The following is a 72,089-nucleotide window of genomic DNA, read 5'->3' as shown; positions in this document are numbered from 1 at the left end:
AAGGAGTGGAAAAAAGAAAAGTACTCGGGATCCTAATCGTCATAAATATAATAAAATCGGATTCAAAAGGAAGGATGAGTCCCAAGACAAAGATGTCCAGTTGGGCAATCTTCCTCGAAAAATGTGACCAAGTTTCTCTTGATATGGGTTTGATTCTTAAGAGAATCAAACAAGTACGAGGAAGATCGGTCGGGTGCTATAAGCCCATATTATCTGTTTAATAAAACAATAAACCTGGATGGGCATAATGGACCGGGCGAAATTTAGTTGAGTATGAGGCATTTATCGACATGTTCCCACATAAGGATATATCGACCAAGTATAGTAAACCAATAGATATCGAAATTAGCACAGTAAACGGGACTTGGCTAGAAACTGCCAGACGGGATTCATAAGTATAAGAATGAATCGGCAGATCACAATAGACCGGCCGAGATAAATACTATTCTAATATGTCGAGCAGAGGTTTATGATGGTAAGTCAGGTGACATCCACCATGATAAACCATATGAAATTTGGTTAAGTATGATACATAAGATGATATTCATAAATACAAGTATAAATTAATCGAGTATAACAAATCGACCGATATTGAGAATATTGCAATAGGACTGTACTAAATCAAACGGGACACAATTAGCTATAAAATATCGGAAGATATTTGTCAACGCTGATATATATCGGCCGGTCATGATAGAACGGTCGAAATAAAGGACATTATAATGTGTTGAGCGAAGTATTCTGGTGGTCGGCTAGGTGACATTCAACATATTTTCATGAGGAAGAACAGGTTTAACAATGAAGAGGGAGGTTCAACTTTACATAAATTTACTAGGTTGTCATCACAAAATCCTAACCCACTTTACAAGGATTTGGATTCAAGGAAGAAAATCATTCTAGGGTCAGCTGGGGAAACAGATCAGGAGGCCTGTTCTTGAGAAGTTTGCAACGGTTCAGGAAGTTGGGAGGGGGATCATGAGATAAAAAGTCTTCCTCTCTCAATTGTCGTACTGCCCCTTCAGCTCCAGCATTGAAGGCTGCTAGGATCGACTTCACAAAAGGCCTGTTGAACTCAGTAGATTTAATCATGATAGTGGCCCTTTCCTTGTAGCGAGTGTCTTCATTAGCCTTGTAGATGACCAAAGCCGTTTGGGAAGTCTTTAGTTCGGCTTCTTTGGTAGAGACCTTGGTTTTAGCTGAATTTAGGGAAGTATTCAAGGAAGTTATTTCGTCATCCTTCAGCTGCAAGGCCTTAAGTTTTTCAGCCAATGCCGACCCATAATCAGTCTTTAACTTGCCGAGCTCAGCCGTCCGTTTCTCCAAATTGAAAGTTAATTCTTTGTTAAGATCCATAGCTGATTTGAACTGTGTTTGGAGACTTTCAATTTGGACTTCAAGTTGTTTCTTGGAGGCAGCGGAAAATGGAGCAGAAGATAACTCAACAACTTGCTGTTTCAGCTTGTCATTCTCGGATCTCAACTTCTTGTTCTCGTTGTATAAATTGTGCATTAGCCGAGATAAGCCCATATTTTCTATCCATCGCTAGAAATATAATAAAGGGTTATGACATAATCACTGATGAATAAAAAGTAGTCATTAATAAACATACCTGATTCTCACTATGGGAAAAATGATCAATCATTTCGAGAGTGGTAAGTTCTTCAAAAATAGGACAAACTTTCTCCCAAGCATTAACAAAAGAACCTCCTAGCAATATGGGGAGGATGGGAATGGTGGAAGAACTAGTGGAGAAAGAGGAAGTAGGAATAGAAGGAGGAGCAAAAACTAAATAAGAAGAAGGTGAGGAAGGTAAGGATCCGAGTTCAGGAATAGACAATGGAAAGGTGAAAGAAACATCACCAGGGGCACTAGTGCTGGAAGAGGGTGAAGCAGAGAAGGTGAGAGAAGGATAGAGCTCAGCCAGAGTAGGTTCGTCGGAAGGAAGGTCGGCAGGAACAAAACCTTCTGAGACAAGTTCATCGGCGGGAAGGATAAGTCTCCTTTTGGGAGGGGGAGCCCTAGTAGGTTTGCGCCCCGGGCATTTGTTGACAGCAACTTCAGCTATCAATTTACCGGAGCTCCCAGGAGACGTGAGTTCTATGATAGGATGGGGGGCAGCTGATGAGGTGGCAACAGCCACTGGTAAAACAATAGCGGGCAAACAAACAACAGGGATTTCTACGGGGAGACCTCGGGAGCCTCAGGAACCACCTGAGAGCTGGAAACTTCAACCAGAGGAGTCAGATCTTCAACTGGAGGCGGCGGAGTAACGGCAGCAAGAAGCTCTTGCTCTTTTGCACGAATTGCATCCTCTTCCAGACGCAGTTCTTCATCGATTAAAGCGGAATAAAAATTGTCCACTACAAAGATAGAAAAAAATGGTTTAGTTAATAAAAATCAATAAGGAAGAAGCAGAATTTTACCTAAAGAGCCTTGTGTAGCAGACTTGACGGGGCTTAGACCAAATAAGTATAGGAGATTGACCTTCAGCCACTTAGGGATAGAAAGCCGACGACATAATAATTTTTCAAAGTAAATAGGAAAAGAAGGATGAAGATGAAACTCCCTGACATCTGGCAAGGGAGGTAAGGAGGATTTCCAGGCATGAGACAAAGGAATGGGCCCTAGAAACTTTATGAAGAAGAAACGAGATTTCCAAGCTTTAAGGGACGAGGGCATATCCTCAAAAAGGACCATTTTAGTCCGAGATTGGAACAGGAAAACACCAGGTTCTGAACACTTGGGGTAAGAAAACATGAAGAAATTTTGAGGAGTAGGAGGGATATCTAACAGACGAAATAGCATATAAGCACCACGTAGATAACAAAAGGCGTTAGGTGCAAACTAATGCAAAGGAATATCAAAATACTGGCTTACTTTTATTAGAAAAGGAGGAATGAGAAACCTTAAACCTCCTATCAATTGATCCTTTTAAAAAGTCATGCAATTAGCGGGGGGACGATGAGGATGATCATCTGGTTTCGGGATTAAGATGCTATATTCCCTGGGGATTTCATATTGACGGCGGATGGTAAGCCTAGCATTTTTATCAAAGGAAGAAGACATTTGGACATATCAAGGAGCAATCATTTCCTCAGCTATGGACAGAAGTAAAGGCTAGCAGAACAACAAGTTACTTACTGGAAGCAAGAAAAGAGGTCGCGGGGAAACGGTGAGCATGAGGTTTGATCAAAGACTGTAGCAAGAAAAGAATGCTAAGGCAAGAAAGAAAGGAACAAAGTTGAAAAGAAGTCAAAGGGTTTAGGGTTTGAAAAACACATAGCCGTCGTTAGATCAAAACATTTTTATCTCAATAGACGTTGAGGATTACAGGAAAAAGGAAAAATACTTACATGACATAGCAGAGAGAGAAAGTATGTGTCACATAATCATAAAGAAACATTTATGTTGGACGCGACAGATCGGATCACGCCGGGGTTGGTAACACCTCGTTATACGCTTCCGACATTCTCTTACCAGACAAAAAGCCAATCACCAGCAAGGAAATTTTCAAAGAAGATGTAGTTTACTAGGCATATAAAGGAAGAGGGATGGAGTTTGACTAAATCCAGGTTGAGGACAAGAAAAACTAAGGAGAGCTATTTAGGCATATAATATGTCCTAAGTTAATGTCATTATAAAGTGTAAACTAGCATTGATCGAGATAATTTTTACTTATATCGGCTGACATAACTTTAGCTATGATAGATAAGTATAATATCGGTCGAGATAACCTTGTTTGTGATAAACAAGTGAATATCAGTCGATATAGCGATTAGCCACACTAAGTAAGTATAACATTGACCGGGACAACCTTGTCTGTGATAAAATAAGGGAATATTTGTCGAAATAACAGTGTTTATGGTATACGAGTGGATATTGGGCATAGCATCACGTCTGTTCTTATGAATTAGAAAGATTCAATATAGTTACCCGATTCAATACAAAAGATTGTTTGAATTTACATTTAGAATCTAATCAAATAGATAACCTTACATTTCCTCTCCAAAATATTAAACCTTGAAAAGTCAACAAAAATTACAGACATAAGTTCTCGAGATGCTTAGCAAATTTCAATCCCACTGAAGTTAAACTTACTATGGAGCAGAAGTGGAAACATTTTACATGAAACGAAGAAAGCTTGCCCGGGCAACAAAAGTGGTAATATTTTACCCTGGATGAAGGAAACTATGAAGCAGGAAGACTCAAGGACAAGGGGAAGGGGACAGATCTATTCAGGTCATGGTGCAAAGGTGACTGAAAGAGCCTCTCCCCTGTTCGAACACTAGAGCTCTGCAACCAGAGCAACCAATCCTAGCCCAAGGGTAACATGGCCTATGCATTCATAGCGACATCCATGGTCTATTTTGTTGGTCCTCCGTAAGTAGGGAGAATTCTTCTGAAGCTCGTTGAGTCTCCAGAGCAGTTGCGCCTTCGGTTGGAGATTCTAAATCTCGAGAAACGTCATTTTTTGGGAGGGTTTCTCGAACTCTAGAGTTAGCCGAAGTAAAAACTTGAATAAACTCATACATAGATCTCACCTTGTCCAACAAGAATCGCCCCCAAAGAGGGGGATCCCAGACCATACACTTAGCAGGAAAAGTTAGCAAGGAAGGAAAATAACTGAGGTGGGTGATGAACGAAGAGAGGGTTGTAGCCCTATTTAAAGGATCAAAGGACCCAAGGAATCACTGTACTAAGGTTCACGGGATCACTGTACTTAGGTTCACAAGATAGCTGTACACAAAATTTGTAAGGTCACTTCAATACCTGTGGTAGAGTCACGGGAAGGAAAAAAACAAAATCAGACTTGTGTCTAGTCAGTCGTCTACACCTCCTTCGACTAGACTTGAAGGGAAGGCTAGTGATATAGGTTAGGTTTCATGGATCCCCGATGAGGAAGGGAAAGGAGATAACCAAGCGGAGAAGATAGATCAATATAGGCCGGGATATACCTCAAAGGAGGTAGGCCAATATCGATCGGGATATACCACAAAGGAGGTAGGCCAATATTGGCCGGGATATACCTCAAAGGAGGTAGACCAATATCGATCGGCATATACCTCAAAGGAGGTAGGCCAATATTGATCGGGATATACCTCAAAGGAGGTAGGCCAATATCGGCCGGGATATACCTCAAAGGAGGTAGGCCAATATCGATCGGCGTATACCTCAAAGGAGGTAGGCCAATATCGGTCGGGATATACCTCAAAGGAGATAGGCCAATATCGGCCGGGATATGCCTCAAAGGAGGTAGGCCGGTTTCGACCGGCGTATACCTCAAAGGAGGTAGACCAATATTGATCGAGATATACCAAAAAGGAGGTAGGCCAATATCATCCGAGATATACCTCAAAGGAGGTAGGCCAAGATCGATCGGCGTATACCTCATAGGAGGTAGGCCATTATTGATCGGGATATACCTCAAAGGAGGTAGGCCAATATCGGTCAGGATATACCTCAAAGGAGGTAGGCCAATATCGATCGGCGTAGCCCTCAAAGGAAGTAGGCCAATATCGGCCGGGATATATCTCAAAGGAGGTAGGCTAATATCGATCGGGATATACCTCAAAGGATGTAGGCCAATATCGACCGGGATATGCGTCAAAGGAGGTAGGCCAATATCGATCGGCATATACCTCAAAGGAGGTAGGCCAATATTGGCTGGGATATACTTCCAAGTGGGCAGGCGAATAACAATTGAGACATACCTTTAAGTTGGAAGGCCAACATTGGCCGGGCTGAATAATACCTTAAAAAGATTGATCAAGATTACATACTTGACAAAATATAGCCCAGTGTTAGCTAAGATAACAAACTCAGAAGGGCACGGATAGGCATTACCCAAGGAACCTCATGAGAGGTAATAATAATTTACCAAACCTAGTTATGCTCAGCTTTGACAGATACAAGGAACATTGTTATATTAAGCTATCTATAATATAGCAAAAACAGGAGGGGCGAGTAGGAATGATAGAAACACTTTAAAAGAACTTGTGAAACATGATAGAAGTAAATATTTCAAATAAAGTAGTTAATGAAGATATTTGCAGTATGTGATTGTATAACAGGTGTTATATATTTGGCGGGAAATGTGTTTTTAGACTATTTTGCATGTATTAGACGACAAAGAAGGTACATCTGGGGTACAAAAAAGATTCCTTAAAAGTCATTTACCACAAGTATGCAGTTTACGTCATCTCATAACAAACTCTAACAAACCGGGGTCCACTTCATGACTACGGAGGTTATATGAAGTGGTATAAAAAGGGGAATCCTCTCCGTGGGCAAGGTGAGTTCACATCATTGTGCACATTCATAACCCTAATTTTTCAACTATTGTTCATCTTCTTCTTCATTCTTCCTTATTCCAGAACGAGAGAGATCACTGACTTGAGCGTCGGAGGGCCTAGCCAGGGATTCCCACCCCGGTCTTAGGTCACTGACGATAGCGCTGGTTGGTCTCTTGTGCGCAGGAAGCCTTGGAAACTTCGGATCTGGGTTTTCTTCTGTTAGATTTCTTTTTCTCCATTGGGGTTTTGCACCAGGAAGGTATTATGTGATTCTACTCTCCCCAATCTGCTTTGGGTTTCTCGGATTGGCATTCAGTTAGGTATTATTCTTCATCAAGGCAGTAGGTTTTTTCCTTCTAGCTCTCCGTTTTGTCAAACTTCTCAGACAGGATCACTATTATTTGGTGGGATCAAGTTATTCTAAGCAGGAGAAGAAATAACGAGAGACCTGTTGGCACTTGGGAAGAGATGAAATCAATTATGAGAAAGAGGTTCATTCTATCACATTACTATCGAGATTTATACCAATGGCTACAAAGTCTAATCCAAGGATCCAAGACTGTGGAGGAATACCATAAAGAGATGGAAATTGCCATGATTCAAGCCAATGTCGAGGAGGACCGAGAAGTAATGATGGCAAGATTTTTATAAGGTTTGAATTCAGAAATTGCAAATATAGTAGAGCTGCAACATTATGTGGAGCTGGAAGATATGGTGCATATGACCATGAAAGTTGAAAGGAAACTCAAAAGGAAGGGTTCAATCAAGCATGGTCAAAGTTCTAATTCATCCACTTGGAAATCTAGTTGGAACAAAAGAGATGATAAAGTTGCATGAAAAAATAAGATTGAGATTTTGAAAAATAAAGATGCTAATTCTCCATTGGTTAAAGGTAAAGAACCTATCCAATCTTCAAGAAATAGAGATATTAAATGCTTCAGTGTTTGGGAAGAGGACATATTGCTTCACAATGTCCAAACAAAAGAAGTATGCTTTTGAAAGAAAATGGTGATATTGAAATTGAGAGTGAGTCCGAAGATGATAATGCCTTGCCACCATTGATGGAAAGTGATGTAGAAGAGTATGCTGTTGAAGGGGAAGCCCTTGTCACTAGGCATGCTCTAAATGTGCAAGTGAAGGAAGAAGATGAAGAACAACGAGACAACATATTTCATACCCGTTGCCACACTAAAGACAAGGTATGTAGTATGATTATAGATGGAGGAAGTTGCACTAATGTTTCTAGTACTATCTTGGTTGAGAAATTATGCTTACCTACCACTAAACATCCTAGACCTTATAAACTACAATGGTTGAATGATTGCGGGGAGGTTAAGGTCACTAAGCAAGTGTTGGTTTCATTATCCATTGGTAGGTATCATGATGATGTTCTTTGTGATGTAGTACCAATGCATGCAAGTCATTTGCTTATAGGTAGACCATGGCAATTTGATAGGAGGGTCATGCATGATGGGTTCACAAATAAATATTCTTTTAAGATGCATGGTAAACTTGCAACTCTTGTACCATTGACTCCTAAGCAAGTATATGAAGATCAATTGAGGATAAAAAATGAGAGTGAAAAAAGAAAAGATTGTGAGAGGAAAAAAAATGGAAAAGAAAAGGAGTGTGAGAAAAGAAAAAGTGAGGATGAGAGGAGTGCAAAAATGAATGAAAAAGAAACAAAAAATCTAGAGAGTAAAAAAGGGAGCTTTTATGCAAAAGAAAGAGAGGTTAAGAGAGCTTTTTATTCTCAACAGCCGATGATTGTACTTTTGTACAAGGAGGCTTATTTCAACACTAACAACCTTAACTCTTCTTTGCCTAGTGTTGTTAAATCTCTTTTGTAGGAATTTGATGATGTCTTTCCGGAGAAGTTCCTAATGGATTACCGCCACTTGGGGGAATAGAGCACCATATTGACTTCATCCCAGGAGCAGTCATTCCTAATCGACCAGCCTATAGGTGCAACCCTATGGAGATGAAGGAGCTTCGAAAGCAAGTTGAAGAGTTGATGCGAAAAGGGTATGTTCGAGAAAGTTTGAGTCCTTGTGCAGTTCCTGTTTTGCTTGTGCCTAAGAAGGATGGAACTTGGAGAATGTGCATTGATTGCAGGGCTATCAACAAAATTACGGTAAAGTATCGTCATCCTATTCCTAGATTAGATGATATGCTAGATGAACTATATGGTTCTTATATTTTCTCTAAAATTGATTTGAAGTTTGGCTATCATCAAATTCGTATGCGTGAGGGAGATGAATGGAAAACTACTTTTAAGACTAGGTATGGTTTGTACAAATGGTTAGTCATGCCATTTGGGCTAACTAATGCACCTAGTACTTTCATGAGATTAATGAACCATATTTTGCGTGCTTATATTGAGAACTTTGTTGTAGTATATTTTGATGACATCTTGATTTATAGTAAGAATTTAGATGAGCATGTCAACCATTTACAAAAAGTTCTACTTGTTTTGCGAAATGAAAAATTGTATGCTAACCTTCAAAAATGTTCTTTTTGCACTAGTCAGATAGAGTTTCTTGGTTATATTGTTAGTGCTAAGGGAATAGCAGTTGATGAAGAAAAGGTTAAGGCAATTTGTGAGTGGCTAACACCAAAAACGATAACTGAGGTACGTAGCTTTCACAGGTTGGCAAGTTTCTATAGAAGGTTTGTTAAAAATTTTAGTTCTATCACTACAACAAAAATATCTTTTCACAGCTCGCAATTTTGCTTTCCGCAGCGCGCATTGCATGCTGCACAATTAAAAACTGTTAAAAATCCTAAATTATTGATAGCGTACTTTGCGCGCTGCGGATAATATTATCTGCGGCGTGCTTTGCGCACCGCGGATAATACTTTCCGCGGCATGCTTTGCACGCCGCGGATAATACTTTCCGCGACATGCGTTGTGTGCCGCGAATAATACTTTCCGCGGCGTGCTTTGCGCGCTACGGAAAGTATTATCCGCAGCGCGCAAAGCACGCTACAAATAGTAGTTTCCGCGGCGTGCTTTGCTCACTGCGGATAATATTATCCGTAGCGCACAAAGCACGCCGCGGAAAGCATTTTTATGCACTAAGGATAATAATCTACAGCTTATAAATGTACGCTATTGATAGTCTTAACTATATTAAAAAAAAATATTAATTTGATGAAAATAATAAACCAAAATTTTACAATAAATTTAGTGCAAATAAATCCACAAAATTAACAAAAGTCATAGTTTTTCATTTTACCAAAAAAATTAAAGATCTTAAGCAAGATACAAAATCTCTATCAAACTAGTTATTACATAACAACATTTAAACTTACAATCCACACAAATTAGTATATTATGTATCAATCACACAATACTATAAATTTCGATAACCATGCAACCGTGCTTCCTATTGCATCATCAAGAAACTGCATTTCATCATTTGGTCGAATTAGGTCCACCTTTTCCACCAAAACTTTATCAACCCAAACTTTCCAACATGATCCACCAAGAATAACATGATGCACTTTTGTATTTGGATCTGTGGATGCAATTCGACCTTCTGCAACAACTAATTCATCATCAGACCAATGAAGCAGCTTATATTTAGTATTAGCACATATATCTCCACGACTCGCATTTCTCGAATTTGACTGTAAATAAACAATACAAAGTTATTAATTCAATCATATATATTTTTGTAACAATTTTGTGATTCAGAAATACATAATTTTATGATAATCACCTGAAAAACATGACCAAAATCACCACTTTTTTTGGCACCAATATTAATATCGCTATTGCTACCAAATTCATTCCCAATACCGGTACAAATACCACCACTAGTAATCTAATTTTATAACCAAATCATGTCAAACAATGTCATCATGATAATTCAAAATCATTTAAGTGTACATATCAAACTTATTTTATATAATTGTTTACTTACTAACCTGTTCTGGATGATTTTGTTGTGTCATACTTTGTAAAAACATAGACCTCATTTCTTGCATTTCTAGTTGATTTTGTTGCCTCATTTCCTGCATTTGTTGTTGAACATTTTGTACTATAGTTTGAAGTTGTTGAACCATTCCATTTTGTTGCACTGAAGCTCCAACTTTCGATGGTGTTACTCCAAAGTCCATTCCACGCACTCTACCCCGAGCTTCATTGCCAAACACAATGCTAATTGCATCATCAGCAATATTAGTTGTGTTTTGAGATTCGGGTGGACATTCTAATATTTTTTTTCTGCAACAAAAAATAACTTTCAATATATTATCATTAATATAATAGATGACTATACTGAACATCAACATATAATGCATGTAAATGAAATCAACATATAATGCACGTAGTTTAATAAAATCACATGTACGTACTTCAACAAAAGATCTAATTGGTTGTTTTAGATAATTATTCTAAGAAATTGGTATAGGCTCAGTAGCACATCTATGTTTATGCAAATAGATGACTATACTGAGTTTGGCTTTTTGCAAGATGGTGTTCAGATTCTATATATGGAAAATAGAGCCTTACTGAGACTACTTTAACACTGATGCTTCTGCTGTTCGATATTGAATAGTTACTGAAACCAAGAATGGCAATCCAATTCGAACCACATAATAACTAAAGGTCAAATACAAAATGTAGGACCAAACATTAACTCTAGCATATCCACATTGACATTAGTTCTAACAAGAATCACATTATCATGGTTTGAGGAGATACTTCTCATGTTCATCCAAGATTTCTGACAATTTGCTCACAAAAGCTGCCATAATCTACCGACTAAGCATGATGTATATTCTCACAAGTCCCTAAAAGCTTTGGTGACTGTGTGCATATGTATTATAGTCAAAACTTCCTACTTTGGTATGTTCTCTTCATTTGCAAGTTGAAACTACTTGATTAGCCTTACCGTCGAATTGTTTGCAGGATATAAAAAGACCCTAAGCAATGCCTGTCATCCTTGGAGCTCCTGGTCAGTGGTTCAGTAATTCTTTTTTGTTCACTGTAATGTTCGAGAAATTGATAGATTCTAACTGAATTTTCAGAGTCATCCTTTCATCAAAAAATTTGAGGACAAGGACATCGATCTGGCAATCCTTGTTGGCATCTTAGATCCTCCTGTAAACTTAGCTGAGTGATGTTAATGCTATCATTTCTTAGTGTTGGTATGTGTACAATCCAAATTGTGACTGGATTGCTGGGGAAAACTCGTTGACATCAAACAACCCCTTTATATGAACCAAAGCGCTGCTTAGAAAACCATAATGATCCAAATTGTGACTGGATTGCTGGGGAAAACTCGTTGCTTCATTTGATAAGGTCATGATGCAAAGAAGAACAATTAGAGCTATGTATTGTATGGTTTCGTTAACATTCTTGGCCATATCTTAGATCCAAGTAATAGGTAAGGAGTTATAGAAAAAATAAGATTAGTGGAATACTTGCTTAACATGATAAAAGTCTTTCTACAGAGACATTGGTAAGAGTATAAATGGAGTTCTTAAGTATAAATGCTTATGAAAAACCATATCAATGGAATAAAATTTCAAAGAAATCTAAAATGAATGAACATGCTTACCATTTTCTCTCCAACAGCTTGAGTACTGGGCTCCCCATTTTTTCTCTTGTGACCTTCAATCCAAACTTGCGATCTCGTAATTTTTGTATCCATCGGACTTGTCTTTTCCTTAAATATAAAAATATATACAAAATCATTACAGCATAACTTAAAAGATGCATATATCATTAATTATTACTTAAATTATAATAAATTAAAAATAATTACCATAATGTGAGTCAAACGGGCATAGCCCCTCCGACTCATTGTGTGAATGTGGTCTTGTTTTTCCCTCATTGCTCTAAATCTTGCACTCTTTTCCTAAGATTAGTCAAAATCGCATAATCAAACTCTCCAACATATTAAAACTCAGTAGTCTCTTACCCAACCATAGCATTAGAATAAATTCAATGCATTCCCATCCAACTCATGGTCTAAGTGAATAAATACTTACTTGAAAGGTAGATGATAATGTCCTCTATACAAACAAGTCCCACTGATTTTGGTCCATAAATGCAGGCTTCAACAAACTAAGATCTTGTGAAGCCACTCGACTTGTATTAGCTTCTCGTACAAGTATTTGCAATTTGGATTTTCTATCACACCACAATTTAGCTAACTTTTGAAAAATTGTTTTCTTTTCCCAATCCTCAACTTTATAAGTCATCTGCACATTTAATAACACAAAAATATGTCTACATTTTGTTATAAAAATGGAAATGAAAAATTAAGTAACTAAATATATTACCTGAAGATAACTCCACATCCTATCTTTCACTTCTTCATCAATATCACTCCATCCATCTAATGTATATGGCACAAATTCCTTTATCATGCAACCTATGAAAGAAGCGTACTTCACTGAATTATCTCCAATCGGCTGACCAAACTCATTACGCTCCAGCTCTTTGCACTTGTCTTGGCCACTAACCATTCTCAACTTTGACGCACCCCATCCTTTTTTCTTATCAATTTTCTCATCAGCAATTGGTTCTTTACCATGCAAATCTTCTGATGAATTGGTTGAATTGTTAGAGTCCATTCTCGATAACTTATTAGTTATATTTTCCTGTTAAATAGCAAAAATAGATATTGAAATGTCTTTAGTAAAATAAACCAAGATTTAAAATAGAATACAATATCACATGAATTTCAGCTACAGATCCTTTGCCACGTTTTTTAACCATTTTACTCATCCTTTGAAAGCTATGTAATGACCTGGTCAAACATGTAATATGACATGATGCATTGCTGAAAATAAATAAGCAGACAAATATATTGAAACACTAAATAAAGAGTTATGCAATTATATAAGAACATGTATCAATCAAAATAAATAACTATAAAATATATAGTTGAAAATGTCCATCATCTCTCAATCACATCAATTCCCTCACACTCATTCTTTGAGTACGGTTCTTTCTCAGTAATGTTAATCTCAAGTTGGGATACATCAAGAGGCGTTGATGATGTATAAGCATCTTCTTCAAGCACGTTCATGTTATTAATACCTCGAGGCGGCGCTGTAACGCCCGCCCTCCCTGCTGTCAACAAGGGACGGGGCTACGATACTCTACGTACGTATTACAGCAGAAGACTTAAAATTATTTTTCTTAACTTAATTAAAACCGAACTACACAAACATGGTTTCATAACATGGTAGCAAAATAAATAAAAACTTAACATCAAGTCACCCATATTGTATTACATTTCACAAAACCAGAGCATAGTTCTTAAAGGTTTTAAAGCAGGTTCTTAATTAGTTGCCTAGCCACCGCCACACACATCTTCGTTGCCCCTCCTGCTGCTCCTTTAACTCATCCAACTTTTTTCCTTTATCTATGGTACAAGGAAAGTAAGCTATGAGCACTCATGGCTCAGTAAGTTCCTTTCCTACTCACTAAAACCAACAATCAACACATAATCAAATAATGTCTCAAGTTAACATGATCTCAACTAGTCATGGCATAACATATCATACTCTTTAAGCTTATCATGCAACATAACTAACATTGTAACTAGTCATGGCATATCATCTCTTAAAGCATAGCATGAAACATAACATAATCATATCATGGCATATTATCTCTTAAAACATAGCATGAAACATAACATAATCATATCATGGCATATCATCTCTTAAAACATAGCATGAAACATAACATAATTATATCATGGCATATCATCTCTTAAAACATAGCATGAAGAATAACATAATCATATCATGGCATATCATCTCTTAAAACATAGCATGAAACATAACATAATCATATCATGGCATATCTTAAATCATAGCCTCAACACAACATAATCATAGATCATATGCATCATGATTTTAAAAACATTTATCCGAAAAACATGTGTATGTCTCATGATCTTTTAAAACCATTTTTTTTTCTTACATATATACTTGAACATAATCTCAACTTAAAGGGGATCCCGGCTATGTACCACTTACATATTGCGCGCAACCTATGTAGGCCCAAGGTAGCAAGTCTTGAACCCTACAAGGCAAACATACTAGGCCCGAGTCTTACTCCATCGACCTAGGGGAACTTAGGAGCCCTTCCCTAACGAGGCCCGAGTCTTATTCCATCGACCCCGGGGCGCTTATGGAGCCCACCCTTGGTACAAGCCACATAAAGTAAAGTACATGTCATACTTATACATATCATACATCATAAAAGCATGCATCACTTAGGCACACATCATATCATAAAAGTATGCATCACTTAGGCATACATCATATCATAAAAGTATGCATCACTTAGGCATACATCATATAATAAAAGTATGCATCACTTATGCATACATCATGTCATAAAAGTATGCATCACTTAGGCATACATCATATCATAAAGGTATGCATCACTTAGGCATACATCATGTCATAAAGAAAAACATTCATATTTTCACCACATAGCATATCATAAAAAAAACATGCATATTCTAAGCATATAGCATATCATCAAGCATGCATATTCTAAGCACATATCATATCATCAAAGCATGCATATTTCTAAACACATATCATATCATAAAAACATGCATATTCTAAGCATATAGCATATCATCAAAGCATGCGTATTTCTAAACACATATCATATCATAAAAACATGCATATCTTAAGCACATAACATATCATTAAAGCATGCATATTTCTAAGCACATAACATATCACTAAAACATGCATATCTCTATCCACATATCATATCATAAAAAGGTATAAATCCCAAGCATACATGGTTAAGCATTAGGGTGTATCATGTGATTATACTATCATAAGAAACATGGTAACATAGTTAACTTGGGTTCTAAGCTTCCTAAACCCTTGGGTTCCTATCATGGACAAACCCCCTTAGGTCTCAATTTAGGTAAAAACAACCTCCAAGCATGTGAAACCTAAATTATCATTACATGAATTTCATAGGAAGCATTATAAGTATGATTTACTTGGTTTCTAAGTTCTCCAAGTCCTTAAACTCATGTGACCGAACCCTATCAGTATATAAACAAGGTCCCAAATGTCATGAAAGCATGGAAACCTAAAACCATATTTATAGCATTTTTTTCAAGTAACATAGTAAGCATATTGAGCTAGTTCCTAAGTCCTTCAAGCCCTTAACATATGTCATAGTCAAACTTTTAACAAGTGTTCATTAGGGCTAAAAACAAACATACAAGCATGTGAACTTGAACTAACCTCATGTATAAATTCAAAACAAGACATTATACAACATGTATGGCCGAAACTTACCCTACCCTCAATTAGGTCATTAAACAACATATAGCATGGGAACTTTGTCTTTCTACTTATCATATTCCATGTAAAGTGACATAAGAATATTTAATTCTTGTTCTAGGGTTTCTAGGGCATCTATTCCTTCATGGCTGAAACATACAATGGTCCATTTAGGTCATAGAAAAATTATACAACCATGTGACACAATCAACACATTATCCTATTTTCATAAGAAGCACTTTTAACACATTTGGTTTCATTTCTAAGGCCTCTAGGTCTTTTAAACCCTACTTGGCCGAAACTCAACAGTAAATAAAATTGCTTCAAATAGCCTAAAAACATAAGAAATCATACAAGTTTCATAGCATGTATAAAGACAAGCATAATAAACATACATGTGAATTGTGTCTTAGGCTTCCTAGGTTTCTTTCCCTTTTTCTTTTATTTTTCCTCATGGCCGAAACCTACCATTCTTTAAACTAGGTTTTAAGTGGCCTAAAGCATGGAAAACCTAAGTAAGTTTCATGGCAAAAATTACTAAGAACATCATATACAAAGTTGGTTCATAAACAAGCTAGGACTCTTGTGATCTTACATGTCATATATCATGTAACTAATTTTCTATACTCAATTTAAACATAAGAGCATTAAAAAACTTTCATATCATAATATCACAGAGGTCTTGAGCATATTAGAATTTTGTTTAAGTTTTTCTAAACTATCCATCTTATCATGGCCGAAAATCTAAAATAAGAGTTCATGAATTTCTAGCAATGTACAACATGCAATTCTTTAAGAGAACTCTATATTCTATCATACAAACATGGTTATTTACATTTAAAGGTCTTCCTAACCCTAAACCCTTTTCTTGGCTGAAACATATAAATGGATTTCTTTGGTTTCAAGTAACTTTCAAGCAAGAAAACCAATAAAAACCCTTATTATTTCATGGGAGAAATTTTGTACTAGTTTAGTTAAACAATATTTTTCCCTAACCTCCTTAACATATTTTTGGCCGAAATTCTAGGGTTAGGTACTCCTCTGATCAAGCATCATTTAAGTACAAAAACATGAAGAAAATCCTTCCTACATAGCATAGAAAGAATATCATGAAATAAGGACTTGTTTAAATCATCCTAGATTTGAAAACCCTTTCTTTAGACGAATTTTCTTAAATACTTTCTTAGGTTTTCTAATCCTTATAGAATCTGAAAATCACATAAAAGCCTTGTACCACAGGTGAGGGGAAGCTTACATCCTTTTCGCTTGTGGATCTAAGGTATGGTGGAGAAGAAGTAGCCTCTTCTTCTAGTTCCTTTCCCTTGATTCCTTTGCTAAGTCCTCCTTGTATCTTAGGCTTTCTTAGGGAAAAAACTTGGCTTTGGGGCCGAAGATGGAGGAGAGGGGACTGTGTTGTTCTCGGTGAGGAAGAGGATGAATGAGATAAAATGAGAGAAAATATATTTTTCCCTTTTACATATTCTCTTTTATGTTAAGGGGGAAGAGGTAGCAAACTTGGTTTTTGCTTTCCTTCTCCCTTAGCCTTTTTTTCTATTTATTTTTATTTTTATTTATTTATTTATCCTCATCATTCATGGTGAAATAAGGGGGAATGAATCCCCTTAATTAGCCTCTTTTATTTTCGGCAAGAGAAGAGAGAAAGAGGGAGAGAAAGGGAGGAAGGCAAGTTGCCTTTCTCTTGCTCCTTACTTGTTTTCTTTTGGCTAGCTTTTACTCTTACCTTTATCATGAGTTTCCCTCCTTTTCTATTAACATCTTCTCTCTATCCCAATTGGTTTCTACTAATTAATTCTATGAATATAATATAAGAGGTTCAAGGTTCAATCCTTGACCTTCACTTCTTTTTATTTCATTTTATTTCTTTTTGCTTCAACTCACTTCCTATTATTTTTCTAAGGAAAAATCCCACATTCATATATTTATCTTACAAGCTTAGTGGGTATTACAGTACCCGTACCTCATAAAAAGTTCATCCTCGAACTTTAAAATAGTTGCATTAGGTGGCACTGAACTTTCGGCTGAGTGCATCGGCCACTTTGTTCGCCTTTCCTGGGTGATAAAGAATCTCGCAGTCATAATCTTTAACTAATTCGAGCCATCGACGTTGCCTCATATTCAGATCCTTTTGCGTGAAGAAATATTTCAGACTCTGATGGTCGGTAAAAATCTTACACTGAGCTCCATATAAATAATGTCTCCATATTTTGAGAGCGAAGACCACGGCTGCTAGTTCTTAGTCGTGAATGGGATAATTCTTCTCATGTTCTTTAAGTTGTCTAGAAGCGTAGGCAATGACTTTGCCATCTTGCATGAGTACAGCTCCAAGTCCTGTGATGGAAGTATCGCTGTACATATCGAAGCCTTTGTTGGTTTCCGGAAGAGTAAGAATCGGAGCACTGGTCAGTCTCCTTCTCAATTCTGCGAAACTCTTCTCGCAAGCTTCTGTCCATTCATACTTTGTATTTTTCTTGGTGAGAGCTGTCATAGGGGCTGCGATTTTGGAGAAATTCTCTACAAATTTCCTGTAATAACCTGCTAGTCCGAGAAAACTCCTGACTTCGCTGGCATTCTTTGGTCGGTTCCAGTTATTTACAGCTTCGATTTTACTTGGATCCACCATAACTCCATCTTTGGAGATGACATGACCTAGAAATATTACCCGGTAAAGCCAAAACTCGCATTTGGAGAATTTTGCATATAGTTGTTTCTCTTGAAGGATCTGTAGTACAGTATTCAGGTGTTCAGCATGTTCTTCTGGGGTTCTCGAGTAGATAAGTATATCGTCAATAAAGACGATTACAAACTTATCAAGATATGCCGTAAATACTCGATTCATCAGGTCCATAAATACTGCAGGAGCGTTGGTTACTCCGAAAGGCATAACTATAAACTCATAGTGTCCATATCGGGTTCGGAATGCTGTTTTTGGTATATCATCTGGTTTCACCTTCACTTGATGATAACCGGATCGTAGATCTATCTTTGAGAAAATGGTCGCACCCTTCAGTTGATCGAACAGGTCATCGATTCGTGGGAGTGGGTACCGGTTCTTGATCGTCACATTATTCAGCGCTCGGTAGTCTATACACATTCGCATAGACCCATCCTTCTTCTTTACGAACATCACTGGAGCTCCCCATGGAGAGTGACTAGGACGAATAAGTCCCTTGTCGGGTAATTCGGATAACTGTTCCTGAAGTTCCTTTAATTCAGCCGGAGCCATACGATAAGGTGCTTTTGAAATCGGCTGAGCACCAGGAATCAATTCGATTCCGAATTCTATATCTCTGGCAGGGGCCAACACTGGTAATTCATCTGGAAATACTTTTGGATAGTTGAATACTACTCTGACGTCTTCTAACTTCGGGTCTTTGACTTGATTGGTATCAACCACGTGCGCTAGAAACCCCATACATCCTTTATCTAACATCCTTTGTGCTTTAATAGATGACAATAACTTCTCCGTTCCTTTTGATTCCCCGTAAAATTCAAACTCTGGCTCGTTCTCGGGTCGGAAAATCACTTTTCTTCTACGGCACTCGATTGAAGCGTCGTACTTGCTAAGGAAATCCATGCCCAAAATTATGTCATAATCCTGCATATCAAGTACTATCAGATTGCAGTAGAGTTCTCTGTTTGCGATCTGAATAAGTACTGCTTGCAGCATATGGTCCGATGGCATAATCTCCCCCGATGGTAAGGTTGTTAAGAAGGTGTCCTCTAGAGTTCGAGTGGTATGTCTAGCTTCTTCATAAAAGGTGTTGAGACGAACGAGTGTGTTGCCCCGGTATCAAATAATACTACAGCATATTGATTGTAAATAAGTAGTTGACCTGTGACAACAGTAGAGGCATTCGCCACGTCCTCCTTGGTAAGAGAGTAGACTCTGGCATTCGTCATAGTGGGAGGGACCTCCAATCTTCCTTGGCTGATTGAAGTCCCTTCTGTGGCAGCTTGCATCTGGTGAAGCTGTGCAGGGGTACTCATATTCTGGCTGTTCTGCAGAGGTAGTGCCTGAGACTGAGTAGGGCAATTTCTTGCCAAATGACCTTCCTTTCTGCAGTTGTAGCACTTCCTGGTGTTCAGAAAACATACTCCAGAATGCATCTTCCCACATGTGGCACACAGAGGGTACTTGGTTTGCTTATTGGCCAGACCACCTTTTGTGTTATTCCACTGTTTCCTCTCGGTTCGGGCATTGCGTGTCTTAACCATGTTTATCTAAATAAGGACAACTAGACTAGTGTAAGTGGTTATCATTTTTTTTTTTTTTAGCCAATCTAACGTACTTTTTTGTTTCTATCTATTTGTTATAGTATTATTCCTAAACTACCTATATGTAATCCAAATCTAAATTATATCTAAAAGAATATAATAAACATCAAACATAAGCAAGCAAATATATGAAACTAAAGCATAAACAACATAAGGAAGAATAAGGAATAGAATGACAGACAATATGACATAAGGAAATGAAGCATAAGCAATGTAGTAAAGAAAATAAAGCATGGGCAATATAACAAGAAAGAAAATAAAGCATAAGTTATATAATCATGAAAATTAAGCATAAGCATATGACAAGAAAATCAAACATAAACATATAACAAGAAAATTAAACATAAGCATTCTTACTTGGAGCGGCAGGTCGGAGGCTTGATGTGTGTGTAGTGAGCTGGTAATAAACTTTGGCAATGATACCAACTTGTAACGCCCGCCCTCCCTGCTGTCAACAAGGGACGGGGCTACGATACTCTACGTACGTATTACAGCGGAAGACTTAAAATTATTTTTCTTAACTTAATTAAAACCGAACTACATTAACATGGTTTCATAACATGGTAGCAAAATAAATAAAAACTTAACATCAATTCACCCATATTGTATTACATTTCACAAAACCAAAGCAAAGTTCTTAAAGGTTTTAAAGCAGGTTCTTAATTAGTTGCCTAGCCACCGCCACACACATCTTCGTTGCCCCTCCTGCTGCTCCTTTAACTCATCCAGCTTTTTCCTTTATCTGTGGTACAAGGAAAGTAAGCTATGAGCACTCATGGCTCAGTAAGTTCCTTTCCGACTCACTAAAACCAACAATCAACACATAATCAAATAATGTCTCAACTTAACATGATCTCAACTAGTCATGGCATAACATATCATACTCTTTAAGCTTATCATGCGACATAACTAACATTGTAACTAGTCATGGCATATCATCTCTTAAAGCATAGCATGAAACATAACATAATCATATCATGGCATATTATCTCTTAAAACATAGCATGAAACATAACATAATCATATCATGGCATATCATCTCTAAAAACATAGCATGAAACATAACATAATTATATCATGGCATATCATCTCTTAAAACATAGCATGAAGCATAACATAATCATATCATGGCATATCATCTCTTAAAACATAGCATGAAACATAACATAATCATATCATGGCATATCTTAAATCATAGCCTCAACACAACATAATCATAGATGATATGCATCATGATTTTAAAAACATGTATCCGAAAAACATGTGTATGTCTCATGATCTTTTAATACCATTTTTTTTTTCTTACATATATACTTGAACATAATCTCAACTTAAAGGGGATCCCGGCTATGTACCACTTACATATTGCGCGCAACCTATGTAGGCCAAAGGTAGCAAGTCTTGAACCCTACAAGGCAAACATACTAGGCCCGAGTCTTACTCCATCGACCTAGGGGCACTTAGGAGCTCATCCCTAACGAGGCCCGAGTCTTATTCCATCGACCCCGGGGCGCTTATGGAGCCCACCCTTGGTACAAGCCACATAAAGTAAAGCGCATGTCATACTTATACATATCATACATCATAAAAGCATGCATCACTTAGGCACACATCATATCATAAAAGTATGCATCACTTAGGCATACATCATGTCATAAAAGTATGCATCACTTAGGCATACATCATATCATAAAAGTATGCATCACTTAGGCATACATCATGTCATAAAAGTATGCATCACTTAGGCATACATCATATCATAAAGGTATGCATCACTTAGGCATACATCATGTCATAAAGAAAAACATGCATATTTTCACCACATAGCATATCATAAAAAAAACATGCATATTCTAAGCATATAGCATATCATCAAGCATGCATATTCTAAGCACATATCATATCATCAAAGCATGCATATTTCTAAACACATATCATATCATAAAAACATGCATATTCTAAGCATATAGCATATCATCAAAGCATGCATATTTCTAAACACATATCTGTTAGAGTGTATACTAAAAGCCTAGCTTTTGGTATAAACATTTACCAAGAAATAAGAATCACATTGGTCAAATATCTACATTTATGATAAATGAAGTTGTTCAATTAATTTATATTGTAAATAGCATGGTGTGTGGTGTCACACACAGAGGATCATGTTATCAGTACCTTATAAATTATAAACAGTAGCTCACGACCATAATGGAAAGGAACAAACCATTGGAAGGTCGTAGTGTAATTAGGTATTAGTTTATCTTAACTATATAATTACACTATTACACTTAGAGTGTATTGAGTAGGACCATTAGAGGTCGTTTCTTTTATACTGACTTTATAAAGAAACAAAGAACTCAGTTATTATGGAAGTGTGTGCTCTTAATCCTAATATAATAACAAGCACATATATTTGATATTTATTTCTTTAATTTATCAATGGGTGAGATTTAGTTCGATGAATCAATAAGCCCGATAAGTTGGGAAATGGTATCACTTATAGTTTGTGTTGTTGATTATAGAAGGAAACTGTGTCCTAGTGATCTAGGTTGAGAATGTCCCCAAGAGGAGCTCATAAGGATTGTCATGTTAAACCCTGCAGGTAGACTTAGTCCGACATGACGATGAAGTTGAGTGGTACTACTCTTGGAGCTAGATATTAATTAAGTGAGTTGTCAGTAACTTACTTAATTAGTGGACATTTGTTATCTTAAACACAGGGAGACTAACACACTCATGATAAGAAGGAGCCCAAAATATAATTTGGGATTGGTGCGGTAGTTCAATAATAGTTCTCTAGTGGAATGAATTATTATTGATAAAATTAAGTTGTGTGTTCGGGGCGAGCACGGGATGTTTAATTTTATCGGGAGACCAAAACCAATTCCTCCTCTCGGTCCCTATCGTAGCCTCTTAATTATAGACTACTATACCCCACCTATACCCACCTTCTTACCCATCCTATAGGGGTCGGCCAAGCTAGCTTGGAGACCAAGCTAGGGTCGGCCATGGGTATGTTCATGGGTGAATTCATGTGGCCGACCCTTTTAAATAAAAAGGAATTTTAATTTTAAAATTTTTCTTATGTGGATAATATAATTTAAAAGAGAGTTTAAAATTTTAAATCCTTCCTTTTATAAGATTCTACAAAAGATTAAGAGAAGAGTTAAAATCTCTTTCCTTATTTGTAGATTAAAAGGTTAATTTTAATTTTGGTAAAAACATTCCTTTAAATTATATTCATGATTTAAAAGAAAGTTTAAAAATTAAAAATTCTCTTTTATTAGTTTCTACAAAAGATTAAGAAAAGATTTAATATCTTTCTTATTTGTAGATTGAAAGGAGATTTTAATTTTTAGAGATAACTTTCCGTTTTGGAAATTATCCACATGTTTAAAAGAAAGATTTTAATTTATAAAATTTCTTTTTATTAACCAATCATAAAGGGATTAAAATTATTGGAGAAATTTTTATAAATTTCTAGAAACAAATTAGGAAGTTTTAATTTTTGTTTTAATTAAAACTCTCCTTGTTTTGGGGAGAAGAGTGGCCGGCCATTATAATTTGAAAAGAGAAAATTATTCTTTTTCAATGGCAAAAGAATTAAGGAAATTTTATTAAATTTTCCTTATTTGCCAGGATCAAGGATTATAAAAGAGGGGGTAGAGGAGGCTTCAAGGCTAACGACTCTATTCTATTTTCCTCTATTTTCTCCTTGGGTGTGGCCGACCCTTTCTTTCCTCTCCTCTCCTTTGTGTGGCCGAAACCTTCTCATGGTGGAGATAGCTTTGGTGGCCGGATCTAAGAAGGAGAAGGAGAGAAAAAAAGCCTCTTTTCTAGCATCCCTTGGAGCATGGTGGTGGTGGCTGAACCTCTTCATCCTAGGAGAAGTTTTGATGGCCGAAACTTGTAAGGAAGAAGAAGGTGCTTGGTGGTTCTCATCTCTGAAGATCGTTGTCCACACAACGTCCGAGGTTAGAAGAGGAATACGGTAGAAGATCAAGAGGTCTTTCTAAAAGGTATAACTAGTAATTTTCCTTTCCACATCATACTAGTTATTTTTGGAAATAATACTAAATACAAGAGGCATACGATTCTAGTGTTTCGAATTTGTTTTCGATATAGTGTTTCTTTGTTTTTTTTTCCTTGTGATTTGATTGTTCTTTTCGGTTGACCTAAAGTTATTTTAGGATATTAAATATTAGCTTTCTATAAAAGGTTTTGTCTAGTCGGTGGTGGTCGCTCCCATATCCAAGAAGGCCATGTGCCTCGCCACGTCAGTACTGGGAACCAATTATGGAAATTAATATTTGATGGAATTAATAACTTAAGGTGATTTGGGTCGAACGTGTTAAGTTCCATAGGAGATCCAAGTCAAAACCTAAAAGAACAAATAGATTAAGTTTTGGATCAAACGTGTTAAGTTCCGCAGGCGATCCAAAATTTAATTTAAAAGAACACATGGTAGCTAGGAAAAGGTTCAGACCTTTGTACAAAATTTTTGTACAGTGGAACCTCTAGGTTTTCCGAGTAGCAACCAACAATTGGTATCAGAGCTAGGGTATTGCCTCTGTGTATTTGGTATTAGTTTAATTATGCACATGTCATACATAATTTAGGCAGGTTAATAGTAGGATGTGCTAACTTTGTGGATGCAGGATCCAACTATTATGGCTTATAGTTATTATGTGTGTGATTGGACCCTTGGACATGTCATGGGCATTTTATTGTGTGTGTATGATTGTATTATAAAATACAGCAGGAGCTGTATTTAGTTTTATTAGGATTTTATTTTTTGATCTAGATACATGTACATTCCTTCGAGGAATATAGGATCGAAAAATGTAAAATTTGATTTATGTCACGGATCGAGTCTTGCAAGGCGTGGAACCTTTTGAGGACCAGATGTGCAGCGGAACAAGGAGCAAGATGGATGCGATAACTAGACCTGGTGGCGGTGGCCAAAGTTGGCAGCAGGTAGGGTTGGCAACACACGGAGGACAACTAGAGATAAAAGCCATAATAGTTGAAAATTAGATTTTCTATTTATTGCTTTTATATTGTGCTGTGTGTGCATGTTGGTTTACATATTTAGTAGGCTAGCATAGTTAAAATTCCTCATTTATAAATAACTAAGTGGGAGAGGGATTTTTAAGTAAATCCCATGGTCTCCATTACTGGTTTGTAAGTGATGCAAACAAGCTTGCGCGTTGGCTCTGAGTGCCTTCCTCCATAACGGATGAGCTTGTTTGTGGATCACTAGAACAGACTTCCATTTTTGGATGACTATAGGAAGTTAATTAAGAGCGTGTGATCTTCCCCAACGGAAGGGGCATAATCTTATTAATGGACTTAGTGTCAAGTAATGGTATACACTTAGACACATTTAATAGTATCCTCCCCAACGGAGTCACTACTATCACTTGTGTGACAAAAGGGAAACCAACTATTGATTTGTCATAAAACTAGATTGGCAACATAATAAAATTAATAAACCCCTCTTATAAATGTTTGAATTTGTATACATCCACACTAACGTGGCATACAAGATTCATGATGTTTGAGGTAATTTTATTTGTCAAAAAGTTATATTGACAAGATAGTCAATGGGTAAAACCCTCCTCTTACAAATGATGAATTTGTATACGTCCACACTAACGTGGCATGCAAAATTCACGGTGTTTGAGGTGTTGGTGAATTTAAATAATATTGTTTGAGGAATCAATGTTATTTTAAATTAAAGTTTTGACCAAATATTTGATCAAAGACAGATCAACTATTAATTTTATTCGTCATAAAGTAAAGTTGACGAGATAATAAAATTAATGAATAAAATCTCCTCTTCGATTTTGTATACACAAAATTCATGGAGATTTTAAGGAGTTGATCTTGACCAAATATTTTTATGATTCTTAGGATGTTTGTCAATCCCTAGTAGTCATACTATAGAAAAAGACTTAGTAGTCCCAATTGTAATGATTGGAAATAGGACTTGGACATTAAGGTAGACTGTCTTCTTAGAACTAAGAACAATTTAGGTGTATTTAATTCATTAGTTGAAACATGTCTAGTGGTGTTATCTACCAGAACCTGGAGTTTAGATACAAGATGCCATTAATCATGTCTGCAATTCATTGCAGGGTTCCAGGAAACCCGACAACTAAATGAAAGGTAAATCACCGTCCACATGGGCACTACTGTAAAAGTGGTAGCTGTTGCAGTGGGAGATGTTTATCCTTTGATAAGAATAAAATATGGATTTTAAGTAATTGTCTTTACGTACCAAGTTTAGAAAGCACCTGATTTCAGTTTCTAAACTATTATAGATATTGTGTCTATTTTGATAACAAAGTTGTTATCAAGAAAAATAGGGAATTTATCTATTCTGGTATGATGGTTGACAATTTATAATCCAATAACTCCCACGATGCAACAAATGGAAATTAGTAACACATCTTATAATTTTAAGAGAAAGCAACCTTCGGAAATGAACCAATTATATCTTTGGCATCTAAAGCTAGGTTATACTTGAGTAGGATTCATTGGTAGCTGATGAACTTTTTGGTTCATTGGTAGTGGAAATCTTTCCAACCTGCGAGTCTTACTTGGAAGGAAAATAACCAAGAAACTTTTAAGTCCAAGGGGTATGTAGTCAAAGATATGTTGAAATCGGTTCATTCTAATTTGTGTGATCCTATGACTATCTAGACAAGAGGTAGTATTGAATATTTTGTCTATTTTATAGACAACTATTCAAGATACATATAAATTTACTTAATGTACCGCAAGACTAAGTACTTTGATTAGTTCAAAGAGTACAAGGCTGATGCAGAGAAATGTTAAAGTAAAAGTCACTATGGTAAGATCGTAGTGGCAAGAACCTCTTGGGAGAATTTAGGAGTCACTTATCAAAAGTAGGGATTCAATCCCAACTAACTGCACCTGGTACACCCCAACAGAATGGTGTAGAAAAAGGAAGGTATAGGACTCTTATGGAAATAAGTAGATTGATGAGTTATTTAGAATATTACCAAAATCATTTTAAGGATATACTCTGGAAACGGAAGTGAATATAGTACCTTCCAAAGATAGAACTCTCTACTCATATAGAATTGCTGAATAGGCGTAAGCCTATTTCGAAGCATATTCGGATTCGGGTAGTCGAGCACATATGCAGAAGAGAGACAATGATAAGTTGGACAGGAATTCACTTGTTTGTGGGTTATCCTAGAGAAATGAAAGTAGGTTTATAGTCTTAAAAATCAGAAGGTCATTGTTAGCATCAATGACCATTTTTTAGAAAAGGACTATGTAATAAACTATGTGCCCATAAGAAAATTTGTTGTTAAGGAAATAATAAAAGATATGTCTAATCTAGTACCAATTGTACAAGATGAGATACCACAAGGAAACCTCAACATGTATCACAAATGATACACAATTACAGAAAGTGCCTTGTTGTAGTGGGAGGGTTGTTAGGTAACCTAAATAGGTTCATGTTTTGGGAGAGTTTTTGAACTCGATCCCTGGAGGACATGAACCTGATCTCCGGTCATATAATGAAGCACTCCAAGATAAAGATGCAGCATCTTGGCAAAGAGTAATGAATAACTGAATTAGAATATATGTATTCTAATAAAATCTGGAAGCTTGTAGAATCACCAAATGGTGTAAAAGTCGTTGGGTGTAAAAAGGTCTATAATAGGGAAAGAGGGATAGACAGGAAGGTAGTAACTTTCAAAGCAAGGCTTGATGAAAAAGGAAACTTTTTCACTGGTAGCCATGCTTAAGTCTATCCGAATTCTTTTATCTATTTGGCAAGTGGATGTCAAGACAGTATTTCTTAATGGAAGTCTTGAAGAAAGCATTCATATAAAGCAACCAGAAGGGTTCATTGCAAAGGGCTAAGAGCATCTTGTGTGCAAGCTCAATCAGTCTATGGACTGAGGCAAAGCTTCAAGGTCTTAGAACATCCGATTTATCAAAGTCTATGGATTTAGTAACCGAATAAGTCTTGTGTATACAAAAGGTGTGATGGAAGCGTGGTGGTATTTCTTGTACTATACGTAGATAACATTTTTGGTAGTTGGAAACAATATCAAAATGTTGTCAGAAGTAAGGGTATGGTTGTCCAAATAATTCGATATAAAGGACTTGGGAGAATGTATATATTCTTGAGATCAAAGTAATAAGTGATCGCAAGAAAAGAATATTTTACTTATCCCAAGCTTCATATATCAGAAAAATCCTTGCTCGTTTTAAGCATGCAAAACTCCAAGAAAGGTTTCTTAACTTTTCAGGATGGAGTAACTTTATCTAAAGATATGTCTCTGTAGACATCAAAGGAGATAAAGGAAATAAAGGCAGTTCTTTATGCTTCGATTGTCGGAAGCCTAATGTATGCTATGCACGAGATCAGAAATCTGTTTTGCCAAGGGCATAATTAGCAGATATCAAAGTAACCCTGGACAAGGAGAGTAGATTGCAGTAAAGCATATATTGAAGTACCTTAGAGGCACTAGAGAATATATGCTAGCTTACAAGGCAGTTAATTTGGTCCTTGTGGGTTGCATGGATTTTGACTTCCAATCGGATAGGGACAATAATAAGTCAACCTCAGGGTTTTGTGTTTACTTTAGGAGATAAAGTCATAACTATGGAAGAGTGATAAGCATAGGTGTTTTTCTGGACTCCACCATAGAAGTTTAGTATATGGCAAGCCTCTGAGGTAGCCATAAAAGCTGAATGACTCAATAACCTCAAGATAGACTTAGATATGATTTCTGGTTTGTCCAAAGATTATTACAATTTATTGTAATAATATTGGTGCAGTAGCAAACTCGAAGAAACCATAAGTCTATAAAGGCAAGTAAACACAATAGAGCGCAAGTACCACCCAATACGAGAAATCGTATAAATGAGGAGAAGTTGTTGCTGCCTAGATTGCATCAGATGATGACCTATAGATCTTTTCACTAAGGTCCTTAAGGCGAGAGCTTTTGATGGACATGTTGAAGGGTTGGGAATCAGATGTATGGCAGCAGATATGGCAGCTTAGTCTTTTAGTATAAGTGGGAGATTGTTAGAGTGTATACTAAAAGCCTAGCTTTTGGTATAAATATTTACCAAGAAATAAAAATCACATTGGTCAAATATCTACATTTATGATAAATGAAGTTGTTCAATTAATTTATATTGTAAATAACATGGTGTGTGGTGTCACACACAGAGGATCATGTTATCAGTACCTTATAAATTATAAACAGTAGCTCACGACCATAATGGAAAGGAACAAACCATTGGAAGGTCGTAGTGTAATTAGGTATTAGTTTATCTTAACTATATAATTACACTAGTACACTTAGATTGTATTGAGTAGGACCATTAGAGGTCGTTTCTTTTATACTGACTTTGTAAAGAAACAAAGACCTCAGTTATTATGGAAGTGTGTGCTCTTAATCCTAATATAATAACAAGCACATATATTTGATATTTATTTCTTTAATTTATCAATGGGTGAGATTTAGTTCGATGAATCAATAAGCCCGATAAGTTGGGAAATGATATCACTTATAGTGTGTTGTTGATTATAGAAGGAAACCGTGTCATAGTGATCTAGGTTGAGAATGTCCCCAAGAGCAGTTCATAAGGATTGTCATGTTATACCCGCCAGGTGGACTTAGTCCGACATGACGATGAAGTTGAGTGGTACTACTCTTGGAGCTAGATATTAATTAAGTGAGTTGTCAGTAACTTACTTAATTAGTGGACATTTGTTATCTTAAACACAGGGAGACTAACACACTCATGATAAGAAGGAGCCCAAAATATAATTTGGGATTGGTGCGGTAGTTCAATAATAGTTCTCTAGTGGAATGAATTATTATTGATAAAATTAAGTTGTGTGTTTGGGGCGAGCACGGGATGTTTAATTTTATCGGGAGACCAAAACCAATTCCTGCTCTCGGTCCCTATCGTAGCCTCTTAATTATAGTATACTATACCCCCCTATACCCACCTTCTTACCCATCCTATAGGGGCCGGCCAAGCTAGCTTGGAGACCAAGCTAGGGCCGGCCATGGGTATGTTCATGGGTGAATTCATGTGGCCGACCCTATTAAATAAAAAGGAATTTTAATTTTAAAATTTTTCTTATGTGGATAATATAATTTAAAAGAGAGTTTAAAATTTTAAATCCTTCCTTTTATAAGATTCTACAAAAGATTAAGAGAAGAGTTAAAATCTCTTTCCTTATTTGTAGATTAAAAGGTTGATTTTAATTTTGGTAAAAACTTTCCTTTTAATTATATTCATGATTTAAAAGAAAGTTTAAAAATTAAAAATTCTCTTTTATTAGTTTCTACAAAAGATTAAGAAAAGATTTAATATCTTTCCTTATTTGTAGATTGAAAGGAGATCTTAATTTTTAGAGATAACTTTCCTTTTTGGAAATTATCCACATGTTTAAAAGAAATATTTTAATTTATAAAATTTCTTTTTATTAACCAATCATAAAGGGATTAAAATTATTGGAGAAATTTTTATAAATTTCTAGAAATAAATTAAGAAGTTTTAATTTTTGTTTTAATTAAAACTCTCCTTGTTTTGGGGAGAAGAGTGGTCGGCCATTATAATTTGAAAAGATAAAATAATTCTTTTTCAATGGCAAAAGAATTAAGGAAGTTTTTATTAAATTTTCCTTATTTGCCAGGATCAAGGATTATAAAAGAGGGGGTAGAGGAGGCTTCAAGGCTAACGACTCTATTCTATTTTCCTCTCTTTTCTCCTTGGGTGTGGCCGGCCCTTTCTTTCCTCTCCTCTCATTTGTGTGGCCGAAACCTTCTCATGGTGGAGATAGCTTTGGTGGCCGGATCTAAGAAGGAGAAGAAGGAGAGAAAAGAAGCCTCTTTTCTAGCATCCCTTGGAGCATGGTGGTGGTGGCCAACCTCGTCATCCTAGGAGAAGTTTTGATGGCCGAAACTTGTAAGGAAGAAGAAGGTGCTTGGTGGTTCTCATCTCGGAAGATCGTTGCCCACACAACGTCCGAGGTTAGAAGAGGAATACGGTAGAAGATCAAGAGGTCTTTCTAAAAGGTATAACTAGTAATTTTCCTTTCCGCATCATACTAGTTATTTTTGGAAATAATAGTAAATACAAGAGGCATACGATTCTAGTGTTTCGAATTTGTTTTCGATATAGTGTTTCTTTATTTTTTTTTCCTTGTGATTTGATTGTTCTTTTCGGTTGACCTAAAGTTATTTTAGGAAATTAAATATTTGCTTTCTATAAAAGGTTTTGTCTAGTCGGTGGTGGTCGCTCCCATATCCAAGAAGGTCATGTGCCTCGCCACGTCAGTACTGGGAACCAATTATGGAAATTAATATTTGATGGAATTAATAACTTAAGGTGATTTGGGTCGAACGTGTTAAGTTCCGCAGGAGATCCAAGTCAAAACCTAAAAGAACAAATAGATTAAGTTTTGGATCAAACGTGTTAAGTTCCGCAGGAAATCCAAAATTTAATTTAAAAGAACACATGGTAGCTAGGAAAAGGTTCAAACCTTTATACAAAATTTTTGTACAGTGGAACCTCTAGGTTTTCCGAGTAGCAACCAACAATATCATATCATAAAAACATGCATATTTTAAGCACATAACATATCATTAAAGCATGCATATTTTTAAGCACATAACATATCACTAAAACATGCATATCTCTATCCACATATCATATCATAAAAAGGTATAAATCCCAAGCATACATGGTTAAGCATAAGGGTGTATCATGTGATTATACTATCATAAGAAACATGGTAACATAGATAACTTGGGTTCTAAGCTTCATAAACCCTTGGGTTCCTATCATGGCCAAACCCCCTTAGGTCTCAATTTAGGTAAAAACAACCTCCAAGCATGTGAAACCTAAATTATCATTACATGAATTTCATAGGAAGCATTATAAGTATGATTTACTTGGTTTCTAAGTTCTCCAAGTCCTTAAACTCATGTGACCGAACCCTATCAGTATATAAACAAGGTCCCAAATGTCATGAAAGCATGGAAACCTTAAACCATGTTTATAGCATTTTTTTCAAGTAACATAGTAAGCATATTGAACTAGTTCTTAAGTCCTTCAAGCCCTTAACATATGTCATAATCAAACTTTAAACAAGTGTTCATTAGGGCTAAAAACAAACATACAAGCATGTGAAATTGAACTAACCTCATGTATAAATTCATAACAAGACATTATACAATATGTATGGCCGAAACTTACCCTAGCCTCAATTAGGTCATTAAACAACATATAGCATGGGAACTTTGTCTTTCTACTTATAATATTCCATGTAAAGTGACATAAGCATATTTAATTCTTGTTCTAGGGTTTCTAGGGAATCTATTCCTTCATGGCCGAAACAAACAATGGTCCATTTAGGTCATGGAAAAATTATACAAGCATGTGACACAATCAACACATTATCCTATTTTCATAAGAAGCACTTTTAACACATTTGGTTTCATTTCTAAGGCCTCTAGGTCTTTTAAACCCTACTTGGCCGAAACTCAACAGTAAATAAAATTGCTTCAAATAGCCTAAAAACATAAGAAATCATACAAGTTTCATAGCATGTATAAAGACAAGCATAATAAACATACATGTGAATTGTGTCTTAGGCTTCCTAGGTTTCTTTCCCTTTTTCTTTTATTTTTCCTAATTGCCGAAACCTACCATTCTTTAAACTAGGTTTTAAGTGGCCTAAAGCATGGAAAACCTAAGTAAGTTTCATGGCAAAAATTACTAAGAACATCATATACAAAGTTGGTTCATAAACAAGCTAGGACTCTTGTGATCTTACATGTCATATATCATGTAACTAATTTTCTATACTCAATTTAAACATAAGAGCATTAAACAACTTTCATATCATAATATCACAGAGGTTTTGAGCATATTAGAATTTTGTTTAAGCTTTTCTAAACTATCCATCTTATCATGGCCGAAAATCTAAAATAAGAGTTCATGAATTTCTAGCAATGTACAACATGCAATTCTTTAAGAGAACTCTATATTCTATCATACAAACATGGTTATTTACATTTAAAGGTCTTCCTAACCCTAAACCCTTTTCTTGGCCGAAACATATAAATGGATTTCTTTGGTTTCAAGTAAGTTTCAAGCAAGAAAACCAATAAAAACCCTTAGTATTTCATGGGAGAAATTTTGTACTAGTTTAGTTAAACAATATTTTTCCCTAACCTCCTTAACATATTTTTGGCCGAAATTCTAGGGTTAGGTACTCCTCTGATCAAGCATCATTTAAGTATAAAAACATGAAGAAAATCATTCCTACATAGCATAGAAAGAATATCATGAAATAAGGACTTGTTTAAATCATCCTAGATTTGAAAACTCTTTCTTTAGCCGATTTTTCTTAAATTCTTTATTAGGTTTTCTAATCCTTATAGAATCGAAAAATCACATAAAAGCCTTGTACCACAGGTGAGGGGAAGCTTACATCCTTTTCTCTTGTGGATCTAAGGTATGGTGGAGAAGAAGTAGCCTCTTCTTCTAGTTCCTTTCCCTTGATTCCTTTGCTAAGTCCTCCTTGTATCTTAGGCTTTCTTAGGGAAAAAACTTGGCTTTGGGGCCAAAGATGGAGGAGAGGGGACTGTGGTGTTCTCGGTGAGGAAGAGGATGAATGAAAGAAAATGAGAGAAAATAGAATTTTCCCTTTTACATATTCTCTTTTATGTTAAGGGGGAAGAGGTAGCAAACTTGGTTTTTGCTTTCCTTCTCCCTTAGCCTTTTTTTCTATTTCTTTTTATTTTTATTTATTTATTTATCCTCATCATTCATGGTGAAATAAGGGGGAATGAATCCCCTTAATTAGCCTCTTTTATTTTCGGCAAGAGAAGAGAGAAAGAGGGAGAGAAAGGGAGGAAGGCAAGTTGCCTTTCTCTTGCTCTTTACTTGTTTTCTTTTGGCTAGCTTTTACTCTTACCTTTATCATGAGTTTTCCTCCTTTGCTATCAACATCTTCTCTCTATCCCAATTGGTTTCTACTAATTAATTCTATGAAATATAATATAAGAGGTTCAAGGTTCAATCCTTGACCTTCACTTCTTTTTATTTCATTTTATTTCTTTTTGCTTCAACTCACTTCCTATTATTTTTCTAAGGAAAAATCCCACATTCATATATTTATCTTACAAGCTTAGTGGGTATTACAGGCGCTTTTAGCAACACATACCAATTTGATTCATCATTATCCCTAGAATAGAATACTTGCTTTGCTTGTGATGCTAAAATGAAAGGATCACTTTCAAAAGTTTTTAGTCCTTGATGTAAGTTGACCAGTGTAAAACCATCTTCAATTTTGATACCAGTTCTAGGATTGGCCCAATCACATCTAAAAATATGGACTTTAAAAGAATAGTAATCTAGCAAAATAATATCTCGAATAACTCCATAGTATGATAATCTTCCTACTGTATGTGAATTGTCATTAGCATTAGATTGATAAATAGTATCGGAATCAATTGAAACACCACTATCTTGTGTCGACCTTCCAACATCAATTGTGTGGAACCGATATCCATTTACAATATATCCTGTATAAGATGTAACGTGCTTTCTAAGACCATGTGCTAGCCATTGAATTCGACCTGAAGAGTTAACAGAAACCTGTTTTGATAACCATTCGGCAAATGTTTCCATATGTTTCTTTTGTAACAATGTTTCATTACTTGAGAAACGATGATTTGTTTGTTTAAGCTCGTCAATGTGCATCCTATTTAAAATCATTGAAGGGAGATGTTAGAATACATAAGAAATGTAATAGATCAAGACTAACAATATGAAATTAACTACACTCACTGTAAGTAAGGTTCAACTTCTGTACTATTGAATAATATATATCGATGTGCAACTTGCAACACGTGGTCCTCTAAAATCTTTTCTTTCCCTTTAGAAATTGGGCGACCTTCTAATAATCCATCTTTCAAATCATCATTCCTATTAGAACGAACACCAATACTATAAGCCTTTTTTATATAAGCACTACAAAATATCATTCGTTCTTCTGCGAGGTAACACTCAGCTATGCATCCTTCTGGTCTTGCCCAGTTCTTCACATACCCTTTTAGTGTTTTCATAAATCTAAATCACAAAGCAAAATTCAAATGAAAGAAGTGTTTAATAAAATAAAAATTATTTTATAATATTAAAATGATAAAAAATAATAATAATAATTTATTACCTTTCAAATGGATACATCCAACAGAATTGGACTGGTCCACACAAACGAGCCTCTCTTGCTAAATGAATTGTTAAGTGAACCGAGATGGTAAAGAAAGCAGGTGGAAAATACCTTTCCAACATGCATAGAATTTCAGCAATATTCTCCTCGAGTTGTTCTAAATGGTTCCGGTCTAATACTCTTTGACATAATTCATTGCAAAATGCACCCAACATAAATATAGCATTACGTGGACCTTTCGGTAGAAGATTTCTCAATGCTACTGATAGCAATTGTTGCATTAGAATATGACAATCATGAGATTTCAGCCCAATAAGATTACGCTCTTCTACAGAAACACAGTTACCAATATTTGAACTATATCCATCGGGTAACTTTATTTTCTTCAACCTAGAGCAAAACACATTCATTTCTTTTCTAGATAATGTGTACGGTGCAGCGGGCAAATGATATTTATTTTCTCCTTTTTCTTGAGAATGTAATTCTTGTCTAATTTTTAAGTGTACCAAATCTTTGCGAGCATTCACACCATCTTTGGATTTTGTCTTCAAGTTTAACAATGTGCCTATGATATTCTCGCAAACATTCTTTTCAACATGCATCACATCTAAACCCTAAAGGTAAACATCAACATGATTTATGGTTAGTTCAGAATATTAGAACATAATTTAGGAACAAAAAAAATAACAAATTGTAAAAGCTAATGAATACAGTGAAAAATAACTTACACTCCAATATGCCAGATTGAAAAAAATTGACTTTTTCTTCCACCTTTGAACTGGTTTTTGTACCTCTTTTGAACTCTCCTGTTTCTTCCTCTTTTTCCTCAAAGTGTTGACAGTCTCACCCTTTTTCTTTTTACCCCAGTCATTTTTAATATCTTTCAATGCATTGATAATTTCAAACCCATTCAAAAGTCTAGGTTTCCCTTTACTCTCCTTTTCCCCATTAAACCACTTTTTTTTCTGACGAAATGGATGATTAGGAGAAAGAAATCTCCTGTGGCCTAAGTATGCAAACTTTCTACTCTATTTAAGCCACATAGAACAAGTGTCTTCACCACATATTGGGCAACCAAATTTTCCTTTTGTGGCACATCCAGCTAGATTTTCGTAAGCTGGAAAATCATTGATTGTACACATCAAAATAACCTTCAGGTTGAATATTGACTTGCTAAATGCATCATATGCCTCCACACCTGTGTCCCACAACTCCTTTAAATCCTCCACAAGGGGTTCCAAGTATACATCTATATCATTTTCCGGTTGCTTTGGACCTGGAATCAGTAATGTCAGCATAAGATTTTCCTTTGTCATGCACATCAATGGAGGAAGGTTATAATTGACCAAAATAACTGGCCAACAACTATATCTGGAACTAAGGTCACCAAAAGGATTGAATCCATCTGTCTCAAGACCAAGGCGGAGATTTCTAGGATCTGATGCAAAATCTGGCCACTTATGATCTATTGTATGCCAAGCCACTGAATCAACTGGATGACGCATCATATGATCTTGACTTTTGTGGTTCGAGTGCCAAATCAACTCTTCAGTCTTTTCTTTTGATTTAAACATCCTTATCAATCTTGGTATCACTGGAAAATATCGTAGGACCTTCTCAAGAACTCCTTTACAAACTTTGGTGGTGACTTTGTCTATCTTCCATCTTGAGGAACCACACTTCAGACATGAGTCCAAATCTTTAAACTCTTTTCTAAATAGACAACAATCATTTGGGCAAGCATGAATTTTCTCGTATCCTAAATCAAATGGTTTTAATAATTTTCTCATTGTGTAAACAGTTTCTAGAAGTGTGTTGTTTTCTGGAAGCATGCCACCTAAGATCTTAAGGAGCTCATTGAAACTATTGTCTGTGTGACCATTAGTAGACTTGTAATTATATAGTGTGACGACTGCCGACATCTTTGTATAAGCTGTACAACTAGGAAAGAGAGGTGTTTCTGCATTTTTTAATAAATCATCAAACTCATAATCTTTTGCCCCAGACATAGTGTGTCCAACCATTTCTTCTGGCACCAAAACATCCTTATATAAGTGATATGCCTCTCTACATTCATCCTCTTTTTGAACTCCTTTTGAACTACCTTGATCTTGAGATTGTGAGTTATAAGATTCCCCATGGAAGACCCAAGTAGTGTAAGTAGGATCAAACCCCTTAATAATTAAGTGGTCGTACACTTGGTCAAATTTCATATACTTTTTATTTTTACAACGTTTGCAAGGACATAAGATTACTTCACGTGTTTTTGCATAGTTCCTAGCTTGTGCAATAAATTTTTTTACCCCTTCTTCATACTCGGGTGCAAGCCTTGAAGGCAGATGTATCCATTCCTTATCCATCTCGTGAATAAACCTTTTTCATTTATATGAAATAATTATGAGATTTTATCAAAATATATGTATAAGAAAACACCACATAATAAATAAAAAACTTAAATATAAAAAATTGATTCTTACATCATAATATTTTAAACAAATAAATATCATGTGTCATAGTAGTATTTACTAGCCATGCCAAAGTATTATTCACACAATTTAAAGATTGATTATTTGTTTTTTTCTTTTTTAGTTTAATATATTTAATCATTATTTTTGTGTCCATTCATTCTTGTTACACCTATCAATCATTGTCTCTAATGATATACTCAGTGGCGTAGCTTGGATTTTAGATCAGAAGGGGCGATTTTTAAAATTTTAAATATTAGTATAGATCTATTTTCATTCTCTAATAGTTTAAATTTTGGATTCAATAAGTTAAAAATGAACTCAAATTTGAAAATTTTTTAGTTTAGCCCTTGATTTTAGTTAAAACAACGATCTGTCAATCCTCAGACTTTATCTATGACTCAAAGTTGAGGAATCATTTAGATGGAAAAGACAGATGAGAAGGATGTAGTAGAGGGGAAGATGACCTATTTGAAGTAGGTATATCTCATATTTTCTTAAAATACCTCGACATTAATATTTCACCTAATTTATCATTAGAATAATATTTTAAACACATAATTACTTAATTTAATGACTATCTTTTTTTTCCAACCATTCAAAAATAATAATAAAATTGATACTAAACAAATAACATACTTGACTAGCAAATAAAGACATGAATATGAAAATTTGACACTATATATTTTTTTTAGCACTTAAATTTGTAACGAAAAAGATCAAACAAGAAAATTTCACCATAATCAAAACGTGTTTGCTATAGAGAATTGGTGTAGCAATAATGACGATACTCATAGCAAACAATGGCAGTGTTGGCAATAATATCGTGTGGTGACAATAATATGGGTAGTGTGGCAGAGGGGAACACACAAGGAAAATAATAAAAACATGATATTGAAGACAAATAAAAAAAATGGGAGGGAGAGGGGAAAAATAAATCAGGGGAGAGAAAAAAAATAAAACAAAATAAAACATGGTTAGTTTTTCATTAGATTTTTTTTAATATAAAAGTCCATAGAATTTTAAAATTTATAATTAAGTCTTTTTATTTTTTTCCCAATGTACAAATTTTTTTTCTCAAATTTCATGGGGTGCGATCGCAACCCCAAGGCTCCACCTAGCTACACCTCTGGATATACTAGTGTCAAAAGATCAAACAAAATATATCAATGGTGAGAACTAAATAATGTGGATTTCATGTAGAGCAAGGGTAGCATAATTAATAGAATTGTATTAATATATGCATGTAACACACAAGATCAGTTAATTCTAATCTAATTAGCGTGTTCCAAATCAAGATAAGAAAATGGAAGGTGTTAAATTATACCATCAAGATAAGAAAATGGGAGGTGTTGAATTATACCATCGATAACGTGCTTGTAAATTGAATCTAGTAAAATACTTGATCATTTTATAAAGAAGAAAGGCATGACTCTTGGAGCGCAAATATTATAAGACAAATCGAAGCATTAAGCAATCGAAACTAAAAAATCTTTTATATAAATCGCTCATAAAAAGAGGATGCGAAATTGTAATTATTAATCCAACTCCTCCACTGCACTCTATAGAATTGATCATCCCTAACCAATTCTATTAAATCAGAATTAATCTATGCTGTGGGAAGAATTTAAAAGAAAAATAATAATAATAATTTGAGACACTATACTCCAAAATAATTTCTAAGAAAAATAAGAGGAAAGAAAATAGGAAGTAGCTAACCTTCTCGGCTACCAAAGAAATACATCTCTCTCGATATAAGTCCAAAAAAAAAACTTATACCACTGGTCCGGCAAATCACATAATGCAATTTGTCGACTAATAAAACCCAGAAGATCACATATAAATCTAAAAATGACAGGCAATGATATTCCAGAAGATCACAAGTCAAAAATTTGTCGACTAATAGAAGTGCAATAAATTGCATATAGATCAGCTCTAGGAAGTATGAAAAGGAATAGTCTAAAATATGAAACCCAAAAGTTTAGCAGGTACATTAGACATTAGACAAACAGAATAACATAATGCAATTTGCTTGGAGGTGAAACTAAATCCGGGAAACACATCTGATACAGACTAAAACTAGATGTGCATTAAATGTAACTACTAAGTTCTAGCATACATGACCAGAGTGGCATGTAAACTCATGAACTGGGACTGGTCCACAATATAAATACGTCAAACAGGAATGGGGATCAAAGAAAAAAATTGATAGAACAATGTTGTGCTGGCAATATGAACATGCAAGATTAAAATCTTCAATGTAAGTAGAATGAACACAAAATCATAAAATATATAAATACACTCGAGCTCCAATTTATGAATAAAACTACTTGCTGTAGAGTGCCGCCCAAATAAGTTTAGGGACATAGAGATTAGGGTTACCTTTGCTTTGAGCTTTTGGCTTGATGTAGAGTGTGGAGTGGCTATCAAAGGTCTTGCTTACTCTTGCTGTGGTCCTATGATACGGAGAGATGGAAGGAAGTCTTCCAGTGATGGCGAGTGCGGAGAGGCGGAGTGGAGTCGTGCGACCGGCGATGATGAGTGCAGAGAGGCGGAGAGGATTCCTACGGCTGGTGGCGGTGAGTGCCGAGAGGTAGAGAGGAGTCCGGCGACGGCGACGGCGACGGTTGTAACACTGGAAAATTCTCAAAACTGCATTAGAAATATTCTATGATTTTTCTAGAATTTTTAGATATTTTTCCAGAATTTTTAGAATAGCGAAAGTAGCAAAAATAATTAGAACCGCAAAATAACTTAGGCGGGAATCGAACCCGGGACCTCTCGGATCCGATAACTTTTAGTTAGCCTTAGTAACCAGATGAACCCAGCAGGGCCGTGTTGAAAGGAAAGGAAAATGATTTAATTTATATTAGAGTTGGGCCAAAGTACCCACTTAATATAAATAGGAAGTTTAAGTGGGGTTTGGTTTATTTTTGGTTTGGTTCGGCAACTTCTCCTCCTCTCCAACCCTCACCGCCGACTCCCCTTCTCCTCTCCTTCTCTCGGCGCCAACCACAAGAACAACCTAGGGTTCCGTCCCTAAGGGCTCTAGGAGCACCTTCCGGCGACGACTCCGACACGAGGACGTTCCCCTCTGCAAGAAGAACACGTAGACGCGAGAGGATCGTCGAGAAGATCGTCCCCACCAGAAAACTAACGACTAGATTCATAAGAAAACTAGCGCACGAGGTAAGAAACCCCTCACCTGCAGTATAAGTAGCTTTCGTTTGATTGCATGCCTTTAGTTTAGCTATATGCAGATTTTTCGGCACTCAGGGTGTGTTTAAACACTCCTCGCAGATTAGAGATCTAGTTGAGCACCTCTAGATGGGCCAGACACGTTGTTCTCCTTTAGTTGGAGGCTCTAGACGTCGTAGGGTGCCTAGAGGTGGTCTCCCTATTAGAGGGGAGAGTTGGAGCACACAAAGTGTTCGACAAAATGATTAGTGTAGCTAAATATTACCTCAGATATTTTTAACAGCTCAGTTAAATGCATTAGTAGCATTTAAATCAGTATATTAGTCTAGTTTCAGCTTACATGGGACTACGGTCCAATGGGTGGGCTCCCACAGTCGCCTCTAGGTTTAGATAACCTAGCTCTAGGTTCAGATAACCTAGAAACAGCAAAATAAACATTTAGTAGCTATATTCAGTAATTTATTTTTAGTGGCACTGTACAAGATTAGATATCCATTGGGCTGGGCTCCCATAGTCGGTCCCTAGGTTTAGATAACCTAGTAAACCCTACTAAATGCGGGACTTGCAAACCCGGGTCTAGCTAGGGATGCGCGCACAACAAGTACAGTTGTCGGGCCCAAACAGTAGCATGATTACTATTTTCACTTATTATGATAATAGCTTTCAAATTCGTAACCTAGTTATGTGAATATAGTTTAAGCTCAGTTTTAGCTCAGTTTTAGTTTTAGTTTCAGTTTTAGTTTAGTTCTCCTAGTTGATACCATGAGATAGCTCCATGCTTAGATTTTATTATGCATGCCATGTTTCAGTGTTTATGCCATGTAAGTTCAGTATGCCATGCTTTAACAAATCCAGTGCATGTTTTTAAATAGCATTCTTTAAAAACATGATTGCATCGTTGCATGTTTTTGTGAGGTAGATGGTTTCTTACTAAGCTTAAAGCTTACAGATACTTTTTCCTTATACTGTAGATAAAGGTAAAGGGAAAATGGATTAGCAGAGGAAGTTAAAGGTCAATGCAGTGATGGTGTGTGTGGCAGGAACCTGGAATGAAGATCCTTAGGGAGTTTAGCAAATTAAGAACTTAGTTTCTTTTCTCGAGTACCTTTATACACTTTTAGACCTTAGAATGTTTAAACCATGGAAGATTTGTTTAAGTTGTTAGTAATTATGTTGGAATGCTAGTTAATAGATGTTAGAACTTATTTCAATTGATTTTAGAACTCTTATATGAGATTTTGGAACGAACTAGTGCTGAAATCAGAGTTTCAGTGCGAAATCAGAAACCCAGATCGATCTACAGATCGATCAGAGTTGGGTTGTGCCACTGGATCGGTCAGCTGACCGATCCAGTCGCGAACAGAGAGTTGGCGTCTGTTATGGATCGGTCAGCCGACCGATCCAGATGCGAACAGAGAGCACAGAAGTTCACTGATCGGTCAGTCGACCGATCAGTGAGCCACTGGATCGGTCTACCGACCGATCAGTGTCCTCCTAGATCAGTCGGTAGACCGATCCAGCCACATACAGAAGCGAAATAGCTTATGGATCGGTCAGCCGACCGATCCAGAGTCTTCTTCCGTGCCAGTATCAAGCTGGATCGATCACTGGATCGATCCGACAGCCCAATCGATCCATGGGTCGATTGAAATGCCTGATTACAGCTAGCAGGTCATCCGAGAGGCATAGATTATCTTCCCTAGCATGTGTACAACTCCTAGGTACACTTAGAATATTAAGTTCAGATTCTACAGTAATCAGTTTAGCAAAAGTTTTGTCAATCCAGATTTCCGCAATAGTAATTTAGGATAGCATAATGTAGCGATCAGCCTCACAGCCTAGTTAGTAGGAGGCGGGTCGTTACAGAGTGGTATCATAGTAGTTTCCATACTTCCTACACAAACATCAGCATTGTACCTGCAGCTTCCAAGTAAGAATACCTCTCACTTTGTATGTTTATTGCTTTTCTGTTATAGATAACTAAAGCATGCTTGTTTATTATAGTAGTTAACATGATAACAATAGTTTCTCTATTATGCTTGTGTTAGTCATGTATGTCCTGCATGTCTTTAGAAATGGCACGAGGATGCCCAGTTAGAAGGGCACCAGCCACTGAGCCCCAGCATGAGGCAGGCAGTTCAGTGCCTCCCCCAGACCTGACAGCATTAGTGGCTCAGTTACAGCAGCAGCTAGCTGAACAGCAACAGGAAATAGCCACCTAACCTAACTTAGCGACACCAGTGGTCTTAGAGGTTCCACCAGTCCAGCCTACGGCACCAGTAGCCCCAGCAGCAGGAACGCAGAGAGAAGCCTATCTGATCCAGTGGCAGAGAGTCAAGCCAGAGAATTTCTCAGGCAGCAATGAACCATGGGATGCTCAGGCATGGTTCAAAACACTGGAGAGCACGATGGAGCTTCTGGACTGGCCAGAACATGAGAAGGTGAAGTGTGCCTCCTTCTGTCTGACAGGAGATGCACGTATGTGGTGGGAGAGAATCAGAGCGAAGCGCCCAGTGAACCAGATGACATGGGCTGACTTCGACAAGGAATTCTTTGAGGAATTCTTTCACATGCGGGTCACAAACCATCACTACGACGAGTTCACTGTGTTTCATCAGGGCAACCTATCAGTTGAGGAAGCCGTGAAGAAATTCAACAGGTTGGCTAGTCTATGCCCCGAATTAGTCAGCACAGAAAGGGAACGAATCCGGTTGATGCTCAAGATGCTGAGGCCGGAAATAGCAATGAACGTGGCTGGTGGCGTTCATAGGCCACAAACCACAGAAGAATTAGTGAGCAGTGCTCTAATCACTGAGCATTACCAGAATAGCATCAAGCAGCAGAAGCAAGTCCTCTCAGAAGCTAAAGGTCAAGGAGGCTCAGGCACTCAGAAACAGCAGGGCCACAGCTCCCATGGCTCTAACTGGAAAGGGAACTCCAGCAACAAGCGCAAACCAGGGAGTTACCCAAAAGGAGGGCCAGCCAGCAAGCAGCCCAGCTATCCAAAGTGTGCTACTTGTGGGAAATTCCACCCTGGAGTTTGTCGTAAGGGCACACGAGGATATTTTGAATGCGGACAGGAAGGGTATATGGCCAAGCAGTGTCCAAACAAGACCAGTCTTCCTCAGCCACAACCGATTCAGTATGGAGGCCAGCCAACTCAGTTATATCAGATGCAGGCCGCTTTAGATGGTCCACATATCAACCAGGGCAGATTAGAAGCCCCTCCAGCTACGACCAATGCGAGGATCTACTCACTCACCAGAGAGGACGCAGCAAATGCCTCGATAGTTGTTATAGGTCAGATTAGTATTTTACATCAAAGTACAACTGTCTAATTCGATACTGGGGCAACCCATTCATACATATCCAGGGCATTTGCTGAGAAGTTAGCAGTACCTCCAGAGGTACTCGGTAGCTAGTTCCTTACGACGTTACCTTCAGGAGAAATTATGGCGTCCACGCACTGGCTCAGAGCAGTGCCAGTCATTATAGCAAACAGAGAACTCTTCTGTGATCTGATAGTGCTAAATATGATTGACTACGATGTCATCTTCGGGATGGACTTCTTGATCAGATACGGTGCTTCCATCGAGTGCCGTAAACAGAAAGTCATATTCCAACCTGAAGCGGAAGCACAGTTCGAATTCGTCGGAGAACCCAGGAGAAAGGCCAAGAAGTTTCTCTCGGCTATGAAGGCACAGAGGTTGATGGATTCAGGATGTACGGGGTTCTTAGCACACGTAGTCAGCACCAGTCAGGACAAGGGCCAACAGCTAGCAGAGGTCCGAGTCGTATGTGACTACCCAGCAGTCTTCCCTGAAGAGTTACCAGGCCTAGCACCAGACAGGGAGATCGAATTTGAGATAGAGTTCATTCCCGGTACAAATCCTATTTCCAAAGCACCTTACCGCATGGCTCTAGCAGAACTGAAGGAACTTCATGAGCAACTACAGGAGCTGCTTGACAAGGGCTTCATCCGTCCTAGTCACTCACCATGGGGAGCGCCTGTATTGTTCGTGAAGAAGAAGGATGGGAGCATGCGCCTGTATATAGACTACCGGGCACTGAACTAAGTCACAATCAAGAACAGGTATCCTCTTCCCAGAATTGATGACTTGTTTGATCAGCTAAAGGGAGCAGCAGTGTTCTCTAAGATAGACCTCAGATCGGGTTATCATCAGGTGAAGGTCAAAGAAGGGGATATACCTAAGACAGCATTCAGGACTAGATATGGACATTACGAGTTCGTAGTCATGCCCTTTGGTGTGACCAATGCTCCAGCTACTTTCATGGACCTCATGAACAGAAAATTCAGGGAATATTTAAATAAGTTTGTCATCGTGTTCATCGATGATATTCTTATCTATTCAGGAACTCATGAAGAACACGCAAAGCACCTGAGAATAGTATTGCAGACCCTTCAGCAGAACCAGTTATATGCCAAGTTCACAAAATGTGAATTTTGGTTAGATCAGGTGTCCTTCCTGGGTCACATCATCTCAAAGGATGGTATCATGGTAGACCCCAGTAAGATAGAAGCTGTGAGCAATTGGAAAAGACCCAAGAACGCCAGTGAGATCAGAAGCTTTCTGGGATTAACAGGTTACTACAGGAAATTCGTAGAGGACTTCTCCAGGATAGCCTCCCCACTGACAGCTCTTACCAGAAAGAACAGAAAATTTCAGTGGACAGAGGACTGTGAGAACAGTTTCAGCGAGCTGAAAAGGAGATTGACCAGTGCACCTATTCTGACTCTACCAGAGAACGCAAATAGCTTTGACATATATAGTGATGCCTCGAAGTTGGGATTAGGAGCAGTGCTGATGCAAGATGGCAAGGTGATCGCCTATGCCTCCAGACAGCTTAAGGATTATGAGAAGAACTATCGTACTCATGACCTTGAGCTTGCAGCAGTGGTGTTCGCTCTCAAGATTTGGAGACATTACTTGTATGGAGCTCAGTGCAGAGTGTATACAGATCATCAGAGTCTGAAGTACTTCTTCACTCTGAAGGATCTGAATATGCGACAGCGCAGATGGCTATAACTGGTCAAAGACTACGACATAGATATCCTCTACCACCCAGGAAAAGCGAATAGGGTAGCAGACGCCCTCAGCAGGAAGTCCAGCGCTACCCTGTTATCTCTAGCAGCTATGTCACCGCCCCTACAGAAGGAGATCTCAGATTTTGGTCTCGAGCTCATAGTCGGACAGCTCTCTACTATGACATTAGAGTCTACCTTGCTCGGTGACATCCAGACAGCTCAGGAGCAGGATCCTGAAATTCAGAAAATCAAGCAAGGATTAGTAGAACAGAAGGTGGAGAGTTAAGAATATCAGATAGCGGGGTGTTGTATTTTGGTGACAGGCTATGTGTTCCGGATCAGGAGGAACTACAGAGGAAAATTCTAGATAAGGCTCATAGGACTCCTTATGCGATGCATCCTGGTTCCACCAAAATGTACCAAGACTTGAAGAAACAATTTTGGTGGCCTGGGATGAAGAGGGACATCGCTAGATATGTCAGCACCTGTCTGACCTACCAGAGGGTCAAGGCAGAACATCAGAGACCAGGAGGAGTTCTGCAGCCTATTCAGATTCCAGAATGGAAGTGGGAAGACATTTCTATGGATTTTATAGTGGGACTACCCAGAACCACGAATGGTTTCGACACCATCTGGGTAATAGTCGACAGGTTGACTAAATCAGCCCACTTCCTAGCTATCAGAATATCCTATTCCATGGAGCAGTTAGCTCAGTTGTATCTCAAGGAGATCGTCAGGCTGCATGGAGTCCCACGAACCATTATTTCAAACAGAGACAGTAGGTTCACAACACACTTCTGGGACTGTGTACAGTCAGCTTTGGGCACGAAGCTAAAATTCAACACAGCCTTCCATCCTCAGACAGATGGTCAGACGGAGCGAGTAAATCAGATACTCGAAGATATGCTCCGAGCATGTGCCCTAGATTTCAAGGGAAGTTGGTGCAAATATCTGAGCCTAGCAGAATTTGCATACAACAACAGCTATCAGGCCATTATCGGCATGGCACCTTACGAGGCTCTCTATGGGCGGAGGTGTAGATCTCCAATCTGCTGGTATGAGAGTGGTGAATAGAAGGAACTAGAACTTCAGACAGATCTAGTAGCAGATACCACAGCAGCTATACAGCAGATCCGCCAGAGGATAGAGACAGCTCAGAGCCACCAGAAAAGCTATGCTGATACACGGCGCATACCTTTAGAGTTCTCAGTTGGGGATTCAGCGTTCCTCAGAGTAGCTCCCATGAAGGGAGTAATGCGGTTTGGGAAAAAGGGCAAGCTAAGTCCCAGATATGTGGGACCATACCTTATCAGCAGAAGAGTAGGCAAGGTAGCATATGAGCTAGAGCTACCCCAGGAAATGTCAGCTGTCCACAATGTATTTCATGTCTCTATGCTGAAGAAGCATACCCCAGATGCCACCCAGGTGATTGAGCCACAGTCGGTACAGATCCGCGAAGACCTCAGCTATGACAGTCGGCCTATTCAGATAATAGACCGAGCAGTTAAGAAATTACGAAACAAGGAAGTACCATTAGTCAAGGTTATTTGGCACAGTCACACAGCAGAAGAGGAAATTTGGGAGACAGAAGCCAGCATAAGACAGAAGTACCCAGAGTTGTTCTAAGTTCGAGGATGAACTTTTTATAAGGTATGGGGGATTGTAACGCCCGAAAATTCTCAAAACTGCATTAGAAATATTCTATGATTTTTCTGGAATTTTTAGATATTTTCCAGAATTTTTAGAATAGCGGAAGTAGCAAAAATAATTAGAACCGCAAAATAGCTTAGGCGGGAATCGAACCCGGGACCTCTCGGATCCGATAACTTTTAGTTAGTTTTAGTAACAAGATGAACCCAGTAGGGCCGTGCTGAAAGGAAAGGGAAATGATTTAATTTATATTAGAGTTGGGCCAAAGTACACACTTAATATAAATAGGAAGTTTAAGTGGGGTTTGGTTTATTTTTAGTTTGGTTCGGCAACTTCTTCTCCTCTCCAACCCTCACCGCCGACTCCCCTTCTCCTCTCCTTCTCTCGGCGCCAACCACAAGAACAACCTAGGGTTCCTTCCCTAAGGGCTCTAGGAGCACCTTCCGGCGACGACTCCGACACGAGGACGTTCCCCTCTGCGAGAAGAACACGTAGACGCGAGAGGATCGTCCCCACCGGAAAACTAGCGACTAGATTTGTAAGAAAACAAGCGCACGAGGTAAGAAACCCCTCACCTGCAGTATAAGTAGCTTTCGTTTGATTGCATGCCTTTAGTTTAGCTATATGCAGATTTTTTGGCACTCAGGGTGTGTTTAAACCCTCCTCGCATATTAGGGATCTAGTTGAGCATCTCTAGATGGGCCAGACACGTTGTTTTCCTTCAATTGGAGGCTCTAGACATTGTAGGGAGCCTAGAGGTGGTCTCCCTATTAGAGGGGAGAGTTGGAGCACACCAAGTGTTCGACAAAATGATTAGTGTAGCTAAATATTACCTCAGATATTTTTAACAGCTCAGTTAAATGCATTAGTAGCATTTAAATCAGTATATTAGTATAGTTTCAGCTTACATGGGACTACGGTCCAATGGGTGGGCTCCCACAGTCGCCTCTAGGTTTAGATAACCTAGCTCTAGGTTCAGATAACCTAGAAACAGCAAAATAAACATTTAGTAGCTATATTCAGTATTTTATTTTTAGTGGCACTGTGCAGGATTAGATATCCATTGGGCTGGGCTCCAATAGTCGGTCCCTAGGTTTAGATAACCTAATAAACTCTACTAAATGCGGGACTTGCAAACCCGGGTCTAGCTAGGGATGCGCGCACAGCAAGTACAGTTGCCGGTCCCAAACAGCAGCATAATTACTATTTTCACTTATTATGATAATAGCTTTCAAATTCGTAACCTAGTTATGTGAATATAGTTTAAGCTCAGTTTTAGCTCAGTTTTAGTTTTATTTTCAGTTTCAGTTTAGTTCTCCTAGTTGATACCATGAGATAGCTCCATGCTTAGATTTTATTATGCATGCCATGTTTCAGTGTTTATGCCATGTAACTTCAGTATGCCATGCTTTAACAAATCCAGTGCATGTTTTTAAATAGCATTCTTTAAAAACATGATTGCATCGTTGCATGTTTTTGTGAGGTAGATGGTTTCTTACTAAGCTTAAAGCTTACATATACTTTTTCCTTATACTGCAGATAAAGGTAAAGGGAAAATGGATTAGCAGAGGAAGCTGAAGGTCAATGCAGTGATGGTGTGTATGGCAGGAACCTGGAATGAAGATCCTTAGGGAGTTTAGCAAATTAAGAACTTAGTTTCTTTTCTCGAGTACCTTTATGCACTTTTAGACCTTAGAATGTTTAAACCATGGAAGATTTGTTTAAGTTGTTAGTAATTATGTTGGAATGCTAGTTAATAGAAGTTAGAACTTATTTCAATTGATTTTAGAACTCTTATATGAGATTTTGGCACGAACTAGTGCTGAAATCAGAGTTTCAGTGCGAAATCAGAAACCCAGATCGATCTACAGATCGATCAGAGTTGGGTTGTGCCACTGGATCGGTCAACTGACCGATCCAGTCACGAACAGAGAGTTGGCGTCTGTTATGGATCGGTCAGCCGACCGATCCAGATGCGAACAGAGAGCACAGAAGTTCACTGATCGGTCAGCCGACCGATCCAGTGAGATCGGTCGGTAGACCGATCCAGCCACATACAGAAGCGAAATAGCTTATGGATCGGTCAGCCGACCGATCCAGAGTCTTCTTCCGTGCCAGTATCAAGCTGGATCGATCACTGGATCGATCCGACAGCCCAATCGATCCATGGGTCGATTGAAATGCCTGATTACAGCTAGCAGGTCATCCGAGAGGCATAGATTATCTTCCCTAGCATGTGTACAACTCCTAGGTACACTTAGAATATTAAGTTCAGATTCTACAGTAATCAGTTTAACAAAATTTTAGTCAATCCAGATTTCCGCAATAGTAATTTAGCACAGCATAATGTAGTGATCAGCCTCACAGCCTAGTTAGTAGGAGGCGGGTCGTTACAACGGTAGTGAAGAGAGGCAGAACTATTGCGGAGAGGTTGCGGTGAAGGCTTCGGAGGCGAAGGGTTTGGGCGTTTTTTTTTATTTAGCAGAATCTTACTCATTATTTAACCAAGTTACAATGAACGCATATAATTTTATTCGAAAGAATTGTTGACTTTTTTAACCAAGTTACAACAGCTTTTTTAACCAATTAAGTTACGTCTTGTTTCATATATTTTTTTTAATTTAATTTTGTTTAATATAACTTTATTTTTTTATTACTTTTTCTTTATTATTTCCAAACTAATCATTAAATTTTAATCATGTTTTTTTATTAACTACGTTTGGCTGTTATTATTATTAACTATTCGCAGCATACATTAACATGCATGTCGTTAATAATATATTATTGACGGCGTGCTTTTAATGCGCGCTGTTAATACCTTTTTTTATTTCAAAGTTCATACTATTAACAGCGCACATCAACATGCACGCCGTTAATAATACTATTAACGACATGCTTTTAATGTACGCTGTTAATAGTGCGCTGCGAAAAATGATTTTTGTTGTAGTGTATAGCTACACCCTTGACTGAAGTTGTTAAAAAGAATGTTGGGTTCCGTTGGGATAGTGAACAAGTTACAGCTTTCAACTTACTTAAGGAGAAGCTAAGTTCGACACCATTACTTGCGTTACCTAACTTTGCTAAAACTTTTGAAATTGAGTGTGATGCATCAGGAATAGGTATTGGGGCTGTGCTAATACAAGAAGGTCGACCCCTTGCTTATTTTAGTGAGAAACTCAGTGGAGCAGCTTTGAACTATCCAACTTATGACAAGGAGATGTATGCATTGGTGAGGGCTTTAGAGACTTGGCAGCATTACTTGTGGCCCAAAGAATTTGTATTCACACTGATCATGAATCGTTGAAGCATTTGAACAGCCAAAGAAGTTGAATAGGCGTCATGGAAAATAGGTAGAATTCATTGAATCATTCCCTTATGTGATCAAGTATAAACAAGGTATGAAAAACATTGTTGCCGATGCTTTGTCTCGAAGGAATACCTTGATCTCTACTTTAAACACTAAATTGTTAGGATTTGAATACATTAAAGATCTATATTCTAATGATTCTGATTTTTGAAATGTGTTTGAAGTTTGTGAACATGTTGCTTTTGGGAAGTTTTATAGGCATGAGGGGTTTCTTTTTAGAGTGAATAGGTTGTGTGTGCCTAATTGTTCATTAAGGGAATTATTAATCCAAGAAACTCTTGGTGGGGGACTAATGGGACATTTTGGAGTAAGAAAAACTCTAGAAGTGTTGGTAGAGCATTTCTTTTGGCCACACATGAAACAAGATGTAGTTAAATTTTGTGAGAAGTGTATTACATGTAGGCAAGCAAAATTTAGATCTTTATCTCATGGACTGTATACACCTTTACCAATTCCTAGTGAACCTTGGGTTAATATTTCCATGGACTTTGTTTTAGGATTACCAAGGTCCAAACGAGGTATGGATTCTATTTTTGTGGTTGTGGACAGATTTTCTAAAATGGCTCATTTTATTCCTTATAGGAAAACAGATGATTCTAACCATATTGCTGATCTATTTTTTAGGGAGATCGTGCGGCTTCATGGAGTACCAAGGAGCATAATTTCAGATCGTGATGAAAAGTTCCTAAGCTACTTTTGGAAGAGACTATGGGGAATATTGGGAACAAAGCTTTTGTTTTCTACAACTTGTCATCCACAAACAGATGGACAAACTAAGGTAGTAAATCGAACTTTATCTACTTTATTGAGAGCTATCATTCAAAATAATTTAAAAGGTTGGCAAGATTGTTTACCACATGTTGAATTTGCTTATAATAGATCTGTGCATTCTACTACTAATTTTTCGCCTTTTGAAGTGGTATATGGGTTTAACCCTTTAACTCCTTTAGATTTGTCACCTTTGCCTGTCTCTGAGCGTGCCTGTTTAGATGGTACAAGAAAAGCTGAGTTTGTGAGGCAACTGTATGAAAAAGTTTGATTGTAAATTTAAAAGAGAACTGAACAATATGCTATGCAAGCCAACGGGGGACGAAAGAAAGTGATCTTTGAACCCGGAGATTGGGTTTGGGTTCATATGAGGAAGGAAAGATTCCCTACTAAATGTCGTACTAAGTTGCGTCCACGAGGAGATGGCCCATTTCAAGTCATTTCTAGAATCAATGATAATGCATACAAGCTTGACTTACCAGGTGAGTATAATATGAGTGCTACATTTAATGTTTCTGATCTTTCTCCCTTTGATGTAGGTGATCAAGATTCGAGGACGAATCCTTTTGGGGAAAGGGGGAATGATGGAGTCAAAGAAAGAGAGCAACAAGCTAACGATATGGATCATGGTCAACCCACTCTAGATGTTAATGATGATCCATTATGCATCAATGGAGGCCCAATTACAAGGGCTAAGACTAGAAAGATAAAGGAAGCACTTAATGTACTAATTGAAGATGTGAAGGCCAAAGCTACCATTGAAGAAGGTTTGACCAAGAGCAAGTCATTCGGCATAGTCAACCTAATTCAAGCCTTAGATGAGCTTAATTAGCACTTAAGTCTCATGTTTATGTAGTAGGGATATGTAGGCTTAATTTAGACTCAATTTTTACTTTTATTTGGGTTGTAATAAATCCATGAGCTTAAAATGGCTAAGTAATCTACATAGGCCTTTACTAAATGGACTTTCTTTTGGCCTTTTAGGATTTTTTGGTCACCTTATAGCTATAAATAAAGGGGGTGATGGCCACACATGTATCTTTGACATATTTTTTCAATCTAAAGCACGGTGAGGCTCTCGCTTGTTGGTTCTTCATTGAACTTAAACTTATCAAGGCATCTCCTTGTGGCATTCAAAGACTTATCAATCTCAATCCCAAGGTTGTGGCATCTTCCATCTCGTTTACCAAGGTTCATGCTTTTCTAAGCATTGGGTCAAGGTTTCTTTCATCCATCTTATCTTCTTTAGACCTTGCTTCTTTTTTGTTTTAATTTTGTTGTGGGTTCTTAAGATATCTTTCTCGTTGGGTTCACATCACAAGTAGTTGTCATGCCTAACAAACCCATTTTGTGATTTCTTTTCACACGCAACATATAATTGGGAAAACTCATTATCATGTACATACAATTCCTTAATATGTTCAAAACCAGCAATTTAGTTTCAAGTGTAGCTAACAAGTTATACCTTCTTGAAAGTGCATCTGCTACAACATTTACCTTTCCATGCTTATACTTAATCACATAAGGAAATTGTTCAAGAAATTCGACCCATTTGGCATGCCTTTTGTTGAGCTTCCCTTGCCCTTTCAAATACTTCAAAGATTCATGATCATGAATTGTGATGTTGTTGAATGCTCTACAGTCAATGCACATCCTCCATGATCCATCCATTTTAGGCAACAAAATTACGGGTACCACACAAGGACTTAAACTTTCTCTAACCCATCCTTTTTGCAATAACTCCTCCACTTGATTTTGTATCTCCTTTGTTTCTTGAGGGTTGCTCCTATAAGATGGCCTATTGGGCAGAGAAGCGCCAGGAATAAGGTCTATTTAGTGTTTAATTCCCCTCATTGGTGGCAAACCGTGAGGTACTTCCATGGGAAACACATCCTCAAAATCTTGCAAAACAACAACAACATCACTAGGCAAGGAGTTAGTATTAGATTCCAAGCAAGTTTCCTTGCACAAAAGAAGAAATATAGGCTGCCTTGTCAATTAAGCTTTCTTCACCTCACTTCCTCTTGTAAACAAATTTTCTATTTTTCTCTCTTTCTTTTCCTCATTCTCTCTTTTCTTTTGAATTTTGTCCTCAACATCAAGTATTTTCTTTTTCATACACTCTTTCTTTTTCTTAAGCTCTCGCTCTTCTTTTTCTCTTTTCTCTCTTATTTTTATTTGATCCTCACAAACCTCCCTAGGTGATAACGGTACAAGTGTGGCTTTCGAAGAATTGTGGACAAAAGAGAACTTGTTGGAGAATCCATCATGGTGAGCTCTCCTATCAAACTACCAAGGTCTTCCAAGAAGAATGTGGCTTTCCTCCATAGGCACAATATCACATAGAACTTGATCATCATATTTGCCAATGGAGAAATTAATCAACACTTGCTAGTTCACTTCCAATTCACCACTATTACTTAGCCATTGGAGTTTATATGGTCTTGCATGTGGTGTAGTCTCGAGGTTGAGTTTGGTGACCAACCTAGTGCTTGCCACATTGGTACAACTTCCACCATCAATGATCATAGAGCATGTCTTACCTTGAGTAAGGTAGCGAGTATGAAAAATATTTTCTCTTTGGTCCTCCTCATGCTCCTTGGCTTGGCTTCCCAATAATCTCCTAACCACCAAGAGATCTCCATCTTGCGCATAGGCTGCTCCATCATCTTCCTCAGCGCTTGAGGAAGAGGAATGAGAAGAAAGTTATTCACTAGAGATACTCCCATTATCCCTCACCACCATAGTCTTCTTATTGGGGCATTCGGATGTAATATGACCTTTTCCCAAACACCTTAAACACTTGATATCCCTACTCTTAGAAGTGGAAGAAGAGGTAGTAGGAATAGGCTTCTTAGTGCTTGCTGGCTCCTTAGAATTTGAAGAAGAACCCTCCTTCATAACGACCTTTCTCTTTAATTGTTGCTCTATTTTCATTGCTTGATGCACTAAGTCGTCAAACTCCACATAATGTTGTAACTCCACAATGTCTCCAATATCTCTGTTTAGGCTATGGCGAAACCAAGTTGTAACGCCCGCCCTTCCTCTTGCCCTGGTACAGCAAGGGCAGCGCTACGCGAACATACATACATGCATATGAAATCATTGCAGCAGAAGAATTCTTTTTATTAAAACTTAATCATATAAACAAAACATGTGAACATGCTATCATTCAGTCATATAAATTTGATTTTTTTTTACTATCTATTACTTGAACATGGTACATGCTTGTTTAACTAGAGCATAAAGCTTACTAAATAAGGGGAAAACTAAACATATATATTGTTCTCTAGAGTTCATGATAACTAGCAATTCTCTAATTAAACAAGTACTTAACATTTCAAGGTTTCATGGAACAAAAGAGAGTAATAGTTCGCATTAAGCATTCAACTATACAAACAAGTTCAAATTTATATCAAGTAGCAACCATCAAAAGCATCAAATAGGAAAACAAGTTAACATGCAGAACTTAGAATATGCATAAGTCCTGAAACACAAAACAGATCTCTTCCACCATGCCACTGCCACACACATTTTTTTGCCCTTCCTGCTTCTCCCTTTAGTTTAGCCATGCTTTATCCTTTTCTGCAGTACAAGGAAAATAAAACTATAAGCACATAGGCTTAGTAAGATCCTTTCCTACTCACAAAAACCATAATTCATGAATTAAACATGGAGTAGTGATATATTCATTTAACCAACATCTAGATTTAACATTTCATGTTAGCATGAGGTAGTGTCATATTCATTTAGGCATATCATAACATAGTAAAAGAGAGCATAAGCGTAAAGTAGTAGCATGTTCTTCTAGGTATCATAGACATATCTCAAGAGAGCATCTTCCTAAAGCATAAAAATCACATAACATGAAATCACATATATATGCAAGATGTTCTTTTGAAAACATATATTATATAAATACTTAAACATAAATCTCAACATGAGGGCCCGACATTGTACCACATACATGAATTGCGCGCATCCGAAATAAATCCGAGGGAGCTAATCTCGAACCTACTAGGAACTAGGCCCGTGCTTCGACCTAGGGGCAACTTAGGAGCCCATCCCATGGACCATTCTTAGGGTCTGATACAACCCATACAAAAGTAAAATAGCATATCATGTTTCTTGTCATATCATGAAGAGTGCTCTTAATCTCAACTTATAGGGAAGCATCTCTTACGTCTTATGTTACTTGTCATATCATGAAGAGTGCTCTTAATCCCAACTTATAGGGAAGCATAACTCTTAGGCATTTCCTCATACATAAGCCTTGCATAAGCATAACATGGTGACATAAAGTCCACATATCACATAACATATCATGAAAAGTCATTATCAAGCATAATTTGGGTCTTGAACTTTCTACAAACCCTAACTCCATGTCTTGGCCAAAACCTATAAGCATGATTCTAGGGTTCTTATAAGCAACTTTAAGCATAAAACCCTAAATTAATATCACATGATACATGGCATAATAAGTGAGACTCTTAGCAAGCATACATGAAATTCCCAACACTAATTCCAAGTCTTGGCTGAAACCTACGAGCATGATTCTAGGGTTCTTATAAGCAGCTTTAAGCATGAAACCTTAAATTCATATCACATGATACATGGCATAACAAGTGTGACTCTTAGCAAGCATACATGAAATTTCCAACCCTAATTCCAAGTCTTGGCCGAAACCTATGAGCATGATTCTAGGGTTCTTATAAGCAACTTTAAGCATGAAACCTTAAATTAATATCACATGATACATGGCATAACAAGTGAGACTCTTAGCAAGCATACATGAAATTTCCAACCCTAATTCCAAGTCTTGGCCGAAACCTATGAGCATGATTCTAGGGTTCTTATAAGCAACTTTAAGCATGAAACTTTAAATTAATATCACATGATACATGGTATAACAAGTGAGACTCTTAGCAAGCATGCATGAAATTTCCAACCCTGATTCCGAGTCTTGGCCGAAACCTATGAGCATGATTCTAGGGTTCTTATAAGCAACTTTAAGCATGAAACCTTAAATTAATATCACATGATACATGACATAACAAGTGAGACTCTTAGCAAGCATACATGAAATTTCCAACCCTAATTCCAAGTCTTGGCCAAAACCTATGAGCATGATTCTAGGGTTCTTTTAAGCAACTTCAAGCATGAACTTTAAATTAACATCATATGATACACAGCATGACATATAGAAAACATAAGCAAGTCTAGTTGGAGTTTCAACTTCCCTAAGCCTTTCCATTTTCTTCTTGGCCGAAACTTACATGACTTGTTCCTAGGTTTTTTAGCTTCATAAATCATGAATAACATCTTAATAACATCACAAAACTTATTAGGTATCATGAGAGAAGACATAAGTAAACCTAAATGGAGTTTAAACTTTCCTAGGCCCTTGATCTCTTCTTGGCCGAAACTTCAAAGCATGAATTCTAGGTTTTTAAGCAACATAAATCATGAATAACATCTTAATAACATCACATAACTTATTAGGTATCATGAGAGAATACATAAGTAAACCTAAATGGAGTTTAAACTTTCCTAGGCCCTTGATCTCTTCTTGGCCGAAACTTCAAAGCATGAATTCTAGGTTTTTAAGCAACATAAATCATGAATAACATCTTAATAACATCACATAATTTATTAGGTATCATGAGAGAATGCATAAGCAACCTAAATGGAGTTTAAACTTTTCTAGGCCCTTTATCTCTTTTGGCCGAAACTACTAGGCATGATTCTAGATTCTTAAGCAACATCAAAACATGGAAAACACTCGTAAACTACTTGTACCGTAGGTGAGGGAGATACTTACATCCTCTTGCTTGGTTTACTAGAGAATACCCTTGGCGGAGAAGAAGAAGAAGACCCTTTTCGCTTCTAGAACTCCCTTTTCCTTATTTTTTTTTTTGTAATAAAAAGTATGTTTCAAGGACTTCTCTTTGTGAAATTTTCCTAGGAAGAAAACCCTTAGCTTGAATTCAGCAATGGAAGAGAGGAAGCTTGGAGTTTCGGTGGAGGAAGAAGAAGAAGGAGAAACCATATTCCCTTGCCCTCTTCTTCCTTCTTATTCTACATGAAAAGGAAGAAGAAAGAATGAACTTTTCTTTCCCTTACCTTTTTATTTCTCTTTATTTCTAAAAAGGAAGAAGTAAAATGAATTTTTTCCATTCTAAGTGGAGGGAGAAAGAAAAGATAAACTTTTCTTCTAAGTGAAAGGTGCCCCTTCACCCTCCCTACCCTTAACTACAACTTCCCTTTTCCTTCCTAACAATACTTCCTCTTGGGCTATTGGTTATCCCATTCTACTTAAAGCTTGCCATTTGTTAAGAGGTTCAAGGTTCTAACCTTGACCATGTCTTTTTTTTTCTCTTTTTTTTTTGTAGAAGGAACCCACATAAAACTCATTCTAATCATGCAAAAACTACATAAAATTACTAGAGACTTTATGGGTGTTACACAAGCCATGGTAGCTTCCCTATCCTCCACAATATTGGCCCTAATCAAAGCCACATACATCTCCTTGTAGTAATCATCCAAACTCCTACTCCCTTGGGTGAGTCTTTTCAATTTGTTGTGCAATTCCTTGTGGTAGTGGGAAGGCACAAATCTACTCATCAAAGTCTTCATTTCATCCCAAGTGTTGATAGGATGCTCTCCATACCTTCTTCTCTCCTTTTGAAATTGATTCCACCAAATTAAAGCATAATCGGTGAACTCAAGGGCAGCCACCTTTACTTTTTTTGCATCATTGTAATTGTGGCATGAGAAGATTTGCTCTATTTTCATCTCCCACTAAACATATGTTTTGGGGTCATTCCTCCCTTGGAAGGAATGTATCGGGACTTTCACACTTCCTAGATCATCTTCACGTCTATGGTCTCTACCTCCTCTCTCATGTCTTCTTCCCCCTTCATGCCTCCTTCTTTCTCTGGGTGAATCATAGAATGGGTCACTTTGACGAGATTCTTCATGATTAGAATTGCCCCCATGGTTGAAAACATTTTCTCCTTCAAGTCGGTCCATCCTTTCGTGTATTTCTTCAAGTTGTCTTTGAAGCATTCTTTCAAATTGTTGTGTAAGTGCCTCCATTTGAAGCCTATTAAGATCTCGCCTAGGGGAATGTGGTGATTTGTCCCCACTCATGCTTGCAAAAAAAAAAGATGACAAGGAAAATTACAAAAGAAATGTTAGACGGACCTCAACACCCTATTCACGTAGTTGCACTCAAATTTATCCACTCAGCTTCCTTTATAAGCTCTTAAGAAAAGAACCTTATCAATGTATTTCTCAAGACAGCAAGTAGACAATCAAGTGAACAAGAAACCAATAAGAGAAATATGAGTAGAACAAGAGAAATAAACGGATAAAATGAGAAATTCAGCAACGATCAAGAGCAATGAAAGAAATATCTTTGAATTCAGATTTCACAAAGAAAGAATATTGAGTTCTTTCAATTCACAAATCCTCTTTTTTTCCTTTTTTTTTAATCAGAAACCAATGACTAATGATTCCTCTTTTTTTATTTTTGAATTTTCCTTCTTTTTTTTTTGAGTTGAGGACCCAAATAGTGAATAGAAATTTACGACAGATAGGGATGGCGAGATCAACAAAGATGGACAAGAACAAAGATGAAAACAAGACACAAACCTGAAATTTATGTTAGCTAGAGCCCTAGAGCCAATCATTTGATGATTGTATTTTGGACTTGTTGTATCATATTCTATATAAATAAAGGCATTTGGTTTTTGGTTATTATACATACTTGTATTGGTGCCAAATAAACTAAGTATAATAACGTCCTTGAGTAGAAGGTTCTTACCTATATCAATCGATTGGTTGAATCGATAGTGAGATGATATAGGGAACACTACTCTAAATCAATCCTAGTCGAGTATTAACATTCAGGAACAATATTAATGCAATAAGACTAGCATGTATGTCAACTCGATGACTTGATCTCACAAGTCATGGATATAGAGATATCAAGTTGACACATGGGTATGCATTAGAGAATGTATACTGAATGACCCACCATGAGAAAGTATCATGGATCGTTATATGAGTGTCATATACTTTCTCATGTGGCTATTAGTATGACTACTAGTCCTTAGACCTGAAGTCACCATGGTTCCCTACATAAGGAGTTATGTACTTTAGTTTCGTCAAACGTCACCCGTAACTGGGTGGACTATAAAGGCGATTACTGGGTATGTAACAAATTATGCGGAGGGATGTGAGTGATGTAGATGGGATCTATCCCTCCTATATGACGGGAGTGACATCGGTATTCTTGATAGAGTGAGACCACGAAGTGCATGGCCATGCCCAAATGAGTCAATATAGGATATTGAGCTCATTTGATTTAGTGTGTCTACTTGGAGTTCAAGATTTAGATTGATTAGAGGATGACATGGTCTATGCCTCACATTGATCAATCTAGATTTCTAGGATAGAAGGACACTTGTCATATATTGTGAGGAGTCACAATTAGTAGTCACAAGGTGATGTTGGAACTCAAAATTCTTGTAACTTGGGTAGTAATATGTATTGCTAGATACCACTCATTACTTATGTTTCTAAATGAGTTTAGGGGCATTGCTAACGTTACAAGAACCTATTGGGTCACACACAAAGAACAAGTGGATGGAGATTAGGTTCATATGATGAACCAAGAGGATTAGATTCATTTGATGAATCAAATTGGATTAAGAGTAATCCTAATTGGGCTAATTGAGTTGGACTCAAGTTGATTCATGTGTTCAATGAGTATAATTTAGATTATGACTCATTGAATCAATTTAATTAAATGAATTAGATTCATTATATTAAATTAGTTTGAATTAAATGGTTGGATTAGATCAACCATGAGAGAGATTAAGTCAAGTTTGACTTGACTTGAGAGGAAGATGAAGAGTCAAGTTTGACTTGACTTTATGCCACCTCATTGGTGAGTTGGCATTAAGTGGACCAATGATGATGCTCCACATCATCATGGTTACTTAAGTGAAGTGCCACCTCATGGGAGTTACCAAGAGTTGTGACTCTTGGTATCCCATGGAGGTTACAAACCACTTAATTAGATGAAAAGAGTTTCATTTTGCAAGTGTAACTCTCATTCAAGTGATCTTCCTCCTCCTAAGCTCTCTTCTTGCTCCTTCTCTTCGCTTGGTCGTGGGTTTCAAGCAAGGGAGAAGAAAGGAGAGTGAATCTAATCCAAGAAGAAATGTTAGTGAAAGTCACATAGAGATTTTAGAGGAGTGTGTTCTCTTCTTTTCCTTTCTTCTTCTTCCAATCCTACCCAGAGCCCTAGAGAGTGCTAGCACACTTGTGGTGCTCTCTTCTCCATCCTTGAGTGTTAGAGAACACTTCTTGTTCGTGTGGATATCACTAGAGAGTTGTCTATGTTGACAACTTCGAGATCCGGCGTACCGTTGGACGAGCGGGATTTGCGAGGGCACGCTTCAAAGGTATAAAATGTTTTTCCTTTGTAGATCTACTATAGATCATAGTTTGAAACTCTTACTCGTATTTTTGAAATCTATCCTTCGCACGAGAACCAGTGGCATGGGTGATTCGGTGTTTCCGCGACGCGAAAAGCGGTTTTCGCGGCCCGAAAAACCCAACAGTGGTATCAGAGCCACGTGCGAAGATTCTATGATTTTCTGTAAATTTAGGTTTTTTATAGTTTTTCATGGGTAATTTTCTCGTAGAAGCGAAGCACAAGTGTTTCGACACTTGTAGGCTTCTGCTACCGGGAAGATTTTTCCAAAACGGCTTGGTTTCGCCCCAAATTTTTTTGGGACAGCGGGCTAAGGCACTGTTAGATCATAAAGGAACCCTCGCGATGGTTAGATCGCGAGTAGGGGTGCTGCCCCTGGCCCCGCAAGGGGATTCGTTCCGCGATTGCGCCCGAAAACCGTTAAACGGATCCGCCGCGAAATTGTACTCGTAAAAATTGTAAAAATTATAGAAAAATTACAGAAAATTATAGAAATATATAATTTTGAATTATATATTATTTTTGTGATAGTTATGGCCCAAAGACCCAAATTGGATTTGGAAATGTGTTGTAATTCATAATACGGCCTGCGTGCCGTTATGTGATGTATTTATTTTATTTTCACGACCTGCGCGTCGTGCCTTTCTCTTATATTCTAGTTGTAAATTAGATTTAGACTCAAATGTAACTCGAGTTTCAAAATTGTAATGTAAATTTTGAAGTGGTGGAAGGTCCAAACGAGACGGAGTTACGAGGAGGTCGCGAGCAACACAAGGTGGTCAAACGAAGAAGCTTGAGAAGCTGTTGACCTTAATTTGACCATCCGATCTTCTCATTGGCTTGAGAAGATCGTAGTAGGGCCATGACATAATCACAAAATTATTTGATTAATTATTTAATTAATTGTTTTGTGTGTATGTGATGCATGCTAGTTAATTAAGTAATTAATTAGTGCCTTGCGATTAAATTAGATCTAAATCGTGCACATGATGCACCCCACGATTAGATTAGATCTAAATCAAGTATTTGATATGCATCATCGTTTAGATTAGATCTAAAACACGTCAACTCGTAATGCCTACCATGCCGTGATACCTACCACTACCTCGATCGCATGTTGTTGTTGAATCTGCCGAAGCAGAGCAACACATACTATCTTGGTAGGGTACGGAGGGACGATCTTGATCCCGCCTATCAACGCATGAGTGAGTACAACTCAATTAGATTGAGTATTCCTAGTTAACTCGGTTGGATCGAGTATAACTATAGGCATTCTTCCAACGGTTGGAAAGATTGGTCAAAATCACATATATATTAACTCTCGGCCGTATTAGCCAAAGCTAACTCGAGTTTTAATATAAATGCGGATTTTGATCCTATAAACAAGAGTTGCATATAGATGTAATTGGTAATCGTTACCTACCGATCATTCTAAGTCTTGGGCGTATTAGCCAAAGCTAACTCAAGAGTTAGTATGATGTGGATCTTGTCCCACATGAATTATAGAATTCAGTGGGAGCATCATTTAGTTGAAGGCCTAATTAAATGATTTAAAGAATATGATATTTATTTCTGCATTTATTTCTATTGTAGAATTTCCATGACGTCAAACACGAACAACTTCTCTCTGCGTTCTGTCCTTAAGACGGACAAGCTCAACAGAGCAAATTTCCTGGACATTCCGGAGGCTCCTCCTGCCACTGCCATACGAGCAGACCGAGATGCTTACAAGAAGCATCAATATGACGCATTAGATGTGTCTTGTCTTATGCTCGCGACCATGAACTCTGAGCCTCAGAAGCAACATGAGTTGATGGGCGCTTACGATATGGTTGAACATCTTTGTCACCTATATCAAGGACAAGCAAGGCACTAGAAGAGGAACTCCAAAGAATACCTGGAAGATCTTAAGAAGAAGAGAAATAAGATTTCTGCTTCAGGTATACATGTTATAGAAGTCAACCTCTCTATTTCTTCATCGTGGGTATTAGATACCGGATGTGCTTCGCACATTTGTACTAATGTACAAGCGCTGAGAAATAGCAGGGCATTGACAAAGGGTGAGATAGACCTACGAGTAGGCAATGGAGCACGGGTTGCTGCTATTACTGTAGGAACTTACCATCTATCTCTGCCCTCTGGGCTTGTACTAGAATTAAATGATTGTTGTTATGTGCCTGCCTTGACTAAGAACATAATTTCAGTTTCTTGTTTGGATAAGAAAGTATTTTCGTTTATAATAAAGAACAAATGTTGTTCCGTCTATTTAAACGATATGTTCTATTGTAGTGCACCTCTGATGAACGGACTCTATATTCTAGACCTTGAGAGCCCTATCTATAACATAAATACCAAGGGGTTTAAGTCGAATGACCTGAACCAAACCTATCTCTGGCACTATCGCTTAGGTCATATAAATGACAAGCGCTTATCCCAGCTCCATAAGGATGGTTTGCTCGACTCATTTGATTTAGAATCATATGAGATATGCGAGTCATGCCTACGAGGCAAGATGACCAAAACTCCCTTTAGTGGGCATAGCGAAAGAGCGACTGATTTGTTAGGACTCATACATAGTGATGTATGTGGCCCTTTCAATGTCGCTGCTAGAGGTGGTTATAGGTACTTCATCACGTTTACTGATGACTTCAGTAGATATGGTTATGTGTACTTGATGACACATAAGTCAGAATCCTTTGAAAAGTTCAAAGAATTCAAGAATGAAGTACAGAACCAGCTTGGCAAGAGTATTAAGATACTAGTCGATCAGATCGAGGTGGAGAATACCTTAGCCATGAGTTTCGTGACTATCTAGCAGAGTGTGGGATCCTATCCCAACTCACTCCTCCTGGAACACCACAGTGGAATGGTGTATCCGAAAGGAGGAATCGTACTCTATTAGATATGGTGCGATATATGATGAGTCACACAGATCTTCCGACATACCTTTGGGGTTATGCTCTAGACACGGCAGCTTTTATACTCAACCGAGTTCCATCCAAGGTCGTGATAAAGACACCATATAAGATATGGACTGGGAGAGATGCCCAGGTGTCTTTCATGAGGATTTGGGGTTGTGAGGCTTACGTTAGACGTCAAGTCTCAGACAAGTTAGGACCCAAATCCAACGAGTGCTATCCCAAGGAAACTAAGGGATATTACTTCTACATTCCCAGTCAGCACAAGGTAGTTGTGGCAAAGACTGGGGTCTTTCTAGAAAGGGACTTTGTTTCTAGAAAGACTAGTGGGAGCACGTTCGATCTTGAAGAAGTTCAAGATGCGAACAATAGCACTGAAGCCTCGATGGAAGTTGAACTAGAACCACAAAGTGTTGTGGATGATGTTGTTCCACAGGGAGTTGAGGAACAACAACCTCTACGTAGATCTGACAGGGTACGTCGTCAGCCTGAGAGATACTCATTTCTCTTGTCTGACCATGATGACATTGTGCTCATAGAGGATGAGCCTACCACCTATCAGGAAGCTGTGATGAGACCAGATTTCGAGAAATGGCTAGAGGCCATGAGATCCGAAATGGAATCCATGTACACCAACCAAGTATGGACTTTGGTTGATCCACCTGAAGGGGTAAAACCCATTGGGTGTAAGTGGGTCTTTAAGAGAAAGACTGACATGGATGGACTTATCTATAAGGGTCGCTTGGCAGCTAAAGGTTTCGAGCAGATTCATGGTATTGACTATGATGAAACCTTTTCTCCAGTAGCGATGTTTAAGTCCATTCGGATCATGTTTGCTATTGCAGCCTACCATGACTATGAGATATGGCAGATGGATGTCAAAATTGCGTTTCTGAATGGAAACCTACTTAAGGATGTGTACATGACACAACCTAAGGGTTTTGTAGATCCACAACATACTAGCAGAGTATGCAAGCTGCATAGGTCCATTTATGGACTAAAGCAAGCTTCTCGGAGCTGGAATCTTCGATTCGATGGTGCAATCAAATAGTTTGGTTTCATCAAGAACGAAGAAGAACCTTGTGTCTACAAGAAGGTTGTAGGGGACATAGTTGTCTTCCTCATATTGTATGTGGATGACATACTGCTCATTGGGAAGGACATCCCTATGCTTCAGTCTGTCAAGACATGGCTAGGGAGTTGCTTCTCAATGAAGGACTTAGGTGAGACATCCCGCATTCTAGGGATACAGATCTATAGAGATAGATCTAAGAGAATGCTTGGCCTAAGTCAGAGTACATATATTGACAAGGTACTCCTTCGGTTTGCCATGCAGAATTCCAAGTAGGGATTTCTACCGATGTTACATGGCGTGAGTCTTTTGAAGACTCAAGGTCCCTCTTCTAGAGAGGAGAGAGACCGCATGGATCAGATCCCTTATGCCTCAGCCATAGGATCGATCATGTACGCCATGCTATGTACTCGACCTGATGTCTCGTATGCTTTGAGCATGACGAGTAGATACCAGTCAGATCCAGGTGAAAGTCACTGGATAGCGGTCAAGAATATTCTTAAGTACTTAAGAAGGACTAAAGAATATTTCTTGATATATGGAGGCAATGATGAGCTAGATGTAAAGGGTTACAGTGATGCTAGCTTTCAGACCGACCAGGATGACTATAGATCGCAGTCGGGGTTCGTATTTTGCATTAATGGTGGTGCTGTCAGCTGGAAGAGTTCGAAGCAGGATACAGTAGTTGATTCTACAACAGAAGCCGAGTACATTGCTGCATCAGAGGCAGTTTGGATCCGCAAGTTCATCACTGAACTTGGGGTGGTTCCTAGCATTGCTGACCCCATTGAGCTCTATTGTGACAACAATGGAGCTATAGCACAGGAGAAGGAACCTCGCTCACACCAGCGGACCAAACACATACTCCGGCGCTTCCATCTCATTCGAGAGATCATCGAGAGAGGAGATATGAAGATTTGCAGAGTACCTACAGAGGCTAACATCGCAGATCCCTTGACCAAGGCTTTGGCACAGGGGAAGCATGATGGTCACACTAGGTCATTGGGGCTTAGAGCCTACACTGATTGGCACTAGTGCTAGTGGGAGATTGTTAGCTAGAGCCCGAGAGCCAATCATTTGATGATTGTATTTTGGACTTGTTGTATCATATTCTATATAAATAAAGGCATTTGGTTTTTGGTTATTATACTTACTTGTATTGGTGCCAAATAAACTAAGTATAATAACGTCCTTGAGTAGAAGGTTCTTACCTATATCAATCGATTGGTTGAATTGATAGTGAGATGATATAGGGAACACTATTCTAAATCATTCCTAGTCGAGTATTAACATTCAGGGACAATATTAATGCAATAAGACTAGCATGTAGGTCAACTCGATGACTTGATCTCACAAGTCATGGATATAGAGATATCAAGTTGACACATGGGTATGCATTAGAGAATGTATACTGAATGACCCACCATGAGAAAGTATCATGGATCGTTATATGAGTGTCATATACTTTCTCATGTGGCTATTAGTATGACTACTAGTCCTTAGACCTGAAGTCACCATGATTCCCTACATAAGGAGTTATGTACTTTAGTTTCGTCAAACGTCACCCGTAACTGGGTGGACTATAAAGGCGATTACTGGGTATGTAACAAATTATGCAGAGGGATGTGAGTGATGAAGATGGGATCTATCCCTCCTACATGACGGGAGTGACATCGGTATTCTTGATAGAGTGAGACCACGAAGTGCATGGTCATGCCCAAATGAGTCAATATAGGATATTGAGCTCATTTGATTTAGTGTGTCTACTTGGAGTTGATTGATTAGAGGATGACATGGTCTATGCCTCACATTGATCAATCTAGATGTCTAGGATAAAAGGACACTTGTCATATATTGTGAGGAGTCACAATTAGTAGTCACAAGGTGATGTTGGATCTCAAAATTCTTGTAACTTGGGTAGTAATGATGTATTGCTAGATACCGCTCATTACTTATGTTTCTAAATGAGTTTAGGGGCATTGCTAACGTTACAAGAACCTATTGCGTCACACACAAAGAACAAGTGGATGGAGATTAGGTTCATATGATGAACCAAGAGGATTAGATTCATTTGATGAATCAAATTGAATTAAGAGTAATCCTAATTGGGCTAATTGAGTTGGACTCAAGTTGATTCATGTGTTCAATGAGTATAATTTAGAACATGACTCATTGAATCAATTTAATTAAATGAATTAGATTCATTATATTAAATTGGCTTGAATTAAATGGTTGGATTAGATCAACCATGAGAGAGATTAAGTCAAGTTTGACTTGACTTGAGAGGAAGATGAAGAGTCAAGTTTGACTTGACTTTATGCCACTTCATTGGTGAGTTGGCATTAAGTGGACCAATGATGATGCTCCACATCATCATGGTTACTTAAGTGAAGTGCCACCTCATGGGAGTTACCAAGAGTTGTGACTCTTGGTATCCCATGGAGGTTACAAACCACTTAATTAGATGAAAAGAGTTTCATTTTGCAAGTGTAACTCTCATTCAAGTGATCTTCCTCCTCCTAAGCTCTCTTCTTGCTCCTTCTCTTCTCTTGGTCGTGGGTTTCAAGCAAGGGAGAAGATAGGAGAGTGAATCTAATCCAAGAAGAAAGGTTAGTGAAAGTCACATAGAGATTTTAGAGGAGTGTGTTCTCTTCTTTTCCTTTCTTCTTCTTCCAATCCTACCCGAGAGCCCTAGAGAGTACTAGCACACTTGTGGTGCTCTCTTCTCCATCCTTGAGTGTTAGAGAACACTTCTTCTTCGTGTGGATATCACTAGAGAGTTGTCTACGTTGACAACTTCGAGATCCGGCGTACCGTTGGACGAGCGGGATTTGCGAGGGCACGCTTCAAAGGTATAAAATGTTTTTCCTTTGTAGATCTACTGTAGATCATAGTTTGAAACTCGTACTCGTATTTTTGAAATCTATCCTTCGCACGAGATCCAGTGGCATGGGTGATTCGGGGTTTCCGCGAAGCGAAAAGCGGTTTTCGCGACGCGAAAAGCGGTTTTCGCGGCCCGAAAAACCCAACAATTTAAGGAGCCAAGGCTCTGATACCAATTGATAAGGAACCTTGTAAATGGATCGTCTTGAAATTCAGCTTGGGGAAGGGTATTGATGCCACACTCAAGTAAGATGAGAAGGTGAGTGATAAGTCATGTGGTTTGATCGCCACAAGTTGCCTTGATAAGATCAGAATTAGTTCTTTGCCTAAGAACTAGAAGGAAACTCTCACCAAAGAGAAACTAAAATTTTCATTCAAACTTATTTGATTTTCAATAAAAGAGTTCTCCTATTTAACATCCCTTAAGATCCACTATGTACTATTTATGCAATAAATATCATGCTTGCATGCATGGTATTTATTATCCAATAATGCAACCACTAATCCCTAATACTAGCTTAATGCAACCATCCATGCATCGTATTTATTATACTAGCTTAGGAACTCTCAAAAATACATTAAAACCCCACAAAGGACATCAAAAGTCACTTTAGAAAAAACCCCCCAAAAATACATACGAAAATGGTCCTCATACGGAATTAGTTCTTCTCTCCTTTTGCAATTGATCCCACCAAATTAAGGCATAATCGGTGAACTCAAGGGCAGCCACCTTTACTTTCTTTGCATCATTGTAATTGTGGCATGAGAAGATTTGCTCTATTTTCATCTCCCACTCAAGATATGTTTCGAGCTCATTCCTCCCTTTGAAGGAAGGTATCTGAATTTCACACCTCCTAGATCATCTTCTCGTCTATGGTCTCTACCTCCTCTTTCACATCTTCTTCCCCCTTCATGCCTCCTTCTTTCTCTTGGTGAATAATAGAATGGGTCACTTTGATGAGATTCTTCATGATTAGAATTGCCCCCACAGTTGGAAACTTTTTCTCCTTCAAGTCGGTCCATCTTTTCGTGTAATTCTTCAAGTTGTCTTTGAAGCATTCTCTCAAATTGTTGAGTAAGTGCCTCCATACCTATTAAGATCTCGCCTAGGGGAATGAGGTGATCTTTTCCCACTCATGCTTGCAATAAAAGAAGATGATAAGGAAAATTACAAAAGAAATGTTAGACGGTCCTCACCACTCTACTCACGTGGTTGCACTCAAATTTATCCACTCAGCTTCCTTTATAAGCTCTTAAGGAAAAAACCTTATCAATGTCTTTCTTAAGACAGCAAGTAGACAATCAAGTGAACAAGAAACCAACAAGAGAAATATGAGTAGAATAAGAGAAATAAATGGATAAAACGAGAAATTCAACAACGATCAAGAGCAATGAAAGGAATATATTTGAATTTAGATTTCACAAAGAAAGAATATTGAGTCCTTTCAATTCACAAATCCTCCTTTTTCCCTGAATTTTCCTACTTTTTTTTTCAAGTTAAGGACCCAAATAGTGAAGAAAAATTTGTGACAGATAGGGATGGAGAGATCAACAAAGAGGAACAAGAACAAAGATGAAAATAAGACACAAACTTGAAAATCGGGGAACCAAGGCTCTGATACCAAATGATAAAGAACCTTGTAAATGGATCGCCTTGAAATTCAGCTTGGGGAAGGGTATTGACGCCACACTCAAGCAAGATGAGAAGGTGAGTGATAAATCATGGGGTTTGATCGCCACAATTACCTTGATAAGATCAGAATTAGTTCTTTGCCTAAGAACTAGAAGGAAGCTCTCACGAAAGAGAAACTCAAATTTTCATTCACACTCACATGATTTGCCATACAAGAGTTCTCCTATTTAACATCCCCTAAGATCCACTATCCATTAATTATGCAATAAATACCATGTTTGCATGCATGGTATTCATTATCCACTAATGCAACCACTAATCCCTAATACTAGCTTAATGCAACCATGATCAAGTAACCACATCCAAGCTTAGCAACTCTCAAGAAGGTTCAAGTCCTCAAGGAATTGACTAACCCAAGCTCGTTAACTAAATCAGTTCAAGATGGAACTTAAACTCAAGTCCAACAACTTAAGGAAGAAAATTCTACCTTGAAAAGTCAAGTCAAGGAACTTAGGGACTCGTTGGAACAGTTCACTTTGGGTTTCAAAAACCTTGACCTAATTCTTGGAAAACAAAGAGTCGTATACAACCGATTTGGACTTGGGTATAAGGCCAAATGAAAGTTTAATCCTACTTGTCTCTTGTTAATTGAACAAATAGTAAAATGGTCCAAGCATGGGTAGCCATGTCTAACTTGGTTAACCAAGTAAGACTTAATCAATATTGGATCTCCAAGGATCAAATTCACTATCTTAATAGACCTTATCGAGGATATGATCCAGGGAGAGCCAATAGAAAGACCATCGTTATTATTAAATAAATTTGTTTTATATTTGATTTAACGCTTTCCTTATATATGCTTAGATTAGGATAGATAAGGACTTAAGATTGATCGACACTTGATTAGTTAGACCAAGGACTCTCAAAAAGAAAATTAAATATTTAATTTCTATAAAAGTCTTTGTCTAGAAGTGGTTGTTGTTCTAATATCTAAGAAGGTCTAGTGTCTCACCACAGCCTAGAAGCCAATTATTGAAATAAATGTTTAATTAACTGACTATTAAATCTTAGTCTAACTAAAATATAAATCAATCCTTAGATGTTAATTTAAATTTAAGATTAAAATTAATCATCTCACAAAACCCTTAAGATTCTCTGATTGATAATATAGAAAAAGGTGAGATGGATTTAGATTAAAATAAAAATGAGTAAAACTAAAACTAATGAAATTAAAATCTAAATTAAATATAAATTAATTAAATCTAATCTAATCTAAATTAAATCTAAACTAAATTAAATATAAATTAAATTAATTAAATCTATTCTAAATTAAATCTGAATTAAAATAAACTAATTAAACTAAATTAACCTTAAATCTAATTAAACTTAAGTTAAACTCAATTAACCATCTCACAATCAACCATAGGTATAATATGATTGACAACCTAAACTGGGTGAGATGGAAAATTAAGGGGTTGAATTCGGTCTATCTTATAATCCATCAAAATTGGATTCAAATCAAATACTTTATGTGCAGGAACATAATAATTTGGACCAATGAATGTTGGATAGAGGATGCTCTAGAGACATGACTGGAGACAGATTGAAGTTCACCAAGCTAAAACTAAAGAACTTAGGATCAGTTGCATTTAGGAACGATGAAAAACTTAAGGTAATCAGAACATCTAATATCAAACTGAGTTCCGAGTTTATTATTTGAAAAGTATTATTAGTCGATAAATTAAATTTTTACTTACTTAGCATAAATCAACTGTGTGATTCTAGATACATTACTTTTTCTAACTCTGAATGTTTAATTAAAAATATTAAAAATCCTAAAATTATATTTAAGGGAATTAGGAAAAATAATATTTACATAATCGACCTACCAACCTCCTCACTAAAGTGTCTTTTGACAGAACAAGAGAAAATTAAGTTGTGGCACAGAATACTGAGTCACACTCACATTAGACTCATTTTAAAAATGAGTCAATATGGGTTAGTTAGAGGTCTACCTAAATTAAAAAAATTTAAATATATAATTTGTAATGCTTGCCAACTAGGCAAATAAACTAAGTCAACCCACTAACAAACAAACCTAAATCAAACTAACTCGATACTTGAGCTCCTATACTTAAACCTATTTAATTCACACGGAGCCAAATCACTAAGCAGAAACCAATACTATTTAGTCATAATTGATGATTACTCAAGATTTACTTGGGTCAAATTTCTAAAAACCAAAGATTAAACTTTCGAAATCTTTAACAATTTTTGTAAACTAATAGAAAATAAAATAGATACAAAGATTAAAAGAATTAGAAGTGATCATAGGGGGAATTTGAAAATCATAGGTTTAACAAATTTTGTCAAACTAATGGATATAATCATGAATTTTCATGTCCTAAAACCCCTTAACAAAATGAGTTAGTAGAACACAA

Source organism: Zingiber officinale, chromosome 3B (assembly GCF_018446385.1).
Source record: "Zingiber officinale cultivar Zhangliang chromosome 3B, Zo_v1.1, whole genome shotgun sequence".
NCBI lineage: Eukaryota > Viridiplantae > Streptophyta > Magnoliopsida > Zingiberales > Zingiberaceae > Zingiber > Zingiber officinale.
Note: the sequence above shows the minus strand (reverse complement) of the source record.